General features: G+C 39.9%; 3 protein-coding genes and 4 non-coding genes across 11 annotated transcripts; 5 read left to right on the top strand and 2 right to left on the bottom strand.

The window, feature by feature from the left end:
- Positions 1–22,564: 22,564 nt before the first annotated feature.
- TRNAD-GUC (transfer RNA aspartic acid (anticodon GUC)) lies at positions 22,565–22,636 on the top strand. Its single transcript has one exon. It is a non-coding gene; the product is annotated as a tRNA-Asp (tRNA).
- Positions 22,637–22,745: 109 nt separating this feature from the next.
- Positions 22,746–22,817, bottom strand: TRNAD-GUC (transfer RNA aspartic acid (anticodon GUC)). Its single transcript has one exon. It is a non-coding gene; the product is annotated as a tRNA-Asp (tRNA).
- Positions 22,818–23,258: 441 nt separating this feature from the next.
- Positions 23,259–23,330, top strand: TRNAW-CCA (transfer RNA tryptophan (anticodon CCA)). The gene has a single exon. It is a non-coding gene; the product is annotated as a tRNA-Trp (tRNA).
- A 6,800-nt stretch (positions 23,331–30,130) lies between these two features.
- On the top strand, positions 30,131–52,673 carry LOC131573595 (lamina-associated polypeptide 2, isoforms beta/gamma-like). 4 transcript variants are annotated; one of them, XM_058827692.1, is made up of 9 exons: positions 30,137–30,467; positions 38,090–38,216; positions 40,394–40,549; positions 42,506–42,606; positions 47,136–47,255; positions 47,361–47,456; positions 48,015–48,125; positions 49,329–49,420; positions 50,784–52,673. In XM_058827692.1, the coding sequence occupies exons 1-9, from the start codon at positions 30,225–30,227 to the stop codon at positions 51,073–51,075; spliced, it is 1,338 nt and encodes a 445-aa protein (XP_058683675.1). In that variant the 5' UTR covers positions 30,137–30,224; the 3' UTR covers positions 51,076–52,673. The 4 variants fall into 4 exon arrangements, with proteins under 4 accessions (XP_058683678.1, XP_058683675.1, XP_058683676.1 ...); XM_058827693.1 differs by lacking the exon at positions 47,136–47,255; XM_058827694.1 differs by lacking the exons at positions 47,136–47,255; positions 47,361–47,456.
- Positions 32,354–57,601, bottom strand: LOC131573597 (nematocyst expressed protein 3-like). Its single transcript, XM_058827698.1, has 2 exons — positions 56,889–57,601; positions 32,354–32,393 (listed from the first exon to the last, which is right to left on the bottom strand). The coding sequence occupies exon 1, from the start codon at positions 57,599–57,601 to the stop codon at positions 57,191–57,193; it is 411 nt and encodes a 136-aa protein (XP_058683681.1). The 3' UTR covers positions 32,354–32,393; positions 56,889–57,190.
- Positions 57,468–67,202, top strand: LOC131573596 (solute carrier family 25 member 3). 2 transcript variants are annotated; one of them, XM_058827697.1, is made up of 8 exons: positions 57,468–57,609; positions 57,765–57,921; positions 62,588–62,709; positions 64,859–65,038; positions 65,153–65,334; positions 66,042–66,214; positions 66,648–66,758; positions 66,870–67,202. In XM_058827697.1, exons 2-8 carry the CDS (start codon positions 57,771–57,773, stop codon positions 67,028–67,030), a joined length of 1,080 nt encoding a protein of 359 aa, XP_058683680.1. In that variant the 5' UTR covers positions 57,468–57,609; positions 57,765–57,770; the 3' UTR covers positions 67,031–67,202. The 2 variants fall into 2 exon arrangements, with proteins under 2 accessions (XP_058683680.1, XP_058683679.1); XM_058827696.1 differs by lacking the exon at positions 62,588–62,709 and adding an exon at positions 62,309–62,430 and having other exon boundaries at positions 57,470–57,609.
- On the top strand, positions 65,507–65,746 carry LOC131573934 (small nucleolar RNA SNORA53). Its single transcript, XR_009276310.1, has one exon. It is a non-coding gene; the product is annotated as a small nucleolar RNA SNORA53 (small nucleolar RNA).
- Positions 67,203–70,560: the final 3,358 nt, after the last annotated feature.

Raw genomic sequence — 70,560 nt, 5'->3', positions numbered from 1 at the left:
GTTTGAGTGTAGATTTCCAAGAATGTGCTCTTTTAGAGAAAGAAGTTATTTTTGCTGAGATCAGTGAGTGTCACTGATTTACTGAAGTTGATATTGACTAAGCTGCCTGGTTACAGTCCCAGGCACAGAATTATTTGCCTTCCAGGCTGCCAACATTAAGTCCTTCAACTCATCTCTATTTACTTCAGACACAGTCCAGAAGGCAGGAAAAGATGCAGACTTTCAAAAAGAAGTCAAGATACAAGCAAACTGGGAAAACAATGGATGTGTTCACTAGCAGTTCAAATTTTCACGGTTTGTTCCAGGTGCCATAAGTCCATGTCCAGACCCTATGGAAGAGGATACAGGGGAGTATTACTCTGTCTCAGAGAGAAGTGGGATGTCACACAAGCAGTTCTTTGTAGGTTTTGTTTATCATGGGAACTGACCCAGTAGACTGAAAAACCTGGTAGTTTGATTTTTTTCCTGATACTTAACCAAAGTTTACTGAAACTTCGGCTGCCATTTTCCTTGGTTTGTGGTGATGAGCAGTGAGAACAATTGATCACTCTTCTCTTTCCCTATAGTAATCTTTTAAATTTTACTGAGTTGAAAGGTTATCAGCATTACCTCTCCCCAGTCATCATTATTTCTGTTCCAAAAGTTAATAAATCCTTACCTCTTTCATTTCTCACAAATAACACCTTTAAAATGCCTCTGACTATTCTCATTGCTCTTTTTGGGCATGTCTTCCTTTTAATGTCTGGTGCTTTGACCTCTCCAAATAATGTCACACCGGCACTGCAAAGAGCAAATTCTGCTCAGTTCAGTGACACTCTTCCTAATACATCCCAGAGGGAGATTGATTTTCTATATCACAGTATCTCACTGACTGACTTTTTTTCAGTGTGTGACCCAGACCCTGTTCAGCAGCTCTGCTACCTTGCCACACATTGGATATTTTGTGCTTGATTTCATCTTATTATCATTTTCTACCCTTACTTGTACTAAATTCCACTTTGTTGACTTGAGATCATCAGTTTCTCCATCCAGTCTGGCTCTGCATTTGGTACAAGGCCAACAATTACATTTGCAGGCACTTTTTTTACCTGTAGAGATTCTGCTGCTCAGCAAGTGTCCCAGAAAGCAGAACCAAAGCTAAAGCTGGGCTATCCAGAACTGGGGTCCCTCATTAAGGAAGGCCCCCTCAGGAGCATGTAGAGGAGAAATAGCAGTAATGTTAAAGATGTAACACTCTCTATGTTATATTTGCTTTCTTTCATTATAAATCTAACAGCAAAAAATAAATAGGAGAACCACCCCAAACCCACCTTTGTTCTTCTGCTGGTAAGGTCCCTCAAGTGCTTTGGTCTTTTAGATATTAAATCTGCCTGCAAACAAAGGACTGGGTCCCATGCACAGGGGTCACAGCTGAAATGGCCCCTTTTAACTGGCAGCCTTCTGAAAGCAGTTCACATGCTAATGGAAGAGAATGTCATAGTCCAGGAAAGTCTTTATAGCTCAATGGACCTACCAGCTCTTGACAGTACCAACCAGTACTTTATTGTACTGAGTAGGACAGGTTGCTTTTAAAACATAATTGTTGTTAAGACCTGTGGATACCAAATTAGAACTAATGTACAACTTTTAAAAGTGTTTAAACCAGTAGATGCAAAAATTAAAAATAATGGCAATGCCTGTATTCACCAAATCCTTGGATTCTAGGAGAATGTAATTTCCATCAAGGACCAACAATAGAGAAAAAATATTCTTGAAATTCTTGAAGACGCAGCTGGAATAATGTTACTGTAATTGGCAGGAATCAGGCTAAATTGCTGTCCCAGTGGCCAAGCAGTACTGCTAGTAAAATGCCTGCATAGATACCTTTGTCACATGAATATTTCACAGTGTTGAAAGGAATGTTCTGTTTCTCCACCCCCCAGCAAAAAACAAAGACATTGTTTACTGAAGTACTTCATGCATTTGAAGGACACTCACTCAAGGATAAAGAGGAGCCTTTTCCTCTTCTGACTTATCCTAGCCTCCTTACATTTTCTTTAGTAATAGCTACCTTCATGTATATCCTGTATATAAGAACTTAAGCCAAATGCGTTTGACCAAGTGGGTCTTCATTTTATAAAGAAAATTTATAAATTAAAAGTTACATATATTTTTCTTTTCACTTACAAACTGTGCCACAACTGAGTTTTTTCAAACCATGTTACACTGGCCTAAGATCCTGCAAGTGAAAAACTATCCAGAGCTGCATTTTACTTTATTACAGAGAACACCCCAGGCATAGGCAAGGAATTTCCCACACTGTCTCTGTTTCTCTTGACTTCTTTTCATTCACTGTCAAGATCAGGCAGTACAGAATTCACATATAATACCATTCTACTTTTAATTTCCTATAGCTTGCTTTGGAGTCTGGCTGTTGCTTGGATCATAGACTGAATCCTCTGTAGCTGATAACAACTGAAATTCCAGTCCAGCCAAAAGAGAATACCTACTTTTGCTGCAGCCAGGGCCTTAATTTGCCCCATGAAACAAGGACTCTGACACTTCTTGATATGCCTGCTTTGCACACACACCATCACTGCTTCTAGTTAGAATGTGTATTAAGAATGGTATGAATTCTATTTTATGGATCAATAGTTACTAAAAAAAAATTATGCAGTGTTAGGCAGCAGCCACTTTCAAAAATGTCATTATCACAACTGCTGGATTAATCTAAAAAGGAATACCAAAGTGATTCATTTGTATTAGGGGGAATAGGCTGCAGGCTTTGATTTCAAAAATCAATTTATTCATACACAGAAATAAAACAAATGTATTAACATGCAGCGGCTTCTTACAAAACAGTCTCACACCATTCTGGTGACATGTTGTTAACACCACCAATGGACAAGAAGAGCTTGGTCAGTGGTCCTTTCCAGCCATCAATACCCATTCAGCCAGTACTCTGAGACCAGTAGCCGTGGCAAACATCTCCTGAAAAATTACCCTGCAGGTTCAAATATGCCAAAAGGCATATTTGCATCACATGGGGGGTTTCATTCTCAGAGGTCAGTGTTATAACTTCCTGGGAGATTCTTGCCCACAGGTGAGGCAACAGCAGCAGCTGTGTGGTGGCTCTCAGACCTTGCACTTCAGACTCTGATGCAGCAGCTTAAACTGCTGTCATTGAGCTCAAACTGTGCAAACGAATGCATCAGGCTTTAAACCAGCTGGGAAGCCACAACATACCGAATCCTGAGCTACACTGTGCCCACCAGTGCACTGGCTACAGCAGCTCCTACATCACATGGGCAAGCCAGACAGCCCCAGGCAATGCTCCTGGAACAGCCCAGCTGCTTCCTCTGCTGTGGCACTGATAACACTTCATGCTTTAGACTCCTGTGCTGTTTTGGTGGTAAGAGGCTACAGGGTGGATGGAGTGGAGGTCAGGTTGAAGGTGAGCTAAACCAGTGCAGTTATTTCCCAGTTTTTTATATGTGTGTATATATACACACACACACACACACACACACACACACACACACACACATACATATATATATATATATATATATATATATATATGTACCAGCAGTTCAGTGTGAGACATTGTATTTTCTGTAAAAGCACAGACTGACATTGCATACAACTGTGCCCTGCAGATGTTTGAATTCTGTCTAGCTTTGATTCACAGGTTAAATATATTACATAACACACAGAATCTGTTATACAAAACCTGAGAAAGAACTGTCTAATTTCATGCATTCCTTTCTGTGTAAATGTGCAAGACACAAAGAAAGCCATTCCCAAACTTACTGGGATATGAGATAAACCTAAAGATACAGTTAGGCCATGACTGTGCAAAATAAGTCTATTTTCTGTTGCAAATGTGATTAGACATGCATTAAATATGTGGATATTGTTAGATACGGTCTGTATGTTTATAAATTGAGCAGTAACAGACTAGCAGAGGATCTACTGTTCTCTGCAGCTAGAAGAACTTTTGTTTCATTGCAGTTTGGCCTGATTTCACGTTTGTTTTTCTAGCGCCTACAGTTGCTCTCTTTGCCTTGGCAAAAAAACACCCACTGATTACTTTTATTTTGTCTCATTTTGAAATGTACAGCAACTCTCTCTGAGGAGAGAAATGTACACAACCTGCAGTAGAAGGAAATTGTGCAGATTGAAAGAAAATGGTTTAAACACAGTCACTGGAAGAAGAAAGTAAAAGAAGTCCTGGAATTTAAACTAATCATGGAGAAAAGCATACATGGTTCTGGAAAGCCTACTCAATAATAAATAATAATTATTAATTAATAATAATAATATTGAAGGACAATAAACAAGAACTTGTTAGTATGATAGTCTTTCCACCTGGAAAATAAACTGAAAAATTCTAATTTTAAAAATGCAACTCAAAAAATTAATGTTCAGAGATCAAAGACAAACCAAGAAAATTTTACATTTCAATGTCATATGAAGAGTTCTAACAGTAGCAAAAGGGTGAAAAACATATATATATATATATATATATATATATATAGTCTGTAATAGGAAGTAGAACAAAACGTTCATAAAACATCATAAAACAAAATTGTTCGTGTTCTTGTATCCATACTAGTATCAAAGGCAAATGTTTTTTGTCTTCCTTAAGCTATATAATGAAACTAAATCCTAGATGGAAGTAGACTGAGCAGAATCTTTTTTGTTAGTATCCCTGTATATATTTTTCCAGAGAGATTAATAATAGCTCCTACTTCTTCAGCAGCCTAGGTGAAATCTGTACAGAATCCTGAAGGAAAGTTCAAGTTATTTTAAGTTGCAAGAGTCAAGGTTTCAAGGTGGTCTCTTAGGCAGTAGCAATCTCCATCAGAAAACTGTCTTAAAATTTCTGTCCACAACTCTCAGCTGCACAATGCCGCAGGAGCTGGACATGCTGTTAAGGATACGTCACATCAGCAAAATTCATGGCCACTAATTGCGTTACTGGTGTTCCTGTAATTACTTCTGCCCTACTGTGGTAGTGCCTGTAGCCTCAGCATGTCAGTACATTCAATATTGTATAAGAATATGGAAATTAGATGGTCAGGTGTTTACATCGTGCTAATAGAATCAGTGGCACAGGGTGCAAGAAAAGAGTTAGGTGGTAGTGCTCACTGATATAAAAGGTGTGCACAGAACAGTCAACCCAATCTTGGGATTTGAAGAGCTTAAAACAGGATTATGGTCTAGAAGTTTAAACAAAATACCTTTGGACAGCAAATGAAATAATTCAGCAAAATATTTATTTCTATTACAGTGAGCTATAAAATATATATATATATATAAAATATATATCTAATATCTAATATCTAATATATAATATACAATATATAATATGTAATATGTAGAATATAATATATAATATATAATATATAATATATAATATATAATATATAATATATAATATATAATATATAATATATAATATATAATATTTAATATTTAATATTTAATATTTAATATTTAATATTTAATATTTAATATATATCAAAACAAATGTTTCATTTCAGTGCTTAAAAGAGTAAGATGTAAAGTGATTAAAATATTGTTCTGCTCTAGACACACTCTGGAACTTCAAACTCCTGTCTTGCAGAGAGGGGCCCAAAACCGAACATGGTGTTTGAGGTGCAGCATTCAAATCACTGAATGCTAACAGCATCCAGCTTGAGAGGCTTTGTTGTGCTCCCTGCCTTGGGTTACACTTCCAAGGCAGGTTTTTATCCCTGTGTCCTGATGCAAGTTACACACTGTACACTTCCTTGCTGACACAAAACATCCTTCACATGGAGCAATTTTCATAGAACCACAGAATAAGCTGAATTGCAAGGGACTCATCAGGATCATTGAGTCCAATTCCTGGCCTGCACAGGACACCCCAAGAGTCACACCCCGTGCCTGAGAGTATTGTCCAAATGCTTCTTGAGCTCTGTCAGGTTTGCTGCTGTGACCACTTCCCTGGGTAGCCTGTGCCAGTGCTCAACGCTCTGGGTGAAAAACCTTTTCCTAAAATCCAGCCTAAACGTCCCCTAACTCAGTTTCGTGCCTGAGCTTTGTTGAGGCTGACCTCTGTGGCTCCCGGGCTCAAAGGGAGACTAAGACTCTGTCAATGCACACCCATTGCAGAAATGCGATGTTTTTCATAAGCCCTGGGCTCCGGCAGCTTTCGCAGCTCTCTGCTCTCTGTCCAGCGAGGCCGGGCACGTCCGGGGGTGTCCGGCGGCGGGATGCAGGCGCTGGCTGCCCGCGGCCGGAGCGGGCGAGCTTCCCTCGCTGCCCACGAGGTGTCCCCCCGCACCCGCACATGCCCGCAGCGCCGCCAGACAGCGGCTGCCGCTCCCGCACGGGGCTGCGATGGCTCCTCAGGCTCATGCTGCTGATGATCCCTGCTGGTCCAGCTCGGGTGTCCGTGTGCTGAAACACCGGGAGCGGGGTCTGTGCAGCCCCCGGAGCACCGCACGGGTCGTTTCTCTCTGCAGTGGTACTGCTGGGCTTTGGGCATCCAATGAGAGAAATTAAAGGCTTTGTGCTAGAAACTGTAAAAGGGCAAGAGCAAATAGTGTATTTAGCAAAATATTAATGGTATTATTTATTAATAGACTCTGATTTCCATTCATGGCCAGATTTTGCCAGTGAGGCTGATAGGCACCCTTCCAATTCCTCTATGCTGCCCTCAGCCAGAAAGACAACAATTTCTGTATAAAACCAGAGGCGACGTGTGACAGGCAGAGGGCACAGAACAGAACAAACTAAAGAAATGCAACTGGTCCGTACTGGAGTCGTATCACAGCCAGCACACAAGGGTGACGAGAAAAGCCATGAGAGTGTGCAGAAGGTCAGTGTCAGTGTGTGGCACCATCTGTTTTAAATTCTAGTTTGAAGCTAACACTGCTTGGCCTCTGTACTCAGCAACCAGAGTTTGCTGCCCCCACAGGCAGATACAAGTGGGTAAAGTACATTAGTTGGTTTTGGATATGGTCCAGTGAACCAAAGCCCAAAATGGATGACCTCCACTGACTGTGAACTGACCAATTTTATGTATTCAAACAAAAAAAAGAAGGTAGTCCTGTCTAACCTTTCCAGATTATGCTCCCACAGCTATGGAAATGTCACCACATTCTATTTATCTCCAGTGCAAAGTTCACATGACATTGCATGGTATTCACAGCATTGGCTTTTTTAAAAAAAACTTATTTGCATTCAAGGATAGACAAGAATATATATGTGGCACTAAAATAGTAAAATATGTCCAACTGTTTTATAATTTGGGGGTCAAATATCCTTCACTATTGAGAAAAATGCAGAAATGTGGTTTAATCTTCCCAAATTTAAACTAAAATTTGAATGCAACTCTCATTATTTCAGCCATAAAAAAATAGTAGCAGCACTACACAAATGCAAGAGTATTGTAGGCAATATGAAAATTAACTATTTAAATAGTAGAAAAATAGAAGGGAAAGTTACAAAATTTTGAACATTAAAGGCATTCATTCTAGTTCCTGGTATGCCAGTATTAAATCCCACATTTAATGAACCATTAAAGATCATAAGAAATTTTTTGAATAAGTACTTTCCAAACTTCTGGTTGAGAGAACTTCATGGCCTGGGGCAGACTACGGAAATTTTGCATCCAATGAAAGAAGCAAAATCTAGATCAAAAGTGAGGAACCCCTACATACTCTTCTACTTCTCCAAACAGGCTTTTTTTGTAAAAAGATAAGAATACTTCTCATTTTAAAAACTAATATCACACTAGCTCTGTCTTTAGACACACATAAACTTCAGATTACCAGAAGCCAGGAAGATGTATTAGGAACTGCAATTCTACACCTGCACTTTTCTCACATTCCTTTCCAATTTCCCACTGTACAAACAAGCATATTTTGGCCAACCAAGAATTAAAATTCTTGTGTTATTGCCCAGCATAGTTCAAGGAATGTCTGATAATTACAGCAGGATTTTCAGTGTGATTACTGGGAAAGCAGCACAAGGTTAGTATAAACTGGTGGCCAGCAGCCTCAAGAAAGTAAACAGCTCCCTTTTGATAATTGTTGCTCCTCTCCTGAACTTATTCATTGCACTCTTCCTCCTGGGACTTTATAGGATGTTCTAGATAAGCTGGGGCAGGTTCTGAAGCATCTTGAATATAGACACCAAAACAGTAAACTGCACTGACCATTGTAGAAAGTGCTTATAGGAAGCAGGAGGCCAAGTCTGAAAGGGGGCACTGATCTATCCTGTATTGATCAAATTTTCATTCTTTACTGATCAAAGTATCTAAATACTGAAAGTTTCAAGTCCTTGTAAACACAGTGCTGTAGCCTAGCCAAGAATTACATCATTTTGTCACTTTAAAAGAGAGTTAGAGCTTCAGGAGAGGAAAAAAAAGCTCATCCTGGATAAGTCATACAAATACTACCTTAGCAATGTAATTATAGTAGTATAATTGTGTAGACAATTATTTAAGTTAACTTGTGAGTGTCTCTCTTATTTTATATAACTCTTCAGTATAAAACATTTAAAACAATGCTTTATAGTTTCAAAATACCTTGAATAGTAGGAGGTTGTAGTTCAGCTGCCAAGCAAATTACAGAGATGAGTACTCTCCTTGGGTAAGAACAAAGGAGATAGTTCAATAGCAAGCTTGTTCAGGGAACTGAGAGTAGTTATTTCACAGCTTCTGACCCTAGATCTTTAGAGTCACTGTTGAGAGGAACAGAGAAGATGCTCTGCTTGTGCTTTGTCCAAAGGCAAATACAACAAGGTGAAACTGCAAGTCTTAAATGCAGCAATTCAGAGATGGAGAGAGCAGGATGGGAGTGTGTATGTACCCCAAAACTCCTGTGAATAGCATCTACTAATGACTGCATTCTTAAATTCCTTTCAAAAATGGTATAACTGCAATGTGGGATTTCTATTTAGTTAGTCCATACCATACTGCTTGTCAGCATTTTCCCTTGGTGACTGCTGCTGTGTTTCTCATAACCTCTCTTTTCATGTCTGAAATAGGCAGGGTTTAAGAAGCTCTGTGCAGACAGTTGAGGAAAAGGGAATTTCGTAATAAATGCTGTATACATACATTTGAAGATATTATTGTCTAGTCACAGGGATTTTTCTGCTGAGAGAATGTAAAAAACCTCTTTTCTTTCAGACTAAAAAGTCAAATTGTCACAGCAAAGAAATTTCAAAATCATAGTTTTCAAAAGTACATATCTCTTCATGTTTTTACCTTTCCACAAAGTTCCCTTATGTTCCCCAAGCCTTGCTACACCAATGTTTGGGGTGGCTGGGCAGCTCAGGGCTGACCACTAGGGATTTCCCCAGTGCTGGCTCCTGGCAGTCCTGAGGTGAGGTTTTTAAAAGCTGAGAACAGAAAAGCTGACTTTGCAAATGCCTGGCCCCAGAGCTGTGGGTTCTCAACTTGTCATTGCCCCTTGCTCCATCAAGCTGGCAGATTCTCCTCATGCTTCCTCAGCAGACAGTTCTATTCAATTTTTGCTGAAACATCTTCTCACAAAACACTCCAATTTTGATAAATCAGCACTTTTAGATGAAAAGTAGTTCTACCTAAAAATAAACAACTAGCTTCAGCTTTGAGAGCCGAGATTAGTTAATTGTATCAGCAAATGCTGACTTTGAAGCTTAGATATAAACACCTCTTTAATACCCAACCAAGCTCTGCTAAGAAGAAAGGATGATTTATAGAGCAATGCAGAAGCTGGCAGAGCCTGAGGCTTGAGATTAAACCCTATCTTAATACTGGTTGATAGTACTGCATTCTATGACACCCAGAAGTGATTATATAATGCAGCAGAGAGGAACCAGGGGCTTTTGGTCACGCTGTTTTCTGTTCCTGTTAATTATCTCCTAGGTCAAGGTGTACATACTCTGCATATGCATCTGCTAATGGCAGAATCTGTTACAGTCACACTAAAACATTTTGCAATCTGACCTGAGTAATAAGACTGGGCAATGTCACTTCTTGTTTCACAAAGAAACCCTTCTGTTTGGGTTCACTTCACCAATTACATCCTAAATGTTTTTATCTCACTCCACTGACCCCTAAAAGAAAACTCTAAAATTCAAAGCTATCTTTCTCTCCCATTTCAATTAAACTGTGTGGGGCAGAGCTTATGCCTTTTTATGGGAAGCAGTGATGAGCTATTTTTCTTAGAAACAGTTAAAAGTAACAGCTGGAAGATTTAAAGTTCATGCCACCATGAACACCATCCACCATGTGGATTATATTCTTAACACCCCGAATTTAAAGTAGGGGAAATGCATCAAAAGCAGCTAAATGAACGACCCTGCTTGCCCTCAGTTTTATGCAGCCCTGCACAGAACAGAGAGCACAAAGGTGCTGCAGCCCTTGGTTCCAGCAGACACCAAAGTCTGGAAGTATGCGAAAATGCACTGGCTTCATATTGACTCAGACACAGGTTAGACACAGATGGTACTATGAATGTGAATGTAGAGTTCTATGGTAGTGGTTGGAACACAGATTTAAAAACTCTACAATATTTCTGTGAACTACTCTGATCCCATAACTGTGGTTGTGCAGCTCTCTGGCTCCATGTCTAATTGCTGGATTTTCTGTTTGGATAATAAGCAAAGGTCTACTCTACAAAGTGTATTCTAATCATTTGACACTTTAAATTGATTTTAACTTCAAAATAAATGAAATTAAAATTGAATCTGGCAATATAATATTAATTATATGCAATATCTATTACATATATTAGTCAACGTCCATAATATTTCAGAGTCTTCAAGCAGCATACTAAAATCTCAATATCACAGAAAGCAGCTCCTCTGACATCTGAAGAGAGAGGACATCAGCACTGGCAGGTGGTTACACTAGACCCACAAGGTCCCACTGCCTCTTTCTCCCAGCTGAGGCCAGTTTAGATGGACAGCCAAATCCCTCTGCAGCTCTTCTGTGCCACCACATCGCTGTGGTGGCTGAAGGTGAGACCACTGCACAGACACGGTGCCACTGCTAATCCATAACACTCTGTGTGACACAGGAGCAGCAGAGCAACTTCAATGGCTCATGAATTGGCCAAGGCCGTCAAGTCCCATTTGGACAGAGGATATGAATTATGAGAAGTTTGTGAGCTTAAGTCAGTGTTTGTATGCACTAATGAGCAGTTTCCCATCTGAACACCAGGCAAGGGACAGGAGACATTCACTGTCCCAAAGCGTCCTGCAATTCAGCCCACCCACAGGAGTGGTGCTGGTCTAAAGGCTGGAGTAGTCACTTTGGTGACATTACTTATTTAGAAAAAACTCAAAGGAATTTGGTGAGCCTCTCTGGCCCCTATCATCCCTAAGTTTGTCACAAGACTATTTTCTTCAACTGCTACAAGCTGTGGCAAGGCAGTATGTGCTGTTTAGATGAATGACACTCATATGCCAAGGCACCTCAGGATGGTGCACAGTAGCCAACCTTACCCTAGGTTGTAGCACAGCAAAGCTACATCACCTGCTGCACCTGCTGCAGTCATAAAGAACTGCTTGCCCCAAAGCATACTTTGATCTCTATTATTCTTTTTTCTTTATTCAGAAATTTGGGGGTTTTTCTCCCAGATCTCTCCCGACTTTTATCTGCAAGAGTTAACTACAGAACAATTAAACTATCCCTCTGCAACATTTTTTAAGCTATTAAAGCATGCAGAGGTTCAAAAAAGGGAAGAAAATCTGGTCCAGAGAATGGGAGAACTGTTGAAATTATGTTGATTATGTTTTGAAATTCTCCTTGGAAGAAATACATTGCTGAGAATACCAAAAATATGGGCTGGTTATTTAAGAACTGCCTGCTTACAAATCTTTCCCCCTGCCAGTAATCCAATGCTTAGATTTTTATTAACCATTGCTACTTTCTTGCCCAAATCATGTTAAAACTTAATTGGAAATGATTCTTATTTACATATTTTTATTTACCCTATTTTTCTCTTCCTCCAGGCCAGCTGGGTTTAGCCATAGAGCCCCATTCCACTAACCTCAAAAACAACCCATTCCTTTTTACATCTTCATTTTCTTCCTCTTATTGTGCTGTTTTATCCTGTTGAGTTTTTATTCCTCTCCAGTTACCATATAATTTTTCCTGAGCGCCAGCATTACATAGGCTTGAATCTTGAGGTAAATGTAATAACTCCAAAGGGTTTGTACAGGTATATCTGTGTTCTGAGGCCTTAAACTAGAAATGAGCACCAAATTTAGATCAGATCAGTTACACAAATCAGCTTTTTATTTAATTTTTTTGCTGGCATCCTGAGTATCATAGTATCCTGTGGTGGCATATGCAATCAATAGAAGCCAGTTATGTCTGCAACACTCACTGTAGGTTAATAAAAAATGGAAGGAACACACTGAGATCTCATTGTATCATCATCATCTGCGTCAGTGGTGAAAACCTGGTTGTAATTAGAACCTGTAGATCTTCTGAAGGTAAGTGTTGAAGGGCTCTTTAGAGCTTTGGAAGGACTTGCCTGGAAAAATTTGAGAAAGATCTGGAAAAGAGTCCTTCCTCCCTATAGCTTGTTAACTAGTACCATTATGGAGGGAATGTACTCCATGCTGGTAAAAGTCTGTACCTTCTGTTCTACCCAGACCTTTGGGTGAATATTAAAATCCTGGCTCAGCCACAAAGGGAAATGATGAAATTCTTGAAAACATATTGGAATCTACTGGTACCTGGTGAGCAAAACAAAAAGTAACTACTTTAATAAAATGTTCCATTAAAAATACAATATAGGTAAAATAGTTACATGCAAAACCTTAAGATATATTTATGATAGAAGGCAGGGACCCACACATACAAAAGTGAAATTAGGATGTTTTCTTTTTAAAAAAAAAAAAAAACAGTTTAATTTAGTCCAAGTTATTTGTGTCTTTTGTTTTGCAAATCTTGATTACAAATGGCTTTTCCCTGAAGAATGCTTGACAATGCTTGATCATTTATTTGGCTTCCAATATTCTTCAAGGTGAAATGAATTAATGATCTGTTTCCTGTTTCCCTGAATTAAAAATCAAAATGGTTCTGTCTTGGCTTGAAGTAGCCAAGTTGTAAGAAAGATGCTGCCTGACCTAAATCTCTTCAACTCTTGGATCAGAAGAAAGAATTTTGGATTCTGACCACAGACTCACCAATAAGTATTTGTAGGCTGAACATTTAGTTGGATTTGTAATGGCTGAACATGGATCGGCTTCCTTATGATTTGTCTTTCTATTATTCCCATTAACATTTTCTGTTTGTCAGGTAAAGCATTAGCATATGGTGCCCTATAACACATTTGCCACATAGTGAGGCTAATGAGCACAGAAGTATTTTATCAACTTCATCTATAGTGCTTTTACCAGTTGATAATTGCCATAATGGGGCATTTGCTATTTTGATCTTGTAGAGCATGATTACATTCATACATTAATCTGGGCTGTCTATCATCAATAACCAGGCTGCTCACATCAATAACTGCTTGAAAACTCTGTTCCAAAATACTTTGACCCATGCTCTTTTTTCCTGTGGTTTCTGCTGCTTCCAGTGCACCAGTTGTCTGACTCCCACACTTTTCCTAAACTCCTCCTCCTCTAAGATGTACTCCTGTGAGTCTCTCATACATGGCTGTGTATAGGAGAAAATGATGCTGTTTGCAGAATAAAAAAATCCTCTCACACCACACACTGTAGAAGAGCAAACAGTGGGTATATAAAAGGTCAGCTATTTTAAAGCACTTCAAAAGATGATAAAAAGTGTTTCCCAGAAACAAGAAGAACCCTTCATAATAAAAATATTTCCAAAACATTTTTGAGTCTTTCTTCTCATGCTACCTTCTGCTACAAACTTTTTCTCTATTCCAGTTTCTCTGCATTTGGATTAGAGTCATACAATAAAATTAAGTCATGTGACATCTTTAGCTGTTTGACAGCAGTATCATCTATGAAACTCATCCTCATCTATGAAAAAGTATCTCTGCAATTTGCAAAATTAGTAAGATGCTTACATCTTCTGGAGAAAAATGAAGTTCAGTGACTTCAGCAGCTACTATTAGGCATCTGCTGTACAAATGACACAATCATTGCACAAAGCAATCAGTCCAGCTGGCCAGAGTTCCTATGTCCTTTGGATACGGTCTTTGATGAATAGACCCTCTTATTTTTCATCTCCAATCTATTATTAATAACATTCTCTGTGATCATCCAGACACAAAGAATTAAGACAATAACTCTCTAAGTGAATAACAGAGCCTTAGTTTGCCCAATGGAATAGCAGCCATTAAGCTTCTGCCCAAAGACCATTGCTTCAGACACAAGGATGAGCAATTGCCACACAGGCTTGGAAGGAGTTCATACGTAGTATATCAAGCTAAAACATGCTCTTTTCCTGGGAGTTCCTTGTGGTAGCACCAAATGCATCAATTAAATTGCTTAATGAAAAGCATTTCAGTATAAAACAATCTTCATTCAATGTAACTGTCTCTGTTGTAATAACAAGAATATAAATTAAAGTTTCTTTGTATCTTCCTGCAGACAAGCTTAATGGAAAGAAAAAAAAAAGTCAAGGTAGATAATATTTTTGTGTCACTGAAACAACAAAAAATTCTAGAAACTAACTTTGTGGGACAAGGAGGGAGATACAAAGCAAGAAACCACAATTTCCTTGTCAACAAGCTTTTCTTTATCGCACCTGACTCTGGACACTGCAGACAGCCCAGAATAACACTCTGCTAGTCTCACAGTGAAATGCTGCTTCTGTCTCTCTGCAGTGCTGTGGTTTATCCAGCAACTAAGCACCACACTGCTGTTCACTCAATTCCCTCAGAGTGGCAGCGGGGAGAGAATGGAAAAATGAGAAAACTCATGGGTTGAGATAAAGAGAGACATTTTAACAGGCAGAACAAAAGCCACACAAAGAGGCAAAGCCACACGAGGAATTCATTCACTGCTTCCCATGGGCAGGCAGGTGTTCAGCCATGGCCAGGAGAGCAGGGCTCCATCACATGCAAGGCTTCCTTGAGATGACAACCACCATCACTCCAAACATCCCTCACTTCCTCCTTCCCCCAGCTGTACATGTGAGCATAACGCCATGTGGTCTGGAATAGCCCTTTGGTCAGCGGGGTCAGCTGTCCAGCTGTGTCCCCTCCCAGCTCCTCGTGCACTCCTGGCCCCCTCCCTGGTGGGCTGAGAGTCAGAAAAGGCCTTGGCTCTGTGTAAGCTGTGCTCAGTAATAACAAACACATCCCTGTTTCCAGCACGAATCCAAACCACAGCCCCATAGGAGCTACTATAAAGAAAATTAACTCTACCCCAGGCAAAACCAGTGCAAGTGGCTATATAGAGAGGGAGTGTTCACAGTGTTCTCATTAAGGATTGCAGTTAGAAGCTAGGACAGGAGCAGCCGCAGCGTGGCAATCACGTTGTCATGCAGAGAGGGATGATGAATGCAAGCACAAGCGCCTGCTGAGATCTCTGACTTCCTGACAGTGTGCATGGCACGCCTGCTGCTGTTGGACAGCCCCAATTCTCATACATCCCCATCCTTTTTTTGTACCATACCCATCCATTTAGGACTAGCCATTAAATCGCCATTCTTCATGCATAACTTCATGCTGTTTTCCCTTTCAGAAAGTGACCTGTCAAAAGGAGAGAGCACACTGCACAACAATTTATTTTGTATTATTTGAACACATGAAGGAAATATGGTTTATGGGCTGCTGAAACTGGAGTTTCAGCCCTCCAGATTTCATACCCTCTTCACATGAGTTATGTCTATACTCTTCCTCTTTATAGCTTTCACTACCTTGTCTTTTCAAAACCCGTAAATCCATTTTATTTCACTTACCAAAATCTCAAACTACGTAATTGTTTTACCACAGAGGAAGTTTAAATATGGAACTAGCACAATGCATCCTGAAACACAAAGGTATTAGAATTTGAGATATGCATCTATGCACAACATCCTTCTCCCAAGTATCTCAGCCGAAGTTCTGCATCCGGTCTGCCAAACTGTGATACTGTCCTGACCCTCCCTAAATTGTAAGGAAAAGCAGGTCTAGATTTAAAATTTACACATAACTGTGTCTCTTGTTAAGAGAACAGAAATATTATGGGCTTGGTAGTGCCCATTTTTGAGTCATTCTTTTACTTGCAAATGTAGGGAAAACAGATTGCTACACTGCAGTTAAAGGAGGTGGCATATGTTCATAATTAATTTACCTAAAAAAAAACCCTGAACCTGTACATTTCATATTTAATCTTTCATCCAAAGAAAATACAATGTTATTCAATGAGATAGTCAAGCTTCATGAACTCTCTCCTGTGCATGCAAAGGTTTTTTTCTGAATAAGAGTGATGACCAGAAGATTGCTCAATGAATCCATTGATCTATCTTCTGATGCAACTACCCTGAATATACATCTTTTGGTCATATTCCCAGATTGATCTAAGTAATCTCACAAAGTTACATCCATTACACTTTTTAATATCATATGGGGTTGTACCAGTTGACAGACACTGTAGAAGTGATTTCAGGTTTAGGGATTGACACACCCCTAAGAGATTGATACACACCCTAAAGAGCACCTTTGTGCTTGCCTTCATGTTTGCCACTTATCCTGAAATTATCATTAATATAACCCAGGTCAATGCAGAACAAAAATGAAGAAGCTTGCATTCAGCATTGTGCTGGAATTGAGCCCCTATACAAAGTGTTTGTTTTCCCTCCTTTGTTTGAAAAAATGCCTTCAGGAAAAGATACATTCTGAATATATTAATCCATATTTATTTGACAGGGAGAGAGTTTATTTATTAGTAGTAATAAACTACTAATATAATATAATATAATATAATATAATATAATATAATATAATATAATATAATATAATATAATATAATATAATATAATATAATATAATATAATATAATATAATATAATATAATATAATATAATATAATATAATATAATGTAATGTAATGTAATGTAATGTAATGTAATGTAATGTAATGTAATGTAATGTAATATAAAATAACATAACCTAACGTAACGTAACATAACGTAACGTAACGTAACATAATAAAATATAATATAATACTAATATAATTATTCATTATAAGTAAATTTTAAAGTATTATGAGCTTACATTTTAAAGTCTCTATAGGAGGCAGACTTGTCTTACAAATAGTTACTGACAATTTTACCTATTATAGCTCTTTTTGCCTGCAATTTTACAGTTTTGTTTATCTAAGCAATTTAGACATGCCTTCTGGTTCTAAATATTATTTTCATTCTTCTCTTTTCTTGCACTGTACAGGTCTGTTTGGCATGCACCTAACCTGGGATTGCACTATGTATCAGGTTTTCTGATTCTTACTGCTCTTGACAGTGCCTAGCTGAAAACAGCCAAACTCAGCTTTTAGTCATATGTAATGAATGGTACAAATGACTTTCAATTCTTAATGCACAGTTGAAATAACTTTTGCCTTTTAAACACAGCTGAATTTTTTTATATACTCTCTTGGTGCAGAAACTAGATTTATTTAAAAATTGATAACTTATGACTGATTCAGTTGATTTTAAATATAAAAAGGCATTGTTCAAAACTAGTGAGGTTTGTAGATGTAAAACAAACATTCACTGTGGAAACATCAGGTAAAGAATTTGCTGAACAATATAGGATTTCTGCATAAGAAGAAACAAGACTTAACATTACTAAAGTCCATATCAAATGTTTGAGTAACATGTTAACATGTGCAATATATTACTTATCTGATGTTGTGTGTCTTAGAGGTTAAGGAAATGTTCCAAGAACTTTGAGGTGTGCAGAATTTTGTACAATAGTCACAGCTCTTACAGCTCTTACCATAATACTGTTGGTTGTGGAGTTCTTGTGAAAATCTGAAATAACTTTTCTGAAATAATTCTGAAAAGCTGAAGTTTCAGCGGACCAATAAGTTCATTTAAAAAAAAAAAAAGTTATCTAATAAGTTTGTTTAAATTCTTTTACTTAAACAGAGAAGTATGAAGGGTCAGGATTTTTCCCATGTCAGACTGAGCAAAAATTTGATATCTTTAGCAGAATTTTGTCAAAAGTATAAAATATTATTGGTATTTAGCACTGAAGTCCTTTCAAATAGCTCAGTCTTCATGCCACTTAGAGAACAATGGTTCTAAAGATACCTTTAGTATTTCCCTTTTTACCTTTCTTAAACTATATCAGGAAAGATTGTAGCCCTCTCATCCATGTGAACAGAGGAGCCTACATAGTCAATCTACAGAAAAATTTGACTTTTTCACATCCTCTTTTTTTCAAAGTTCCTAAAGTGCTATAATTACAAGTATATCAGTGTGTCAGCCTGGAAGTGTTTATACAGCAGAGTCAAATTGACTTTCTCTCACCTTTCTCTGGCTCTAGGCAAGAGTTTTTGAGTCCTTGGTAACTATTAAAGAAGAGGCAGGAGCATACATTCATTTGGGAAACCTACCATGTGCAGTAATGAGGACTTACACTGCAGAGATGGGACTGGGATGGAGAGATGATGCAAGTTTAAACATTTTTTTTCCTCTCAGTCAGTCTTGCTACACTGAGAAAGGGCGACCATACAGTTACCTAACTCTAGGTGAATGGCTTAGTTTCAGTTTTCTGCAAAGTCCTCAAAAATCTAAGTCCTTCCCACATGCATAAACAGGGGAAATAGTCTGATAGTTTCCCCATTTCCTGCTGCTCTTTATTCTTCCTTTTCTCTTTTCTATATGCATTATTAATAACAAATGGACGAATGGAGTGCAGTGTCTGGTTCAGCTCTGGTGAGAACTCTCAGGATGCAAGTGGCAACCGCTGCCAAGTGACTCAATTTCAAAACGGAAATTCTCCTATGAAAACTTTCTGTAAGAGATTGCCAAGTTAAACAGGCCATTCCCATATTTATGACGTTTTTGTAACTCCTTTCCTTTCCAAACACATTCTAGCAAAACACTGTCCGTGATTTCAGTTGAGAGAATGTGAGGGAGGGGAAATGAAAAATGTTTTCTCCAGCCATTTTGACCCAGATTGCTAAAATTTCATTCTATGAGCTCATTTTGTGTAAGCTGAATTGGATTTATGAGACATGATTCTTTTTTTTTCTTTATTTTTAGTGTAACAATTATATAAAACAGTAACCTCATGTATCATCTATCAAACGAAGTCTAAGTCAATAATTTTACTAGACTATAAAGTAGAGCACTTCAGAATTCCACCAGAGGGAGCCCGTGCGATTGAAAATGTGAAAGTCTCAGTTTAAAAAAAAAAAAAAACCAAAAAATAAAAAATCGAACCCAAAGGCAATTAGGGTAAGATCATTATCCTGCAAAATAGCAGTCTGGAAATAAAGACTGATCTTCAGAAGCATCGTGTTTGTGCCTTTTGAAGCAAAATTCTTCACATTCAATATAACTCATAATGGAGATCAATAACATAAATTAAAAACAACCATGCTTATATTTTTTCCTTGGGAAGTTCATTATTTTGCATTACACTGCACTTTAATGACTCCTTATTTTAATCATTTATTATCACCTTGACAATGTCTCCCTTCATATTTTTCCCCACGCCAATTCCTCAGCTTTTTTCTCATCTCTTGAAACAGGCATCTCCAAACCACTGGTTGCAGATCACCATCTCCCCCACATCAGCTGTGACAAAGTTGTAAAATGTCCTGTGCATCTACCTAGCAAAGCATCTGATATCTTTTCTTTAAACATTTTTTCTTTAATTTGACTAGAATTAAGAGTATTTTGGTCATTGTCAGGCAATATATTGCAAATACATAGTAAAGATCTGATTTCAAGTAGCTGTGCTCTAAGCACATAATTCTCAACAGTCCCTCATTTTCTGTTTCGGCTATTCAATTTAAATATTCACCACTTGTTTCAAATGTAAAGTGTGCTGTGATCGATTTCTGCACCTTTTTTTAAGTGTCAGGCTTTTCACAATTGAGCAAGATAGTTAACCAACAATCACATCCTGAGCCACCTATGGTTTTCTCTGCCATTAGTAACTTCGGGAATGGCAATTAATTTCTCTAATGGCTTCTTAATATTTTATTTTATATCATCTTCTTTCTTCTATCTGCTAAATCTAAAAGCCTAACCACTTCCCTTCTACTGCTCATTCACCCACCAAAAATTGTGTCAGTAGCCAAAGAAGCCAATTCCAGCACTGACAGGCTGAACAGGACCAGGAGCTTCTTCAAGCCTTCAGGTCACTCTTTTGCACTGCCATGACTTAGATAAATCAGCTTTAAAAAGGTAAACAGGTAAAAATCCTGTTTTTTTCCTGAGGAAATAGAGTCGAACAAAAACAAAGGAAGAGAGGAGAGGAAGACTAGTGAAAAAGTAGACAAAAAAGTTCTGAGTGGAGAAGTCAGAAGTAGGAGTAATAGTACAATACGTGGTAAAGATAAAAATCAACTTCTGAAATTCGAATTATGCCTTAGTGATTTTTATTAATTATGAAGACCACTTGGGATTTCTCAAGGTTTCCCTGTGCATATGGATTACTGCAATCATTGGAGTATACCCCTAAGTAAGGAAAAGCATCCACTGGATGTAAACCATGCTATAGGAATAAAAAAGGCCAGATTCAACTGTTAAAATTTTTAGCTAACCAGAAAATACAATTCAGCAAGGGCATTTCTTGTCTATTTAATTTCAAAATTCTTAGGACATAAATATTCAAGCCCTGAGATTTCTCCAACAAGTTTTTAAAAGGCTCTGTTTATTAGACAGTTCACATGACAACATGGAGGGGAAGCTGCCCAGCTGTGTGGCTGCGTTTAGTACTGAATAACCTGTGCCAGGCTAATAGGGGAAAGCCCCTTAAATCCCTCCTCCCACTAATCCCCCAGGCACTGACCTACAATGTCATGGTCCTCTTTACCCAGAATTTTTTCAGCTCTTCAGCTATTAATTTCACGCTGGATGCCTGATCACTCCTTCCCTTAAGAGATGTAAATTGATTTGTAATTGTAATGGTCACTCTTACAGGTGACTTTCACCGGTCAGCTTTTATCAGCCTCTAGGGACAAGCTAAACACAGAGCTGATGCAATGATGAGGAAATCATGCAAGAAGATTGCAAGAACTGGACACATGAAATAGCTGCATGTAGATCCTGAGGAGAAGATGGAGCCTCCAAGATCTTGGAGCATTGATAGTGGTTCCCAGTACCTGTTCTGCTTTGCATTTGCAAGGCTGTGTGACAAATCAACAAGGAATGCATATGCTCTGTAACTGCAAATCATTGCAGCCTCATAATAGCGTATCCACTTCAAAACAGCCTCTTTGCTGAGCTGACTCACACCTCCATGTCTCTTCTTGCTCCCCTTCTTAGGTATTTTTGGACAAGTCATCTTGTTTGGGGTACATAAAGATGTCTGAAGCTCAGCTCCCTGACCACAAGGGTTAATGAACAGAAAGAACTGAGAAATTGCAGGCAAAAAGATCTAAACTGTGTGTGGCCCCATAAAATGCAAACAAGCAACGTTTGATCCACCAGAAAGTCTCCCAGCTTCAAGCAAACCATTAACATCTTTTGAACAAAATTCGAACATGCACAGCAAGTGTAGACCAGCCTGGCAACACCGGTTTTGATCCTGCTCTGGGAGGTTTAAAGCCTATCACCAGATCACAGCCCTACAATATGTCTCATTATACTACATCTAAAGTCTTGAAATTGTTGTGAGACTGTGGTTGTTATTTTTCGCTTTTCAGGACAAAATTTGAATGTGTTGCATCCACCGAGAGACATATTCAAATGTTTAAATGAGTAGACCGATTCTCAGATATGAATTGTTTACAGGTCACTTATATTTAGAAGTCTACATATAGGATGTTGTTTGCTCTTTAGCTATGATTATCTGAAAAAACTGAGCTGGGGCTCATTTATGCAAACAAATATTAGCAGTAGTGGAGGCCATCAAAAGAGAACACCATTTGCTCCAATTGCTTGTTTATTATATGGTGTTAATTCTTCAGCTCAGAAGTCAGCAAATTAAATATAGTCTCTTGTCTAATGTCACTGTGATACAAACTTACAACCATGTTTCTGCTGACCGGGTCAGCATCAAGCCAGATGGTCAGCCCATGTCCTTCTGCCTTTTACTCTCAAATCCCAAAGTAGCTGGTTTCCATTTCCATGTTTCCTTTTTTAGGTAGGTGAGGAGCAGGTGCTCCGGTTCCTTAACCTCAAGGACTGCTGACTCCAGCACTTCTCAGGTTCCCGTAAAAAGATGCTCTATGTGAACAAGATGCAGAACCACAAACGCAAAGACACCCGAGCTGCCGGTGCAGCTCTGCTCCCCCCGCCTTCAGCCGGGCAGTTCCCTCCCGCGGCAATTTCCAGAGACCCGTGCCCGCAGGTCCGCGGAGCCTGTCTGTGTGTCGGGTGTGCCCGTGTGTCCGGAGCTGTCCCTGCCCGTGTGTCCGGGCCCGTGTGTCCGCTGCGCTCCCGCCTCCAGCTCCGGCCGGGGGGAGCGGGAGCGGCCCCCGCGGGGAGGGCAGCGCTCGCGGCTCCTCGTTAGTATAGTGGTGAGTATCCCCGCCTGTCACGCGGGAGACCGGGGTTCGATTCCCCGACGGGGAGAGCTGCGCTCACGAGCGCTTTTTTTGTTTTATTTGCCGCGCCCCGCGCTAGCCGTTGATGCCGCCGGCAAAAGGCGCCGCCCGCCGGCAGGAAAAGCAACCACGGCGGCCTCCCCGTCGGGGAATCGAACCCCGGTCTCCCGCGTGACAGGCGGGGATACTCACCACTATACTAACGAGGATCTGCCTTGCGAAAGCCTCCGCGGGAGTGCTTTTATGAGCAAATCCGCACAGCCACGTCCGTTCTAGTCTTCTGTAAAAGCTGCGGGTGGAGGGACAGCAGAGGCGGCTTCCGGCAGCGGGAGCACGGACCCACGGGCCTGCTAAGGGCGGCAACGGCGCGGGAGGCGAGCTCAGCACCACCAGGGAGGGGTGGCGGAAGGCCCTTGCTGTCTGCGGCCCACTAGCGGGGGTGTGGGTGGGGAGGGTTAACGTGCTTGCGCGGGAGGGCGGTAACGGAACGGTGCCGGAGCAGAGTGGCCTGAGCAGGGGGGCGGCTGCCGTAGAGGACGGGCAGGGTCCTCGGCCGCGCCGGCCCAGCCCAGCCCCTCCGGGCACAGGGACTGCACTGCCGGCGGCCGCGGCGGCCGAGTTGTAACGCTCTGCGGAGTGACGCTCAGCAAGACCTCGTGGCGCAACGGTAGCGCGTCTGACTCCAGATCAGAAGGCTGCGTGTTCGAATCACGTCGGGGTCATTAGGTTTTTTTCTCCCTTTCTTCCGTCCGCTTATTACTGCCTTACTCGAGCAGGAAACCGAGGAACGTTACTGCTTTAGGTTTTTCTTTTATTTTCCCCTAAAACTTAGGATCTCCTCTTTTGCTTGAGGCTGACAGCGCAGCGCGACACAGAGGGCTCAGCGGGGGTCAAGGCCTAGGACTGCTGCTGCAGCAATGTAACCATAAAGATCCCGTCGGATAAAATTGCCATGTCTTTGTTTATGGTCTTTGTGTGTCTAGGACTGATTACACGCTTCAACACAAAAGGCAAGAATGCGTCAAAGGTTTATTTTATTAAGGCAACCGACTGTGTGGAAATTATGAGAAAACTTCAGAAAGTTGTATAGAAAGAGTAACTGCAAATTTTAAAGGGGACAGAGGCCCTAAAAATGGTAGATACCATGTTCTCAGTACAAAAATTCACATAACAAGGAGTAAAAGTAAAGGCAGAGACAGCAGGTGGTCTGATGGAGCCAAGAGTTCAGAGGAATGCTTGTCTTGAGAACCCTGCAGAAGAATGAAACCCTGAAAGGCAGAGTGAGGGGACCAGGGTGCCTGTGTGGGGAAACCTTCGAGGTGATGGGGTTAGGCCATGGAACAGAAGAGTTTTCTCAGAGCAGCTATTTCCACATGCTGAGATTGACAGGTATCCATGGCAGAAAGGCACAGAGAGGACTTAGCTCTGATTTAGACATGAGATAGCAAGTTTTAGAAATAATAGTTTAATGATTTAGATGGACTGGAAAGTTTGACACTTGATAAAATTTAATTGGGAGGAAAACAATAGTTTGCCAAGGGTCTGAATTGTGAGAGAATGCCAGAGATACAATTCTCACTTTTTAAGAAGTGATTATTAGTATTGTAAACCATAGAAGAAAATTAATACAGAAGTCTTAGAAATCCGATTCAGCAGAGTCAAAAAATTATGTGGGGGTTATTAAGCCAAATACTTTGGCTTTTACAGGCTATTGTTTGTTCTATATACCCTTAAAACCTTTTAAATACAGAAATTCTGCATCTTCCTTAAGTGATCTCTTCCAGTACTTTGCTATTCTTACAATTACAAAATTAGTATATGTAGTTCAACCCTGATGTCCCTTTTGCCTCAAATCCAGCCCTTTCATTGCACTGGAAAACAGTTTATTCCCTTCCTTTTTATAGGTAGTTCTTAAATATTTGAATTTTGTTATGCCTCTCTATAGATGTTCCAGCATAACAGACTATGTTTGCCGGGCCTCTGATTATTTTATCGCTTGCCTCTGGAGCCTTTCCAAACAAGCTGCATTTTTAAGCATTGAGAACTGGTCACAGTATTTCAGCTGACTCAGATTTTACCAGGTCTGAATGGACAAGGATGATTGCCTCACATGCTGCGCTGGTGGGAATTCCATTTAATGTGGTTAGTCCTGTTTTGTTGTTGTTTTGTTTTTTTTAATGCACAATCTGTTAGATGGATGCATTTTGTATGAGATGCATAATCTGCTAGATGTTTCCCTGGTCCCATACAGTATCTTATCTCTCAGCCTCACCACCCACCAGAGTTGGATGTAAGAAGCAGTAGCAATCTGTTTGCATTCCTGTACCTCTGCCAAAGCAAGTGCCCTGCTCTAAACATTCCAGATTGTTGCCAGACAATAGTTCTGGGTCATATCTGCTTATAGGAGTAAAAGTTTTCAGGGTATGGCTCATGCTAGTATACCTGACATGTGCAGATTGTCACAGAACAGTCCATCTCGCTCTGCTCTGTCCATCCCTGCCTGTGCATTTCCCTCCTTCTACTTGGATCACATCTTGCAATGGCACTGCAGCAGCTGCCAGCTCAGCATGCGAATCTGCTGGCACAACTACTACATCCAACGCAGGAAAAGCACCAGGAGCACATGGCCTGGGACAGGATAGACAGCAGGATCATCCCCTTCAGCAACAACCACAAATACTTGTGCTTCAGTTTAAGATTTTGTCAGCTGCTCTTTGGGGGGGAGAGGTCACTGTCCCTAAATCAAAATCATCTAGTGATGTTTCAAAACTAAATGAAAGAATTAAATGTGCATTAGCTATCTACAAACTCTCACACTCAATTTCCTGTTGGTGAAGTGGGGATGATAGTTCTCTTTGACCTTACAGGCATTTTGTCAGGTTTACTCCATTCATTCTGAGGCATCCGAGTATGCTAGTGGGTATTTGTCTCTCACCATCATCTCAACAGCCTATGTGCTTCTGTGTTTTTTGTCTCTTGCTGACTCTTAAACACTGCATTTTGTAACCTGACTGATCTCTTAACACAGATGTTTTTTCATATGAAATTGTTACTAGCTAAATATAGACAAAAACTTAAATCCACTTAAGCGTCAAAAAATAGTGGAGCTGAAGTAATAGCTTATATATGGCAAATATAGTTTCTGTCTGCATTTTACAGAAATAAATATCCAAATAATTCTGGTTTGGAAATGATCCAGTGTAGAAAACTACCCTGAAAACTGTCCATTTAATTTCTGCCCACGTACTTAAGCAGGAGCTGACACTTCTGTTTTTAATCCTTGTTGGTATAGGCCTTCAACTATCACAAGATCGGCAGTAAGATGTTTTAAAGCAGTTGTACAAATTTCTTTCCTTGCCTGGGGACAGCCATACAGTGCTTTATTCACCTGTCTGTTCACTGTGTCAGGTGACACTGCAGAGCAGCGTTCCCAGTGGCTGCCAGCTCTGGAACTGCTCTAGAAGCAATATGCTCCATTATACTAAAGCAAACTTTCTTATCACTTTCCCCTTTGTTCTTCAAAACCAGGCATTTCTAATGAGAAAACTAGAGTTATTAAAGAGACACCTAATTTTTCTAAATTAATCAAGATTGTGGAAAATAAATAATTGATTCTATATAGTTATGCTGTGCTATAATGATTAGGCAACTGCTTATTTTATTTCTAGTAAAGCTTTCCAGTTTCTAGTGAATTTCTCAAAGGGAAATCATCATTTTCATAGTGAAACCTGCCAAGACTGAATTAATACTTCATACAGCTTTTTTACTTTTCTTTATCAGCTCAGTTTAAGACAAGAGCACGTCTGTACTACTTGCTTAAATGCCTTTGCTATGAATTTATAGTCTTCACAATGTTATCTATTGTGAGGGTAATGTTACATATGAATGCAAATTATACATCTATATTTCATTATAGGTTGTTTTCCAGACCCTCCACTTAATGTAGGATACTTTTTTGAATGCACATATATAGAAAAGGGGTTTTTTTTCAGCATACTGCAACATGAACTATTTGTCTGGCATTAGAGGTTAGAAATCACAAACTTAGCAAAACTCTAGCCAGAAATCTGAGACAATTTAAAAGGCATTCAGTGTTTTCATGTCAAAGATGAATGTATGCTTGAAAAATATCTTTCTCACGCTCAGGAAAGCTAAGAAATTCCAGACATTTGGGAGGGTCCTACAAATGAAGGATTTTTGGCTTCTTCTTTCAGCATAGTTCACATTTTTAGGCAAGTTTACAGCAGCTTTTTAACCACCGGAAATGGCTATAGTCTAAAACATTTTCACTTTTTTCCCTAAACTTTGCTTTTGTCAGCATTTATACTGACAAGAGGTAAATTGTAATTACCTGTTTCTCAGGTAGAAGCAGGTATTCTGGTCTTTGAAAACCAGAACTTGCAGTTAGGCATAAACATTCAAGTACTGGAAAGCTTCGCAGAAGGCATGGTAAAACAACAGTTCCATGTTCCAGCCCTTGCAGCAAATTATTGAATAGACATATGGAGCAGGGACCTCATATTTGTACTCATATTGGGTTTTTTCCCCCCCACTGTCACAACAAAAAGATTTTTTTGAGCTCATTCATACTGAACTTGTTCCCTTCATCCCTTTGGCTGCTGCCTCATGCTGCAAAAATTGACCTCCTTTCTTCCAACAGAACAAACAACAAATGTGCAGATCTTCCACTGTACTAAGGTCCAATTGTGGTGACACCTGCAAGTTCCAGTGTCAATCATCATATATGTGCACATTTAGGTGCTTTCTTCTACTACTTTCTCTGTCTTTACCTTGAGTGGAAGATGCCTGTTGATCCCTAAGTGCGACAGTAACAAGTGTGGAACCAATAAAGGACAGTTTAGTGCCAAGGACTGTTTAGGGACTTGGCTTCCCAGAGAAGTCTGCTGCTCTCAAGAAGAGTGACACTGAAGTATTATATACTGCTATACTGCTTCTTTAGGTTTGGCTGCTTCAGAAACAACTGAAAGTAACCAATAAAAGAGTTCAGTGTCAGTGCAAGGCAGTTACTTCAAGGTAACAATGTAACAGAGAAAGTAATTCACAATAAATACAATTTTTTTCTTTATAGTTGGGGAAAACAACTTTCAATATTTAAATACTGTAAATATGAACTTTAAGCAATGTTAATCAGACCCACAACCTCAATGGCTCCACAACAACTCTAGTGGAGCTTGAGCAAATAGCTAAAACATATGATATGTCTCTGCTATCTTTATGCTTCTATGCCAGTTTCATCTGACAGCAAAAGCCGAAAAACACAGAGCCAAGATAAGGCAAGTCAACCCATCCATTTGATATGACCAAAGCTGAACTGTAACTGTAGGGATTTACGACTTCATACCATATTCCTGTAAGGGTTTTTTGCGCTACACTTAATGCATTAAAACCAGCCCTACCATCAATGTACTTAGACTTCAAGCTCAGCAGTTGTACCTCCTTCCACTCCTGAATTGCCACTCACAGGAGGAGCCAGCACCAACTGTATTACAGAAATTGAACAGCGAGTTGCAAATGGTGCCTGCACTCTTCTAAGAAGTACCGTCAATAAACAAATTTCAGGGCTATTGTATCATTATTGTCTGTGGGGATGTAAGATGGTGACTGCACCAACTTTTTAGATTGTATTTTCACTATTAACTTTGGCTAAAATTTTCCAGACACAGTTCCCCCTTATGCTGCTTTGAAATATTTTAGACTTGATATGAGCTGAAGTTATTGCTTTTTACATTAGCATGATAGCTGAAGAATCTCTCTGAAGTATGCTGTGCAACTTGTTCCATATCTGAAAAAGAAGCACATTCAAGTGAAAAATACTATCTATGCTTTAAGTTAGTACTATCAAATTTGAAGAGGAATTAAATTTTCTTTAAGCATTTCCAAAATACCTGTCACATAACATCCATTTACCTAGTAAATTCTGGGGTAAGATATGCTGAAAAATAGAACTATTTAATTTGTTCTATTCAAACTTAAAAGTAAGTGAGAGTAGTCAATCCATGCTGATACATTACTTTTTACTGTGTACGTGTGTGGTATTAACAGAGGAAGATGTTTCTACCCACTGTTCAGCCTCATTGCCAAACAAACTGAACAGGTTAAGTATGTACACCAAGAACCAAGCACTTTCAGCTCTAAATAATAATGAACTTCAGACGACTGCCACCTCACAGAACTGCTGGTGCAGCAAGGTAAATGAAATGCCTCAAGCTAAGCTTCTCCCTAGCCTTAATTACTTTGTTACACCACACCAATTCATCAGTGGGAAGCGTCAGGCTTCCTGTTGGGTGGGTCTTTGATCTGTCCCGAAATTACCTATCGCAAAAAATAACCCTCACTGCCTTCATCTAGCTGACACTAAGGCTATGGCAAGGTAAATAGGAACAGCAGGCACCAGGACCGCTCCATGATGGAGCGCACAACAGTAGTAGAAATCCCTTTCCCCAACAGCAATTTAGAACTTCTGGAACACAAAGGGGAGTAGGTGAAACCAACAATCCTGTTTCAGATCCATGACTGATGGGAAAATTAAAATAGCCGCATTTAAACTCTTTTCTCTAGTACTGCAAGACAGTTCTCAAAAGCCTAGGACATATAGTCAAATCTAAACACTAAACCCTTCCCACCATAAGACAGAAGCAGTGCGCGTTCCCAGCAAGCAGCGTGTAAACACAGAAGGATTTAACCCGCCTGTTTAAAGACTGAAAGACTGCAGTCTTGAACTCAGTCGAACCTCTCCAGCAGGGACACACTTGTGACATTTTGGAAGTCGACTTTACAAATAAATTAATAAAATGACTATGCGCCTTTCAAACTCTACGGTACTATAGATGCAAATTTGGGGTTTTTTTTTGCGCCTAAGTCACAGCAACGGCGGCAGTCACGCAAATAGATTAGCTACCGATTTCGCGGCTGGATTTATTCTAGAGCCCGACAGGCACAGGCTGGGGCGGTTATCCCGGCAGAGAGAATTGCCGTGCCCGCCCGGTGCCGAGCGCGGGAGGGACGGCCGCCCGCGGCGCGCTCCGCCAGGGCCGCAGGTGCCTGCGGGGCAGGGGCGCGGGCAGGTGTCACGGCAGGACACCGGGATCACGGCAGGTAACTGGAATCGCGTTAACAGCCTCCCCCGCTGCTCGCGACAGGGAGGGGCGCTCCCGGCGGCGGGGACACACCTGCCGCCCGAAAGGGGCCCGAAAGGGGCCCGGCAAGGTCCCGGCGTCACCGGGACCCGCGGGGCACGGGCAGCGCCCTCTCCAGCACCCGCGAGCGCCGCCCCGCGCGCCTCTCCCGCCCGAGCCGAATTTAAACTGCGTTACTGTCCCTCGCGCAAAGCACCAACGCCGCTGCTCCCGCGCGCCCCGCCCCTTTTCCGCCCGCCAGCCAATAGCGGAGCCGCTTCGTTGCCCTCCCCGCCAATCAGGGCGCGGTTTATTGCCGGCTGGGAAGAAGCGCTCGGTGCGCGCGGCCGCCCCTGTGGAGCTGGTCCCTGGCGCGGAGCAGGCGAGTCCTCCTCCTTCTCCTCCCGCTCCCCCGCCCCTTCTACCCGCGCTTTGTTGGTGCCTCTCCCGGGAGAGCGGCGGCGGCTGCGGCCGGCGGCGATGCCCGAGTTCCTGGCGGATCCGTCGGTGCTGACCAAGGAGAAGCTGAAGAGCGAGCTGATCGCTAACAATGTGAGCCTCCCGGGCGGCGAGCAGCGCAAGGACGTGTACGTGCAGCTCTACCTGCAGCACCTCACCGCCCGCAACCCGCCCGCCCTCGCGCAGCCCGACTTTTCCAGCGACGAGGAGCGGGAGCCCACACCTCTCGGAGCCCGCAGCCGCGGCGCTGCCGCCGCCGGGCGGGTGAGTACCGCTGCCTCCCGCCCGCGCCGCCTCGGCTTCCCGGCAGCCTCGGGCCCGCTTTCCCGCCCGAACGGGGCCGGCCGCCTCCGCCCGCCGGCCGCGGCTCGGGGAGCGGCACGACGCGCCGGGGTCCCCGCACGGGTCGGGAGTGTCTCCAGCTCGGCTGAGGGTGGGATCGTGCCCGGCCGGGACGGTCCCGCCGCCTGGGCGAGAGGGGCAGCGGCGCTGGCGGGCGGCCGCCCCGCTTCGGGGACGAGCTGGGACGGCGGGTCGGTGCCGGGGGCCGCCGGCCGCTCCTCCGGGATGCGTCCCGCCCTAAGCGCCTTTTGGAGCAGCTGGCTCGGGGGGTAGGGGCAGCGCGACCGCGCGTGGAGTGTGCGACAGCCCCCCCCCACTGTAAATTAGGGAACCTTTACTATAGCTTGGCGAGCGGTCTCCTAAGTATACTATTTCGGTGCTGGAGGAACGAAGGAAGAGAACTCTACGAGGTTGTAACTTGCTCAGGAAAGGACTCCCCTCTCCTGTCTCGGTTGTACGGCTGTGTAAATGCCATACTCGGTGTAAATGCCTCTAAATGAAAGGATGAAGCTGTGAGGGAACAGCTGGTTTGTTTCACTTAATGAAGTGGACTGTTTAGTGTAAAGAGGGTCTGCATAATGTAGATGTCTTGCTCGTACCTCTAAGATGTGTTTTACAGCAAAGCGCCTCTGGTGCCAGTTCAATTCGTCCACTGCACTTGTTTTCTTAGACTTTACACATGTAAGGAAAGAGGGGCAACTGGTGCCATTTGGAATTTTTCTCTTTGGGAAAAATGTGATTTCCGTCTTAATTTTTCATAAGTGGACTATAAATTTACATATATTGAGGAAACAGTCTTGTAATCGATAATTGTAATTTTGTAATTAAAATTGTAATTCTGGTCTCAAGAAAAGACTTGGATAATGATTATCAGCTTCTGGAGTCCTAATGTGTGTGATAGTATAACTATTTAATTGTATCTTAGATACTATGTTTCAAAGGTCATTAGTTAAGAGAGTGCCGATAAACTGAGTCCTTTGAAGGTCTTTCACTCTTTAACCATCAAAAGCCCAAGAGAGAAGTTCTTGAATTAAAAAATTGAAAACTGCAACTTCAAGAGGAAAGGATCTCTAAAACCAAGTTATTTACCTTAACATCTGTCCATTTCAGACACTTAACTGGCATTTACTAAATGCAGTTAAAATGAAACAGACGTTTCTCTTAGAGTGGTCTGCATTTATAAGGTGCTTTTGAGTAAAACAGGATGTGCTTGAATCTGACTTGTTTCATGCTTGTCAGAGAAGGAACATCTCAGAACTGTAGTTCCTATCCTAGATCTGAGTTTTCCTTTCCACAAAGTTTAAACAATTACGGGTGACTTTTTTGATGTTTACAGAATGGGTGGTACTCCTACACTTTTGTTAACAATATCTGGAAGGCTCTGTGCTATTTGTGCTTATCTTGTGTGTTAGTATCAGAACACTGTATCATCAGAAGTTCCGGAACTTCAGCGAATACTCCAGTGAGTGTTGCTCAGATTTGGGTCAGTTGTGCCCTGTGTTATGTCACTTTACCCTCGTTCCTCTCTCCGCCTCCCCACCCCGCCCCGCGCCACAAACAACCAACATTAAGCTAAAACACTCAGAAGAATCCCAAACAATACCTGCTAAGCAAAACAAACTTGGATGATGTGTGCTTGTTGCTTCCTTTGAGCCACTTGAGTAGTTCTGAAACTGCTTGTATCCTGAGTAGCTTGTCCCTGTCAGTGTCTCTTGGCACAATGGTGCTTCTTCTAATCAGTTCTCCTTCAAAAAGATTAGCACGTGTGTCTCCAGAGCGATTTGCCCCCAGAGCAGTTGGAAAGTGGAGGAAGAGTGAGGGAAGTCTGACATCCCAGGGACTGGGATTCTGGTGAAAAAACAAAGCAAAATATCTTGATAAGATTAAGAGGGGACGGGAGGAAAAGCACTCGGACGTCTGAAAGAAGATAGAAATAAGGGGCAAGGGGGGAAGCTCTAACTGCAAGGATTTATGGATAGGAGGAATGAAATAAAGGAACGGGCTTTCCCTCGCTCCTCTCTGTGCCCGCTCGCCCTTCCCTTTCTTACGAGCGGATAGTTAGAGGCGTCTGGCTGAGCTGCCGTCCTCGCGTGTGCGGAGGAGCCGGAGGGCGGGGCGGCGCGGGCGGGGTCGCGGCGGTGCGGGCGGGGCCGGGCGCCAGGGGGCGCGCCGGGGCCGGGCCTCGCTGCGAGCGGCTCCTCCTGCGGCAGCCGCGGGGTCCTGAACGGGACAGGCAGCGCTTTCCTTAAAATGGGCGTGAGTAACAAGGGCACAGGAATAATTTGAACATGCGTGCTGCAGTCACTGAAAGCTACGCCGGGTCTCTTCGTACTGGCATCAGAGTTTTGACATGGCTGTAGTCATTAGTGATTTTGAACTGTTTACATTGTCATTTTAGCGTGTTTTTTTCTAAGTTCGGAGCATTTGATAATGCATTTTGATGTTTATTTTCTATTGATAAATGCTGTGCACAGACAAAACCCCATAGTTTGAATTCTGTTGTAAATTATGTGCTTTGAATTCATCACTTTTCTGGCTTAGATCTATCCAGCCCAAGAATAAATAGCTCACTTTGGCTATATATTCCTACCAGAAGAAGAAAAGCTTTTAAAATCATGCCTGTTTGTGCCTCAGTCTGATAGTACTGTCTAGTGGAGGAGCCAGCTTCTCCAGATCGACTAAGGTTTTTGAGCAGCTTTTTTTCTTTTTTCCTCTAAGCTTGTTTAGCATAATAGTCTGTGAGGACTGTGACTAGGTATGCAAGACACTGTTTTGCTGCAGGGTGAACCGTCTGCATCTGAATGCCCCTTGTCCTGGTTAGTTATGGGCTGGATATCAGCACAAATAGCTCACAGGAAAAGTAACTATAAAATTAGATTTTTGCCTCCCTAGGACTATTACTTTAAAACATGTACCAAAAATATTGTCTCGACGCTGTTAAACAAGAACTGTTCAGAGCTTAGCATGTGTAGATTATTATGATTGAGCTTATTGTGTATTTCATGTCCTGGAAGAATCATTTCTAAAACCTATTGAGTGATATTTTTGACCTTTAAAGTGATGATATGAAAAAGATCAGTCAACTGTTTCCTGTTAATGAAGGTATGATGAGACCATCTGGACCTGAAGGGCCTGTTTGAAAGGTCATACAAGAGACCTATCAGGTAAAGATGCATGGTTTGATGGGGGGTGGAGGAAGAGTTTAGTTTGGGTTGTTGGAGCTTTTTGTTATAATCAAGTAGCCAAGTAAATAAAGAGCCAGCTTCAGCTCTTCATAGTCAGAATGCTGTGGTTGTGGTGTCTGTAGCTGAGGTAACAACAACAGCTTCAATCCCTTCCTTATTGGGAAAGAGAAGGTAATAGTAAAACTGGTAGTTTTAGAAGATTAGGTGTGTGGAAAGTGTACTGGATAGGTGAGACAGCAGCTGTGCATGCCCTGTGAAGGCAGAGAATCTATTCCATGTTTCCTGTGTGGCTGTACCTGACGTGCTGCATGGATGTCACCCAGAATACAGTTTCAATCCTTTGTGGACTTCTAAAAGGCGCTCATCTGCTGGCTGAGAGAAAGCTGTGGGCAGGGATGAGATGACCAAAGTAAGTCCCACCTACAGTGAGAAGTCCTGCTATACTGCTCTGCAGCTTCAGACTTTGAATGGGTGCATTTCCTTCACCAAGTAACATGGAAATTAGGGTCTGGGAGGAGAAGGGGGTGGAAGGGTTGAATAGTCCATAATCTTATAATTTATGACTGTTACTGTACATAGACTTGGAAATTCTAAGTCTGGCACTTACTAATTATGGCTAGAAGGTAGTGAATACTTTAAGTTGTGTGTATCAGTATCTTTGAATTGCTGCTGCATAATTTCCATTGTTTATTTTGTCTGTCCTGTAGCTTTTGGTAAATATTGTCTCCAGGCCTTTAAGGTTAAAAAGTTCAGTAGGACTTGAGTTTTCAAAAAGGAAATTCTACTGCAGGAAATGATTGTCTATGGTACAATAAAAAGTACAAGGGGAATAAAGACCTATCTATTTCACAGTATAAATCTGTTATTCTATTGGCGTGATTTGGGCTTTCTTTACCCTATTTTAACCTTGTTCAGAGAAATTGTAAACAAACCCTGACTCTTTTTGCATCTAGTGATGAAGCTGTACCTGCTTGGGATTAAAATCATTGTGTATCCTGATGTAGATGCCATTTAACTTGGGATTTGAAAATAGTTTTCTGGTGATGTCCCATAGTTGTCAAAGAAGCTGTTGAATAATAAAACCAACATGTTTCTTAGGCGTGTCTCTGGGACAGTGCTAGGACTACCACATGTGCTTATGAAGGTTGCTTGATTAAGCTGGTCTCTGGCTGTTTCATTTCTGTTCAGCAGAAATGCCAGAGGTAAGGGGTAGGTAGCTTTTTAAGTCTGAATTCCTGTTGCTTGCATATTCTGCTCTTCTTGCCAGCAAAAGAACGTGAAAGCTTTGTGCTGTCAAGAGATGATACTTGGAGAAGATGAACTTCTCCTAGGATGTTTTTCTGTGGCCCTAGTACTGACAGTGCTGTGTGGCAGCCCCATGCTTATAATTCACTACAATACTTGTTTGAAGAGTTAGTTCCTAGGCAGTTGCAAACTGAGCCTGACAGATACCACTACCAAATTGCTATCTCTGATGTGAACAAATCTCTCAAGTGAAGTATGCAGATAGTCTTCCATCTTCTGTTTTCTAGAAAATAGCAATGACTAGAAATATTTCTTTAATGCTGTGAGCTCTGGATGGGATTAGAAGATCTTCAGATAAGGATTTATTGATTTGGGTATATTGTTGCAAAAATATTTACATAGATTTGGGTGTATTATTGAAAAAATATTTACATTGTGGGCAAAGTGGTCAGCTGCACCACCTTACTTTGGCAAATCCTGGATATTGCCACAATTTCATTTTAAGTACTTTATCTCTGCACCACAGTAAGACAGATTTTACTAGTGATCATAGAACAGGTAAATGCAGGCATCGGTTTTTGTTTTTAATTTACAGTGTTAAGCTTCTAAGCTAGCTCTTTTGGTCAGTCTTGTGATGTAGTGCAGTGGATAAGTAGTTGTGATGCACAGGAGGTGTAGCGGTGCATTATACTGTAATAGTAGTGGTAATTAAAGCAAGTGTTGTTGCTGAAGTTAATGCTGTCATACCACAGCTGAGGTATGAGAAATTCTTCAGTCCTGCCTCATGCTTCTAAGGATCATCTGGTGGTCCACTGAATGGTTAAATGGCAGCTTTCTACTTGTACAAGGGAAGTCATTTGCTCCTGCTCTAAGGAGAATAGGTGTTCAAAAGTAAAAGCTGTGACCTTACAGAACACAAAATGAACACATCTGGCCCAATTATTGAAGAGCACACATTACTTTCAACTTTCTTCGTCCCCTCCCTACTCTTTTTCTTTGCTGAAACTCGCTATTTTGATAATCTGTTTGTGACAGTAGTGCAGGAAAAAGTAAAGTGGTATTTTGAAGGAAAAAAAGCCACAAAGAAACCATGAGATATGTGAATTTTCTTCTGTTAGAGTACCCTGGTACTTATTAGTTGCAGTTAGATTTCTGATGGCTAAGATTTCTGTAAAGCATCCAGAATGCTGAGTAGTTTTTCTGGTGTATATTGTTATAGTATCTTCTGTGGTTTCTAAGTGAACAAGGTAGGGATACATTACAACAGGTTGCCAGCTTCTCTAAAGTGTCTTTGAATATCAATTTCCTATACCATGGTAGTTTTCTTCTGAAATATTGACTAGCATCTTGATTAATCTGCTTGGTGATGTGGGAAAACACCAGAGCTGTCATTAGTCTAAACAGATCTTAACAAGAAAACCCAGCATTTTTTTTCAGGACTTTTTTCTGTTTGGACAGTTCCGTAGTGTAGAAAAAGTGCATTGAATATGCAATTTAAGTTAATGTGATATTTAAGTTGGCATAATGTTATGACCAACATGTTCAAGAGTGAACGAAAGTCTTGTGCAGCTGCAGGTTGATTGTTTCTTGTGTGCTTTGTAAGGAGGCTCAATTGCTTCAAAAACTAATTAGGAGTGGAATGACTGATAAAGTGAGTTGTAAATCTGTCTTTAGTCAAATCCGCCACTTTAATGACCCTATACTTTCTTCAGACTGTTTGGAGTCTGTCTTAGAGTAAAGAAATGCCATGATCTCTTGGAGATTCTGTTGCTTTCCAGCAGCTGATTTTACGTTCATTGTGCTGCAGTATCCAGGAGTCAGAGGAAAATTTGGGAGTCAGATATATTTGGGAAACCCTCATACAGTCCCTGCTTAGCTTTAAAATACCAAGATACTTGAGGCAAGACCAAGCTTGTATGCAAAGAAATATTGAACTGGCATCAATAGATAGATACTCTTGGCTCATATAAATCGTCTTAAAGTGTTTTGTTGCTATCTTATAAAATGCAACAAGAAAAAGACCTGTTAATTGTTTCTGAGTGTTTATAGCATATTTGTATTGGGAATTTTAGTCTTTTATTAGTACTAAAAAAAACCACATTGGGCCTCTGGACAACTGAGTTGAGAAAAATGCTAAATGCAGAAATCATTTCTGTTTATATAATACAACTTTGAGATAGAAATATGATTTACTTCAAAGCAGTATCAACGTCTTTCTTAGTAAAGAACTTGCAAATCCTCTGCTTTTTCTGTCTTACCTCTTCACTTTCACAATGCCTATTGTAGTAATTAAATATTATGATCAAATATTTATTAAATATTATGATCACTCTGTTTGGATCGAGCAGAGACTGCTAGTTTAGGAGTAGCATCTCAGCAGATTATTTTGATAGCCATCTGTATGTAGTGATGATGCGTTGCCAAGTGTTCACATAGTGTTGCCAGAGCTGGGTTTAGAATTTGTTAGAGCTACAAGTAGCAGAGATGTAAGCAGAAAAGCAGGATTTTGAAAATTTGCGTCTGTTTCTGATTTTTGCCTTTCCTGCACTCTACCTTGTAACATCAAGTAATCTCACAGAGAGTGACAGGACAAGTTGGAACAGGGGTTTTGGAAACTTGGTTGAAAGTATGTAGATACTAAAGAACTTCCTCCATTTCATTAGAGGAAGAAATGTTGACCTACCAGGTAGAAAAATAGTGCAGAAACATGCCAATGTAACATAATTATTTGTAGTTTTCTGTAGTGATGGTGAAACAGGTGGAAGCTTACTTCTCCAATCACAGGAAAGCAATCCCCTCCCACTGTATACTTGAACTTCAAATTGAAACACCAGACCAGAATAATGAGTGATTTTTTTTATTTTTAACTGTAGAGGAGACTTGTAATGGGTATTTCCTTCCTAAGTAGAAAATTTGTGCATGTTTTCTTAGTAGGTGTAAATGTTTGTACTGTTTCACATAAGCTTTAGTACTAATCATTGGGGAGAATAGGATGAATTTCTTCTGGGTTTATATGTTTATTACTCATATGTCTTCCTGTTCCTTTAAAAGAAAAAGATGTGCTCAGGATCCACTGTAAACACCCTGTCTGTCATTTCTCCCTCCTGCTCTCAGAAAGCTACAAAGAAAACTGACAAACCCAGACCAGAGGAGAAGGATGACCTAGATGTAACAGAGATGAGTAATGAAGACCTCCAAGAACAGCTTATGAAGTATGGAGTAAATCCTGGCCCGATTGTAGGTAGGTCAATTGAACTAGTAGATTCTAATCTTTTAACTCAGTAAAACTGAGCTTTATTTCTCACTAAACCTCACTTGTGAAGTTTCCCTGATATAGTTACTTTTTAGTACCAGTACTGTTGCAATCCTACTTTTCACCTAGGATATTTTCATTGAACTGTTTACATTAAGAAGTCTAGAAGCATTGTAGGTGGGCAAGTCTGCAGTTTGTTTCTTGTGTTCTAGGCCAGCTGGAGATATTGCAACTTGTGTTCTGAAGCTGTGTTAGTTAAAGTTCAGTACTGCTAGGTCTTCAGATACAGAGGTTTAAATCTGGGCTCACTTAAATAGGAAAGACATCTTACATAATAACCTAATAGTATTGAGAGCAGAATGAGAACAGGGAACTTCCCTTTCCCTAGAGCATTTCCTAATCACTGCATTGTGCAGTAATGTTTTCCTTTGCTGATGTTTTTTTCTTGCCTAGCATTCTGTCCTGTGTGCTGGCCTGTGGAGTAGTCCTGACCCCAGCCTAATCTCCTGCCTTGGGCACTCATTTGTGATGTGGGATCAAAGCACCTTGCCTTTCAGATTGTGCAGTAGCCTAATGGCAAGGGAATTTGATTTCACAACTCTTCAAAAACGATTGTTGTCTGTAGAGTGCAGAGCCTTCTGTGGAATGTTCTTGAAATCCTAGGTGGATGGAAGTGTCTGTGACTAAGCCTGCAGTCCTGTGTATATTCAAAGCCTTATCTGTAATATTTTCAGTTAGCTGATTCTGCATGCCTTGCCATTCATTCTGTACCTCTTGGATAGTACTCACGTATGAAAAACTCAAGAACCTATGTAGTCCACTGGAAAGGCATTTGCATTTGGTCCAATTTATTTCCTTTAATTCTTACAGGGTATGGACTCTCTTTAGAGGCTGCCATTTCTTTTAAGTGGTGGTTTCCTCTTATCAGAAAACTTCAAAAGCTAGGATCTTTTATTTTCTGCTGCTAACAGCTCAAGCAGCAGTCACCTCTACAGATTTTTGCCAACAAAGTCCAGATGTGGAAGTATGTGCTAGATTTAAAATGTTTTAAACAGCTGTCCTCTTAGATCAAGCAAGCCAACCTGATGGCTACGTGGTATCAAGCAGAAAGTTCCGTTGCTGCTGCTTGTTTGCACCACCTCTGATGCTTAATGGGCTGAATTTGCCAACAAGACAAAGGCAGGGGCAGTAATTCCAGGGTAAGGGAGCTAGGAGAATAATAGTGCAGTCTGCATGGAAATTGTTACCCTTGTGTTGCCTTTTTTCCAACCTGGAAATGAAACTAGAGGTAATTTTAGTACGGAGGTAGTATAAAAGGGGATCTTTATTTGAAGGCCTCCAGGAGCAGTTATGAAAAGGTGTCCACAAAAGCTCACCCCTACCCGCAGGGATGAGTACAATAGGTTTTAGGAAATTAGCATCATTCATTAAAAAGTCCTGATTAGGGGAGGACAAGTGGTGATGCAATTCTCCCTGCCAGGTCAAGTCCCTGCTCTGGAGACCCCACTTCAGCACTAGTTGTAATTCTGCCAGGAGAATGCATCTTGATGAGTTGTTCTCAGCCTTGGTTCCCAGGAAGAACCAGGATAGTACAGATTGTACCTCCTGTGGCTTGGAGCTCTGGGATTTGTTTTGTCTTTCTGCTTAAGGATAGGCCATGGAAAAGTACTGGGAAAGCAAATCACTAATACAGTAGACTACAGAGCTGCACATATATGTGTGAAGAATAGAGAGAACATATAAAAGAAAAAAAAAAAGGTAAAACATAAAATGGCATCACTTGTAATATCAAACTCATTGAATTTTTTTGGTGAGGGAATAGCAACTTCTATATTGCAGCATATGAAGCAAAAGGTCTAAGAAGCTGGTAAATTCCCTTTCCATAGATTTCCTTTCTGTAAACTTTCAGTGTATGAAGAAGTCTAAGTTTATCTAAGAATTCTCTTAAACTGACAAGTTAAAGCCTTAGAGCTAGAGTTGTGTGTCTTGGGGGGTGTGTGTGTATATATGGAGAGAGAGAGAGACTCTGGGTCATACAAACTGATTAAAAATAAACAACACATTATGTTCAAAAATTCCCAAAGAATATGTAACAGCTAAATTCTATCAGTCAAGTCAGGAAAGATTAAAACTGTTTCTTTAGCATGTATCCTTCATTGTTGTAGCTACTACTAGGAAACTTTATGAGAAAAAGCTTTTGAAACTGATGGAACAAGGTCCTGACCTGAAGGGACCCGTGCCTCTCCCAGCGATTTCAACTACTGAGAACACCAAACAGAATGGAAACAATGATTCTGACCAGTACAGCGACAATGAAGAAGGTAAGACTTGAGTGGAACTTGCATGGGAATGATTCAAATGATACATGAATGATACTTGCAGTAGAAATAACCTAAAGAGCGTATGATCTTGTGTTGGCATTGGTGCTTGGCACCACTGGACGGTGGTCTCAAACTGACTGATGCCATTAGTTTATTATCCTGTAGTAAAAACTCTCTACCTTTTCTGTGTGCACCCTCACAGGCAGCTTCACACAGCACTGACTCCTTCTTTCCTTCCCTCTTCCAGACCAGCTAACTCCTTCCTGTCCCTTACTTGGCTGCCTGACCCTTCCTTCTCCTCACAGCAATGCCAGTAAAAGTCTCTCTTCTCCCTCCCTGTTCTCCTAACTCTTTATATCTTCCTTTTTCTCATGCATAATACCTACATTCCCTTTTACTCCTTTGTGATTGGTCACATCAGCATTCCACACTTCTTCTCCTTCAGTTCTATTCACCTGTCTTATACAGCTGCACCCCATTAGGGATGAGGCTCTGCTGCAGCGCCATTCCTAATCTTCCACAATCTATTCTCCTACAGTCTTGCTGTTGGGTGAGGCTGTAAGATACTGCTGCAGGCCATGTCAGTCATGTGCTTGATCATGCAGTACCAGCACAGTGATCCAGGTGCCTGTTCTGGGAAAGGAAACCTTTTGCTACTGAGCTGTCTTTAATCCATTTTCCCCAGACTGGAGCCTTTAAATCCAGTAGACAGAATTGCATATTGGGTATTTCAATGTTCTTTGCATGTCGTACTTAAGTATCAGTCCAATTTTGTCTTATGGTGCTCACAGTAGTTATTTACTATGGGATAGTGAATAAATGTTTGTTTATTAAACTTTTCTTCTTTTCTGTTCACTATCTAACACTTATGATTCAACCCCTTTTATGTGCTGTTCCTTATTGATGTAGTTTGGGGTAGGTTGATTGGTTGTGTGTGTGTTTTTTGTGGTTTTAACATCAAGTTTGTATCAAGAAAGTGTAGTGGTTGGGGAAGTGGAACTGAAAACACACCATTGTGCAATTTACAAAAAAACAAAAACAGCACAGGTTTTAAAGAATTACTTGAATGGATTGTTAGAAGATGATTATTTAGTGTGGCTTGGTTTTGGGAGTGGGTTTTCTTATTGCTTTTGCAGGAATTTTCATGAACATGAGACAGAAAGGGTTGAAATGCACCTAGTAATTGCGTATTTGGGCTTGTTTTTCAACTTTTATCTCTTGCATTTTTCAGGGGCAAAGGGATGTTAGAAATTGATTTATTAATGTTTGTGACAGCCAAGAGCCGAGTCACAACTGACAGCTAACTTCTTATAATTTCATATGCTTCATATAATTACTGAACTGTTCACACCCTGGGGAAAAATCTCAAACCCAAATATTCTCCTTTTCCCCTACCAAAACCAAGTTTCTTTTTATAAGTAGGTCTTAAATATGTCGGTGTAATGCTATTAGAATTTTAGAAAAGCAGTGGAAATAATGCGTCCTCTTATTGGTGAGATGACTGCTAACCGTTCTCTGTGTCAAAAGTGGGGCTTTATATAAAAGGACACAAATTAGAAGAAACTAAGCAACAACTTCAAACAACATTGACAAGCTTCAATACCTTTATTGCAATCAATAGCAGAATGGTACTTCAGTTAAAAGAATTGCAATTTGATACCAATTTCTAAATGGAACTGTTGGATTGGTCAAGGCTTATCTGAAATGTAGGAGTTTTAGCACAAAATGTAAATATGTGGGTCAGTGCTTCAAAATAATTTTAAGTTTGTTCTTCAAAAACCTTTGCTCTTATACATTAATAGAGAAATATACCTGTTTCACAGCTTTTTATGGAAATGGCATCTCATAAGAGTTATGTTGCCTCTTGAAATGAATTTTTATTAAAATACATTTGATTTCAACTAATACAACAGCGAGTAGTGTTATAGAAACTAGTTTTATTAAAACTGTTCGCAGATCCGAAGACTGAGCTGAGGCTTGAGAAGAGAGAACCTCTGAAAGCCAGGACGAAGGCAGCAGTAGCACTCAAACAAAAAAGAGTTGTTGAACACAACCAGGTATGTTTATCATAGTGGCACGTGGAACAACTACTAACTGCAGGTGATGTGCTCACTAAACACCTTGCTACTTTTAACATCACATTTGACTAAGTGCGCTATGCTGTTTTTTAAAGTTCTTTTAGAAAGCCTGTTCTAATATAGCATGAAAAATCTTGTGGATTAACTATAGTGGCTGTTTTTAGCATGTCTGATAATGTTCAAAGTTACAGTCTGCTGTTTGTCTGACTTGCCAGCTGCTGTAGCACCTCCTAGAGAAGAGCAGGCAACCTTAACATGTTTAGTTTTAGAAATCTGACAGATTTTTAATTCATATGGGCTGATGGCTTTCTGTTGGATGCTTGTAGTCAACTTGATTCTATAAAAGTAGTGGTTTCTCAAAAAAAAGTTTGGAAAAAGGGATGTGTGGGATTTTTTTGGTTTTTTTAAGAAGTGTTTTTAAATACATATATATATGGTTAGCTATCAATAGACATAGGTATGCATTTTAAATGGATCTGTTTAATGACTTATTTAAATATAATATGTATTTGGGGATGTGCCTATATGTATAGTTGTGTGTATATGTTTACATGCATACACTAGCTCTCTATGTAATATTTTTTCTTCAACTATGTAGCAGCAGTATTAGAGTAGACATAAATTTGTTGAAAAACTTCTCCTTATGAAGAAAAAGGATAAATAACAAGTGTAGATCTCCCTGCGTGTACCACCTGTCCTTTACTTATAAATATTAGTTCTGCTGCCTTAATGCAAGAGGGATTTTACAGAAGCACCTCTGATTTTCAAGCTGCTGAATACAGGGCTCGGTAGTTGATGGCTGATCTGTCATTCTGATGTGAAAGCATCATTAAATACCCTGTTCCTCAGCTTAGGATATTTAGAGTCTTTACAGTGCTCATCTGACTAGTAAGTAGTGGAGTTATGCTACAGTAAAGGACTTGTAATGAAACATTCAGTGACTCAGGATCTAACTTGTTAATTGTTTGGTGTATTTTTGCAGATCACAGTGACTTTTCTCAGTACTTTGTTAAATGCCAGATGCTTGCTACTTAGTGTGTGTATGTATATGTATAAACATGCTTGAGCTACAGACAGCTCTTAAAGCAGGTTAAATGGTGCTTTATGACTTTGAGTAATACAACACAATTACGGAGATCTATAACTACTTTGGTTATTTTAAGTTGGACTTTTAGGGTACAAGCTGAACAGATTTTACTTCAAAAAATGAAATGCACACATAGCCCAATGCACCAAGTGTTCTTTAATTTGTTTGGGGAACTTCTGCTTGTAATGGTCTTTATAATGAGCATCTTAATCTTTAGATTCTTGTATTTTAATAATTACTTTTTTTGAAATAGTTATTCTGCCAGAAATCCCTGCCAGCTTCAGTGTAATAAAGATATTTAATTCTTCTGTCAACAAACAAAACTTATAGTCTTCAGGAACTCACAGAATAATAGATTTAGTGAGGTATTTTTGTGACATTTTAGGTGATGATTTGTTTAGTCAATTTTTTGTCATCCAGTTTCACTATATTAGTATCAGGTCATTATTGTTTTGCCTTGCAGTCTTACATGTGCAGTACAGATGCAATATTTTGCAACTTGAATATTTTAACTATCAGGAGTTAATCAAAGGAATAATCAAAAAAATTACCTAATTTCAAATTCACCAAATTCTTCAGAAGCTCTCTTCAGTTTGTTAAACCTTTCACCTTTGAACATCTGATTGTTTCTTGGGTTTTTTTGGGTTTTTTTTAAATATGGCAAACAGACAAAACCATATAAAAAACCCAAAACAAACAGCCCCACCCACCCCCCAGGAAAATTTTGCAGCTGCTTGAAGCCAAGAACAGCTTAATGCTTTTGGCTAGCAAATGTGTGTAGTCATATCTTTTTACTGAGAACAAAACCAGAACATGGAGAAGATTTTTTTCTTCCCTCCCCTTCTTCCTGTGGAATTGCATTGTAGTTTTCAGCTAATGTGTCAAGGGACTATGCTCATTTTGCAGAACTATTTCAGCTGTTGAGGAATGTGTGGCATTGACTCGGAGTGTGTGGCTGAAGCATGGTAAGGCTGAGCTGATGGGCAGTGCGGTGTGAGCAGACTTGCTAGTTACTTCTGGGTCCTGTGTAGCGCTGGTTTTAGACCAGATGGACATAGCGGACAAGACTGTCATTTGGCGTGGCTGGATGTAGCTGCTCTCTTAAGAAGAGTGCAAATAGATAGACAGTTATTAGGCAGACTGCTGCAAAAGAAATTGGGTGGGGAAGTTGAGCAGGCCTATGGGTCTTATCAGTCAGTTAGTAGTGGAGTGCTGGATGAATTTGAGCTCAGCTACTTGTGTTTAATTACCTCCTCATAGTGAAAAATTGGCAGAAAACCCTAATTTAAATACCCTCTTCAAATCCAGTAGGTGAATCTAGAGCAGGAGTTCAAAACTCAGCCTGACAGTAAATGGCATTGGACAGAAGGAGGCAGGCTAAACTATGTAAATGTTAAGGAGCAGTGTAGAACTAGTCTCTCTCCTGAAACTTTGTACAGTGACATTCTGCATGTGCTGTGTTCCCCTACTCATCCCTGTATTTTTTTGGCTACCTGTATAGTAACTTGGTAAGTGGTAGCTGAGGTAGTCATAATCTATAGCTCCACTGCTTGAGTTATTTGGCAGTTTAGAAGCACATGCTGAACACTGCTTGTGTACCACACTCTTGTGGTTTCTCTGGTTACCTACAGGTGTTGGTGTACCTAACATGGGTGTTACATTTTGATATTGTTAGAGGCCTGCTCCATTGACAGTGAGGGTAATTATAACTGTAGACAATAATTTTTATTCTTTTCTGTCTGTTGAATGTGTTCTACTGAAGTCTGGATGGGTTTTATGCAGTAGATTCTGGTTTTTCCTTGACTTTTCATGCAAGAAAAGAATTGAAACTTGGCGCTTAAAACATATAATTGGAGCATCCGAAGAAGAGAGGCAGTAATCAGTGAAGTGCTTCTAACTTTTCATTAGAAGAAATTTGTAGTCAAATAGTCTGGGATGGGGAGCTCTTCGTTACTAGTATGAGTGAATTTGCCTTCCTGCTTTCCTGAGTGGATTATACTGGAGTAAAAACACTCGGAAATTAGTATTTTTTCTCTAAGCTTCTAAAGAACACCTCTTAAATAGAAAGTGTATGGGGTTGAGGTGGGGAACTGTGGTTGTAGGTTGCCCGAAGGAAGAGAATGCAGTGTCTGGTAAATATTTGAGAAGGGGTTAGAAGATGTTTCCTCAAATGTCTGTTAAATTTGTTAAATTTGCAAAGAACTTTGGAGAATTAGGCTGAAATGTACAATTCTAAAAAAACCACAAACTTGAATCTGTTCGGACCTGAGGTCTGTGCATTTGTTTTATAAAATACTTCAGTGACTTCGGAATGAAGTGAGGCACTTGTGCTCCCTCTGCTGGGCATTTAGTAGCTGTTATACAGAATTTATCATGGAACCATAAAGCTGATCATCTAGTTTCACTGTCCCCTCTCAAGTAATAAGTACTTTTCAGCCTCTTCTCTTAAGACATTGTTTTGTGGCTAATACTGTTCTAGTGAAGTCATTTCACTATTGAACCTGTAATTGGCAGTTGCAGTGTGTAACTTTATTTAGCAATGAGTGTAACTTCCAAAAACTTGATAATACATCACTGTATGAGGTGTTAATGTGCAAAGATAGAAGTATTTAAAAAGTAATAATTTTTATTTTTAAACTTAACCAAATATAAAAGAAAATCTTGTATGTAATCTAGAATAAGCAGCTTCACATCTCCCTTTCCATCTTGGAATCAGTTTTGAGGGGGATATTTGCTTTGAACATGAAACTTGCAGTAAAGTGTAGGGAATGATCTGCATTTGTTAATGGCTATAAAAGTTGGGTGCTTCATGCTGTTACTTTGATTTGTGAGAGATCTGTATCAGGCTTGATTGTTTAAACCTGTTATGTGATAATTGTTAGTTTCATCCCTGTACGTGGAAATTTTTAAGATCATTTAGTGTCTCTCCCCGACCCCTGTGGCTGAAGATTAGTTCCTGTTGAAACTTAGGTGTCTGTCCATAAACTGTGCCCAACTCTGCTTGGGAGAATCTATCAGTGTAGAGAACAAGGTGATGCTTTCTTGTTATGTTCATAGATTTGTGTGTGTGTAGGCAGGAAATGTAATGGGCCTGAAAGCTTCATGTCTGCTGTCCATGACTTGATGTAACTCCTTGTAGTGTTAGCTCATTCCAGGGCAGTGAGCAAATTAGCAGTTTTTACTATTGGGCATTATCTATTCAGTTCTGTATTTGAACAACAATGTGCTGAAATGTAAATATTATGGTCAATGCTACTAATCTAGCTAGCTATTCATTATTGAATGTATTAGGATCCACCGTTCTTTGATTGTAGAACATGTTGCTTTTGGAGTGTGCATGCTATTTTGGCTTTTGGTTGCGAGTATCCAATGTTTGGAGCTGGTTTTCACGTATATGATCATGTGTTTGATGCTTGAATAGACCTATTCTCAAGATGAAGTTACTGAGACTGTCTGGACAAGTGGATCTTCAAAAAGTGGACCTCTGCAGGCATTTTCTAGGGAGTCTACAAGAGTGTCAAGAAGAACACCAAGAAAAAGGGTGATGAGAGGCTTTTATAATAGACAAGTTTTTTTTTCTCTCACTCTTAGGGTCCCAGTGGCTCTTTTATTCAATTGTTGTCTTTTGTTTGTTTTAAACAAACAGGTGGAAGCTACAGCACAGTTGCCTATAGATGATGCTGTAATATCAGAGAGTACTCCCATAAATGAAACTATATTGGCTGCAAGCAACGAGACCCTAGTAAATATGCTTAGTAAATATGTTTAATCAATTGTGGTATTCTTCTGTAACATATCTTCACTGACAGAGTCATTCTGTTTTGGACAAATAGAAGACTGTTTTAAGGAAAGTAAGACTATTCAGTAGTCTCTGAAAACACATACTCAGTATCTGTTTTAGTATACCTAATACTGTTCACTTTGAGATGGGACTAGGTCAACACCTAGGTCGCATCTGATGTCTTTTGTGGGGGGAGGGCTGTAAAAAAAACACTTTAAAAGCTTAGATACTTTCTTAATTTATTTAAGTACATGCAGAATATTTGCTTTTAAGTTTGGCTTTTCTTGTGAACTAAATAGCTTTTATGTTTCTAAATGGCTTAAAAGAAACCAGTTGGAATGATAAGCAGTGTGTTTCCTTTGCTGATCTTGGAGTATCTGTTACATAACCTTCTTGAGTTAACTTCTAACATGCATATATTCAATGCACATAAAGGTTTTGTTGTTTGGTTCTGCCACCTTGCCCCTTTTCATTTTGTATTTTGGCTGTTTCTGAGTGAACAATTTTGAATCTCGGCAGGTTGGCAATAGGGTGCCTGGAAATTTCAAGCATGCAGCTCCTACACTGTCAGTCAGTGAACTCTCAGACATGCCCAGAAGAACACCAAAGAAACCACTGATGACAGCTGAAGTAAATAAATTAAAACTTAGATTGCTCTTGCTTACTCTCTGTGAACAAAATTCCTGTGTGTGTGCTTACTTCTTAGTACAGAGGGGGTGGAGGATGTCATTGCCCAGGTGACACCAGTCAAAAGAAACTAGTGTTGTCACATGACATAAAAGAGAATATAAACTTACTTTTATCTTCCCCTTTCAGATTTGTGTGTGTGTGTGAAAATCTGATTTTTTTCTTTTTCCTAAGATAAATATGTTGATATGTTATTTCTCCTTGGGCTGCTATTTTTCTGAATAAAATGTAGATTTTTTTTTTTTCTTTTAAATTCTTTGAATAGCTCAAAGTAGAGTAGACTTGGGTTATCTCCATTTGAGCTTGTAAATCAACCTATCATGAAAAAACACAATGTGCTTTAATTTAGGGAATCAAGTAGTAGAATGACTTTACACCAAATTACTGAATTAAAAAAGCATCTGTAGATTTCTTTCAGTTATCAAGAAAGAAAATAATTCTTTAACTGTTAACCTATTCAAGCTGCCAAAAATTATATCTCTTGGAGAACTGTCTAAAGCACCTGCAAGTATATGTAATTGTATTAATATAATACTGTAATGTTGTGGAATTTTACATTGCAAGATGCTGTTTGTCTGTTCATGTAGCTGTAGATAAAGCTGCTATTAACATTTCATTTACAATGTGACTGCCATGTAGACTTAGTTGTCAAATAGAAGGTTGTGGGTAAACGTGATGTTCTATTCCAAGCTTCTGATGGGGGTTTTTCAGTCAGTATTTTAATGTAATGTGGCATGGTTTTTTACAGCAAGAAGAGACAGATTGCCCACATCAGTGCTTTTTAAATCATGTTGGTCACAACCAGTCCTGTGATATGTTCAACACAGCCATGATAGAGGTGATGGTTAAGTTTTTTTGATCATCTACATCATTGGCTGGCAGGTGTATAGGATTTATGCAACTTATTGTTTATCCTAAAGGAAACTGAGGAGATGACTGAATGCTTTAAGACACCAAAAGTGACCGGATGGCTGCCAATAATTAAGGTTAAACAAACTTCTAAAACCCAAGAAGTAAACTTCTTGAATGTCACTGGGTGACTCACTCATTCTTACAAATTGCACATGGTTGTGGTCACTGAGATAGCTATACAGAAGCTTTTAGTTTTGCTGTCTGTTCGGCCTCTAACTGTTTTTGGTTTCCTAGGTGCTGGAGAGAACTACAGAAGAAAGAAGAATAGAAAGGGATATTCTTAAAGAACTGTTCCCTTATGAAGTATCAACACCTACAGGAATTAGGTATTTCTAAAGTTTATGGGGCTTCTTTTGTCAGTTCTTGTAAACCTATTTAAGCTGAGAAATATCTTTTGATTATATTGATAGAGTTCTGAGAGAGTTTTTGCACTCCGGATCAATGACATTTGTGACAGTCACCTATTCTTCCGTTCTATATACATAAATTTGTTACCAAAACAGCCCCATCTTTATTTAAATTGGAGAAGGGAGAACAGGGTGGTACTATAGTAGGAATTATTACCAGAATTTCTGGATGGTGAAAGTTAAATGAAAAGAGCTTTTATGTGGTAATGACTTGCAATATTTAAGTTTTTGGCTAGATGCAACCGCTTAGGCCTGCATTTAAATTAAGGAAAGATCTTGTGCCATATATTTGAGTTGTCTTTTACAAAGCCAGAAAGAACTTTCAGATACTTTATTTTTTCCTTTAAATGGCAATCATGTTGATTAATCTTATCATGAATGAGGATGGCATCTAGGAAAGGCTATTACTTGTGGGTTTTGGGTTTGTTTTTTGTCATTTTGGGGTTTTTTGTTTGGTTTTTGTTTGTGGTTGTTTTTTGGTTTTTTGGGTTTTTTTGTGTCTTTATATTTAAACAAAAATTGAAGCAACCCTCTGGTTAATTGGCCAATTAAAAAAAACCACTCTGCTTAGAGCATATGAGAAAAAGTTTCCCCACGTTAAGATGTGAAATCATCTCCTGTGTTTCCAACATGTTAATTATAGCTTCAATTTAAAATGCAATTGCATAAAGTCTTAACCATAAGGAGAATATATAGTACTAGTTACTACTGCTGTGGGGCATCTGCTGACCACTCAAATTTGCTCTCCTGTTTTGAGGTCCAGTTAAATCCATACCACTTTTTTTTTTTTAAAAAAAAAAAAAAAAAAGTAAAACTCATTCATGTATACTTCTTGTATGTTAGAATTTGGCAGTGTACATGGTTTTTTTTAATCCTTACTGCTCTGTCTTCTGGCTCTGTTTTGGCTTAGCCATCAGTAGATATTTTATTGGCCGGAAAGAATCTTTTGTTTAGGAATCCTAGTGGGGCTGCAAAAATAATCATTAAGAAAGCAAATAGAAGGAGACACTTTCTACAGTTTGATTGCAAGTTATGATCCTTTTTATGTGGATAGAATGAAGTGGCATTTGAGATTTTTTTTTAAAGACTGTTTGATTGAACACTGAATTACTAACTTTATTGTGTCTATCATTATTGGTCAAGCTTCAAAAATCGTATTACAGGTACTATATTCACCAGAAATAATTCTTAGTTCTTTAATTATACTAAAATTTCCCTATGTACTTTAGATTGCTCTTTTAAATATGCAATATTTCAGGTTCTTTTCCTTTTTAATTCACAGTGCTAGCTGCCGTAGACCAATCAAAGGAGCTGCAAGCCGGCCTCTGGAGCACAGTGACTTCATACTGGAGGAAAGTTACTCTAAGTATGCACAAAAATATGGTACCTCGACTGACACCAAGTCGGAGAAACCAGCAGTAAAAAAACAGCGCCCCGTCCCCTTGTGGATAAAAGTTTTTCTCTTTGTTGTTGTTTCAGTCTTCATGTTTTTGGTTTATCAGTCAATGGAAACTAATCAAGGAAATCCTTTTTCTAAATACATGAATATTGTCACTCAGGGCAGTGCCAAATGAATATCTTTCTGAAAGGCACACCCAATTTGGTCTCCTGTTTTTTAATTGTAGAGAACTCTTCTGCCCTCTCATCGGCTCAAGGACTTCTTATAAATAATGTGATTGGAACCTGATAAATTGGATAAAGGAAGAAAGATAATATTAAACGGACATCGGTAACTTTCTGGACTTTGGACAAGTAGGAGATCACTGCCATAGGAGTAACATTTTTTTAAATCTTTGAACTTTTTTAGGCTTTATTTTTTTAATGTGGACATCCTTTAAATTCACTTTTGAGAAAATGTATATTTGTTTTTGCAAGAACTTGGAAGCTGAGAAGGGCAAAAATGTAGTAAAATGTGAAGCTGTGTCTTTAAAGCTTTTCATTTGTACAGAAAAGAAGTTGTACTTCTGCCTCTAGATTATAGTGGAGAAGGATTTTAATATGGGATAAAGGGAAATGCATTTCATTATGCATTTTTGCAGTAACAACATAACTGAATTTGATCTCTTAGGCTGTAGAGAGAGTACAACAGCAACCTTTTCTGTAGATTACTGTAACTTTTTAGTAAATGTAACTGTAAACCTGTTTGCATTTCTGTAAAAGTCTTAGTATCATATTAGTAACTGTTTAAGTGTAACTTCATTTAAATGTATCCCTTCATTTTAGTGCTTACAGTGTTGTAGGAGTTGAATACAAATCTAATTGGCAAGAGATGTATTAGAGGAACTTATTTATTAGTAATATGTGTGGGAAATAAAAACTACATCATAACAATTTGTTACTAAAATACTTTTTTGGGTCAAGATTGTTATCTGAAGCAGTCTAAATTCCAACCTTAGCAGTGGTCTTTTTTCTTTCTTAAAAAAGCGAGGTCTTTCCAACACAGCTTTATGTGATTATCTTTAAATATTTGTGTAGAGAAGTATTCTCAAAGTATGAAAATTCCATATGAAGTTTTATTCTTGTATGAAGAGGGCATTGCTGCATTTTCCGCTACAGTTTCATCTTTTAAGGTGAGATTTACTACTTTCATGCCATTGACTATTTTTCTCAGTGGAAGCATGCTGAAACACTCTCTATTGTGTAACTTGGTTGAGCAGGCAGCTGATTTCACTACTACCAATGAAGAGTGATAAGCAAAAATTTTTTTAAAGTGAATGTATACTTTTTTGGTGTGCTTAAATCTGCAGCATACAGATGTTCAGTCTTATTGCTTGGTACAAAATTGCAATAAATCATACTACTTATTCTTAAAGTGCTACTTATAAAAAGCTGAGAACATTAGTTAATAGTCAATATCTTTTTACTCTAGGTACAATTATTGTGTAGACTATAGCTATGGGGAAGCTTTACTTTGTGAACTTTGGAACAAACATGGTAATTTGTAGCAAAGCAATAGTTTTGGGGTTTTTTTCCTGTTTAATGTTTTTTTTCCTTCTAAACTGCTTTTTTGAGTAATCCAAATAGCTAAACCTGTGTCCATCCTATAGAGAATTGTAACATAAGACATTCACTTTTGGTGTCAAAAATGGAGAAAAATAAAAATGATTTTAATGTGTGTGGATTTTCCTTATCAAAATAAATGCATTGCTGAAAGGCAGCAAAAGCAAGACAAGTGATGTATCAGTGGTGTCATTTTGTGCTGCAATGGTCTTCCATATTGAAAAAATAATTTGAAATCTGATAATAAACTCAGGTCAGTTCATGTCACTTGGTGGGAGGAATATTCATAATATTTGCAGTATCAGAGTTTTGTGCCATAATCCTTTAGCCTATGTCAGGCCTTTAGTTTGGATGAGGGGGAGAAAGTAGCTTTCATTTGTTTTTCAATGCTAAAGGAACTTCCTTTTCACTTTAAATTATTTCTCACACCACGTTTCTGCATGTTTGCATGTAAAATATATCTTTCTTTCCTAGTTACAAGAAATAATTTCAGTTTGCCTCTGCTAGGGGTACTATTAATATCATCAAAGAAAAAAAAACCCACTACAATCAAAACAAACTACAGACTGAATTTTGTTGCAATTAACTGTCATCATTCTTTCATTTTTTCACTGTTTTGGAGAATGCTTTCAATTTCAGTGTTGCCTCACAGATGGTAAAGAGTTTTCTAGAAAAGTCCTCAAAGTAACCCACCTCTAGTTCAGTTGTAGTTAGAAGGCAGTGCATCTTCAATAAAGGAATGGGCTTTTTTATATTTCAGACACTTAATGGTGTGTGGTAGCCCCAAGACTAGGATCTTTCTCCTGGTCCCAAAGTTGAATTTTTCATGGTATTCTAAGGGTAACACATATAATAATGCTATGAGCTGTATGTGCTTAAAGCCTTCTAACTAACTGCTGTATAAATTAAGCTGAAGTATATAATTCTACTGTAGTCTTTGTATCAAAGCTGAAGCAATACACACTGATGTTCCTTTTTTTCTTCCTTTTACACATTCTCACTTTTGTTCCATTAGTTCATTTTGGGTTTTTTTTAGACAGAGCCAGCTTAAACTTTCAGAACCAATGAAAAAAGAGTAATTTTAGGGACTAGTATCCAAAATCTAGTTGCAAAATTGAGTAGAGTTCTGATGTAGAAAGTATTGTTTAAGAAGTCCCCTTCAGGGCAGGGGCTACAACAAGCCTGGAAAAGGCCTGTGGGAGTTAATGGGCGTGGCAATGTTATTTTGGGTTTGGTGGCTTTTGTTCTCATGATTGGTCATACTGCTCAGAATGTTGTGCTGAAAACCTGGCAGGTCTTGATTTCCTGTCTGAATTGGAGCTAACACATAGCTTGTATTTTTCCCTTTAAATTCTGTGCTAATCTTTCAACATATATCCAGTCTCAGGAGCCCTGGTATCAGGTTGTGGATCACTAGATTATTCCACTTGAGATTTATTTTACAGCATCTGATCCATGGTGAGAGCATCAGAGCTTCAGTATAAGACAATAAATTTTCAAGAAGGATCTTAAATTTAAATTCACTGTGTTTTAAGACCTTGATTTGTATTTCCATAAGAAACAGCATGAAAGAACTTCAAGTTTACTTGCTAAGAGCATGCTCAGCACTGCCCTACAGAATGATTTTGGATCCCTCCTAGACTTGGTCTATGTGCGGTGTTTTTTTTTGTTTCTGGTGGCATAACTTACAAAACTCTTTATGGTACTAAAATTCCTGCTAATTACCTCCGTTACTAGTTTTGTGGACAAGATGTCTTTAAAAAATATGTTAACTAGTTTATGCAGAGTCAAAGCAGAAAAGCTGAGTACAAAAGGAATGCCTTTAAATAATACAGGTCCAAAAGAAAACTCAGCAGTAAAGTTTATGTAATTGCAAATGAAGCTGGTAAAATTGTGTGACATATCTTGTGCATGGTACATTGGGCTTACTTTGATATGGCTTAAGTAACATATTGGGTCAAATAGATACAGGGGTGTGTTGTGATCTATAATTTTAATTTTTTTGTGTGCAAAGGTAGCTGTTTCAGCATATCTTTGTTGTCTGTTAATATGGCTTTTATTGTGTGTTTGGTAAGTCCACCTCTCTGTCTGAAGCTTTTCCTTTTCCTGAGGGAATTTACCAGTCTGCTTTGCACCAGTGCAACAGCAATGGATATATACATGCATATTTCAGACAGCACAGGGTCTCCAAGTTAATTGAACTTGTAAAGCAGTCCTAAGGTGGCATAAACACCTGTAAGTACTGTGTATATGCTGATATAAAAAGAAATCTCATGAGTTTTGTTACACCTCACTTTTCTGTTAGCATTCTGAAGTTTTCTGTTAGCATTTGTAGTCTGTGGTTAAAGCATAGTAACTGCACTGTCTTATTTGTTCTTTAGAAAAAAAAAATTGTGATGTTTAATAGATATAAACCATGTACGGTGTGAGGAGAATTAAAAAAAAAAAATATTAGACAAGTATATACATGGCAGCAATTAATAAGAATAATAAGGTTTCACTACTTCCTTCCTGTGTTGAGAATATGTGACTGCAGTTGTCCAACCTTGGAAGCCTGGGTCCTGGTGAAGGAAATGCTGCAACTTAAGGTTTCCCTTGGGCTGTAAAACCTGATCCATTACTGACTTTAGAACCATGGTCTAGTAGTTCTGGTGTTGAAATAAGGGAAGTGTATATAAAATAAAAGTTTACAACCCAAGCACATGCTGCTCTGCTAACCTGATTATCAAAGGTGTGGATGGTTGTTTCAGTATCTCATATATTTTTGGAAACAAGGTCACCTGGGAAACAAGCTCATAAGAGTTTTGATTTTGCTTGCAGGCTTCACCAAAATGTTAGAATTGTGAAAAGTTACTGTAAGTCAGGAACTAGCCTGCATTTCCTTGATTGTATGCAGTTTGAGGTGAAATTAGAGTGGGAAATGGAGAGGATATGTGGTGGGTGTTACAACAGAAGGATAGATGAAATTAAGAACACTCCAGAGCTGCAAACTGAAATTTTCCTAACCTCATAAAACTTAAAGAGCTACTGATTAAAAAAGATGGATTTAATTTACTGTGAATTGGACAGAAGGTGACACTAGAATGTAGCATCTTTCAAGTCTTTACCTATTGCTCCCTTCAATGTCTCTCAGAAATTTATTAAATTAATCTAGATGGTTTGAATTACAGGCTATTGCTGTTTCATTCCTTCACATCTGGGAAAAGTTGTAGGTATTTTCTTTGTAAAATTATATGTATTCAGTAAGAACATATATTATCCCTGTATTTTCATGGGGCTATGTTAGACTGCTGTTTAGTAAGTCTTGTTTATAGTACAGCTGTTAGAAGTTAATTGTCACTTAAAAACCAAACTCACAGTTTGTTCTAGAAAAGTTCTACAGACTAATTCATAAGCATCTGTATAGTTGTGCACATAAATCGCCATTAGATGTTGTCTATAAGTGGTCATCTGCTGATGCTTTATAATTGGAAGGAACAGAGGTTTTCTATATGTTAAAAATCGGAAAAGTCTGCAAGAATTGTAATCATTTATCTGCAGTTTGAAGAGCCCAAATCTCAATTGCCTAGAGGTTACCTATTGAAATTGAAAATAGGTGTCAGTGTTTGACTTTAAAATAAAACATTGTTAAAAATAATTGTTTAGAGGTGAGTAGAGCAGAGCAAGTAATAGTAAAATGAACTATTATGGCTTGTTTTCACTGCTGCCACTGGCAATGAATTCAACAGCTCTTTGGGCTCTCAGCTGGTTACTAAACAAAAGTATTTGTAGAGTGCAAGTTTCATTTGACCTTTTCCTGCTTGAGCAGCTGGAGTGTAGTTTATTCAAGAGGCACTTAACCAGCCTTGGTATCTGTGATAGTGCTATTGGGCACTTTTGTCCGTGTAGACAGTCCCCCTGGATTCACAACTTTGTTGTGAAATAGAGAGAGTAGAGCCAGCGCCTAAGGGCTTTCCTTGGAAGTTTCATAGGAGCCCCTGAGCTGAGCAGCGTTGGGCTGTTTCTTCAGTGTGGTATGCTGTCATTTGCCCAGAAGGGCTGGGATGTTCAGCACATGTCTCTTGCTTTCCTGGCTTCTGTGTGTATGCTGTTGCAGAGAACTATAATTGAAAGAATATGATCAAAACAATGAAAAAGTGGAGTTATTGCCTCTTCAGTAACTGGACAGCTGGACTTGTCTGTGCTAGTCTTGTACTACATAAGTCATTAAAATGAGAGAAATCACCCTGTGTTGGAAAAGGCATAGTTAAAGGCAGCTAAGGCCAAACATGGGTCCCATGTTACATAACATTCTGCTTTTAACAAACCAGTAAGAAGCAATTCTGTGAGCAGCTGCAGGCATTGTAGCATGTAGTACAGGCTATGTCATGATGCCCTGCAAGCTTACCCTCCAAAGGTGGAACTCGGCCAGGGAGTCTGCAGACAGCGCTTGGTGCTAGGGCTGACCCTGCTTGGGTTGACAGAACTCCGGAGTCTGGTGAGAGGGTGAGACACAATTCTCTCAGCTTTCTGCTGAGGGACTTGCATCCCGTGTGTTTAGCAGACAGTCATTAGAAAGCATTACTAGATGTGATTACTAGACGTGTAACCTGGGGTTATACGGAGGACTTCTTTCAGCTAATCTCAAAAAATGGGTGCGTTGCTAGGGGGTGGACTTGATCTTCAACATCTCTTCCAACCCTGATGCTTTCATGATTCGGTGTGAGCGCTGCAGAGCACGGGTCCAGGGCAGCACAGGGAACTCGCGTTCGGGCCTGTCTCAGGTTTGACATTGCCCGGGGCAAGGCGGCGGGAGGCACGTGGCTCAGCTGGCAAGCTCCCCGAGCCGGGCAGCGATAAGGAAGGAACGGGAGCTGCGGCGCGGGGTTTATCGCTGCCGGCTGCGCTCACGCAGCCCCTGCCGGCGCTCTGAGGGGCGGGCTCGGCCCCCCGAGGCGCAGGCGCGGGCCGGGCGGGCGGTGGCCGCGCGTGCGCAGCGGTCGGCGTGGCGCCTCCGCCAATCGCGGCGCGAGTCGTTGCGCGGCGGCCCCGCCCCCGGCGCGGCGAAGGACAAGGTGACGGCGCGGGGCCCGCGTTCAGCCTCTGCCGCAGCGGCTCCATCTTGTGAGGTGAGTCGGGGCGGCGCGGGCCGCCCGCCCGCCGGGGACCTGGCTCAGCCTCGGGGCGGCCGGGCCGGCTCGCGGGTGCGGGGCTGGGGCTCGGCGGACGCGCCGTAGCGGAGTTTCCCGGTCCCACGTCCGTCTGCTCTTCTCGCCCGCTTTAGGTCGCCATGTTCTCGTCCATCGCGCCGCTCGCGCGGCACAACCTGTTCTGCGCGCCGCACTTCCAGCTGGTGCAGGACGGCGTCAGAAAGCGCCCGGCGGAGCCCGCGGAGGCCCCCGCCACGCGGCGGGGCCTGGCGGCCGCGTCCGCCGACGAAGGTGAGCGGGACGGAGGGGCCGCGGCGGAGGCGAGGCCCGCGGGCGTGCGGGGCTGGGGGTGCCTGCGCTGGCCCCGCCAACCGGGCCTGTGCCCGCCAGGGCGGCGCAGGAATGTCAGCGCTCAGCGGGGCTCGGCCGAGCCGGGAGGGGCCGGCGCTGGGCCTACGCGCCCGCTTGGAGGACGAGGAAGGGCACGGGTGGGGGAGGCGCTGGCAGTGCTTCCGCTCTGCCGGCGATGTGTGCCGAGGAGCAGGAGGGATCCGGGCTTGCCGGATAAGGACACGGGAAGGTTCTAGCGCGGAGTAATCGCAGAGATCCCTGTAGATTCTGTCCAGGGGAGCACAGAGTGCATTTTCTGGCTCTGCATGGCCTGCAGCGTCGGACACTGAGGTTGCAGGCCCCTACTTCTTTCATCGGTGGAGAAGAGCAGTGAGTGAATCTGTGGATTCGAAAGACCATCTCTCCCATCCTTTTTCCCTTTTTCTCTTACTTTTTTCACCAGTTTGTTTATAGCTGGGTAACTGAACATCTAGATACATTCAGGTGCTTGCTGCTGTTCTTTTTTTAGTTCTTTCTTTCTTTTTAGTAGCTGTTGTGCATACACCATGTAACCTGCTATTTAAGATACAGGGATGCACTTAAGAGTTAAGTACAAATGCTTCCTGTATGTTTCCCAGTCAGTTTGTTGGCTTCTGAAGGTCAGACCTTGATGATACTTGCAGTACTATAGAATGGGTAAGGGTGGAAAGGACATCAGTGAGTCATTGTCATCATCCTTACAGGTCTAACTTTCCTGCTGAAGCAGCGTCATCTTAGAGCAGATTGTACAGAATTGTGTCCAGATTCTTGAATATCTCCGGGGGGGAGACTCCACAGAGTCTTTGGGTAGCCTGTTCCAGTGTGTGGTCACCACAGTAGAGGACTTTATATTCAGATAGAACTTCCTGTGCATCAGTTTTTGCCCATTGTCTCTTGTCCTGTTGCTTGGCATCTCTGAGAAGAGTCTGGATCCATCCTCTTGACACCCTCCAATCAATACTTACAGACAATGATGAGGTCTTCTTTCAGTCTTGTTTTCTTGAGACTGAACAGACCCGGCTCCTTCAGCCTTTATTCATAAATGAGGTGTTCAAGTCTCATCATCTTCGTGGCCCTCCCCTGGGTCTGCTCCAGGAGCTGCATGTCTGTCTTGTACTAAGGGGACCAGAACTGGGCACAGCACTCCAAATGTATCCTCACTAGGGCTGAGTAAAGGGACAGGATCACCTTTGAGCTGCTGGCAGTGCTCTTCCTAACGCATTACAGGATACCATTGGAGTGGCCTTGGCCACACACACACACTGCTGGCTCATGGACAGCTTGGCTGTCCAGCAGGACCCCCAGCTCCTTCTCTGCAGAGCTGCTTTCCAGCAGGTTAGCCCCCTAGCTACTGATGGTCCATGGGGCTATTTGTCCCCAGGTACAGAGCCCTGCATTTGCCTTTGTTGGCCTTAATTCACTTCCTCTCTGCATGCCTCCAACATGTTGAGGTCTATCTGAAGGAATGCACAATAGTAGAGGTGGATATTAAAATTCTAATTCTCTTAAGCTGTCAATAACTTAAAAGTGTCTCTTTGGTTTTAGTTAAAAAAAAAAGTAAGAATTACTTTCAATGAGCTACCTTTTCTGAAATACCATGATAATTGAAGTATTTTAGGGGACTTGCATGAATATTCATAGAATATGTGAAAGAGAGACAGGTTAGGTTTTATGAAGTTTTCAAGAAATTATTTGTGGCTTTCAGTGGAGTAATCCTGCCAGCTAACTAAAGCCCTAAATCGCTCTTTGGTATGCTAAATATATTCAGTAGGTGCACTTATTTCTTTAAAGCATTATGCTTAATCTTCATCCTGTTTGTTGGCAGTTGTGGTCAAAGGTGGCCAAAGTTTCTCAGTCTTTATAACCTTTTCTGCTGAGTTCACTATTTCATGTACCATTTAGTTCTCTGGCTTTTGTGCTGAGAACGTAACGCGTTGCAGAAGATATCTGGACTTGCACAAGGTCACACAAAGTCAGTACAAACCACACGACCTTCTGAGATCAGCTCAGGGCATCAACCACAATGGAGCTCAGAGACCGAGTATTTTATGACTGGCTCATGGAATTTGTCCTTGTGAACATGTCAGATTGGAAGCAGAGATATTAAATAGTTCCAACATAGCTGTCTCAACAGAGTAGCTATATTTTTATGCCACGTGTTTATATTTGTGTACCTTAAGAGTTTTTGTCTGAATTAGAATGACTTTCTTGTCCTCTGTGCTGCATGTTCAGCTGGTTCTCTTCTCAAGTTAATAGTTTTCAGAAAATTTGACTCTGCTTCTGAAATAGGAAGTCCAAGATCATCTGTAGATTTATTTTCCTAATACTGCTGTACCACTACAAACCTAGGCACCTCTAAAGAGCTCAAGCCTAATTGATACTGGCTTTCTTAATTACTGTACTTGAACACCAGGCTGATAGGTCAGTCTGAATAGCACTGTAATACAGCCCATACATAAAACACTACTTTCCTGTGGCTACTATAAAGGTCTGTCCCTGTCATTTGAGGAGTATGACTTCTGAATTACTGTGAAAAAGGCAGTGAGAACAAACAGTTCTGAGATCTGGGCAGCATGGTAGCTGTTGGCCAAAGACACAGCTAGACAGAGCCGCCCCAAACAGACCTAGAGTCTGTTCTCTGATTACACCTGCCTGATCTTTGTGTGTTTAACCAGCCATTCTGGAAAGTTGTAAACAGACTTATTTCTGTCTGCAAATCTGCTAGCATAGCCAAGCCATTTTGGAGCTATGTGTAAGTCCCAGACCAGCATATTTACAGTCTTTAGCAGTGTGTCAATTAAAAATAAGTTATTCTGATGACTGATTTCTGGCTTTTAACTTAGGCTCTCTCTCTATGGCATCTGTGATTTGATATTTATCATTTTAAATATAGAAAAGCTTATTTTTTATTGTTTGGGCAATTTTTAAGAGTAAGGTGAAAAATGTAAATATAAAATCTAATGTAAAATCTGGAATATTTGTGGGAGGTAGTTCCTTTAAAAGTTACGTTAACAAAGTTATGAGCTGGATAAGCCTGCTAGTGTTATCTGCTGCTCAGTTGGTGCTCTTGAACATCATCGTCAGTTTCAGTTACTGTTCATAAAGGAATTCAGAATCAGAAAGATGGCAAAGAAGCTCTGCGTAAGATAGGCTTTTGCTGTCTTTTAGTTTTCATTAGTGTTTCTTGGAGATAGTTCTTAGTAAGTTGTAACACTTTAATGCCATTATGTTGAAGTGACACCAGTAGATTTAGTAGCATAAAATTATCTTTCTACTTTGGAGAATATTTTTTTCATAGTTATGATTTTCTGTGTGCTTATTCAGTATATCAGTTTTGCTTCTACTTATATTTTCAAAACATTGAGCATAGTAGTAGAACTGTGGTGCTACTTTATGCTTATTTTGTACTGTTCATTGTAAATTTGAGTGTTTTTTGTTTGCACTCACACATAGCTTCTGTAGTGTCTTCAAAAATGAAAGAAGAAAACATTCTTTTTTTATAGCTCCAGTGACTTTGCTGTATAGAAATATTAAATAATATTAATAGTAATAATAAATATGAAAATTAATAGCTTGTTTTAAGATTGGATAGTTTTATACACAGTATATACAATGTATAGAACAGTGCATATGAAGTATCTCTTGATTAAATGTGACCACAGATATTCTTTAATGAACCTTGTGTACGAGCATTCAGTGGAACAATAAATAGCAAGCTGTATACATTTGAGATTCTGTATTTGAAACACAATTTAAAAAAACTTGTAAATTAAAAAAAATCTGTAAATAATCTGAGAAATACCTGAAAATAAATCTGCATATCTCCAACACCAGTATTGTAGATTTTTATAGTATCTACTTAAATACAGGAGTTAAACTGTTATAGAATATTTAACAAAAGAAGCTTTGTCTTTTGAGTACTAGAGAAATACTGTTCTTCCTTAATTTGTGGCTATAAGAAATTGTTGGACATTGCAACTTAAGAGTCATAGTTTCTGTTAGTAACATCTGGGATTAATTTCTATGGTTTTAGTGTGCTGCAAGCTAAAACTTCACAGTTTCTTCCTTTGTTTATTTAAAGGAATACATTAAATTTGGAAGCCTTAGAATCAAATCTTGTCCGTCCAAAATGTTTTAATTTAAAGCAAAATAATTATTTTTCATTATAACACTATATTCAAGTAATACAGCATGGGAGGTTATTTCAGTTTAATACTTTGGAGAAAGTAGCACTTAGTTTTGCTTGTTTTTTGATCATTGTTACCATTTATGATTGATCACATATATGTAATTTTTTCCAATTAACTAGAATACAGCTGTGCCTATGGCTCAAACAGATTCTTTGTGCTTTGTGGCCTTGGTGGGATTATTAGCTGTGGAACAACACATACGGCACTGGTTCCTCTAGACCTGGTTAAATGCAGAATGCAGGTTTGTTCTGCATGTTGGTATGTGACGACAGAGCATGTTTAGTGTGGTATATTTAATTACTAATGAACTGGAGGCATAAACTATACTGTGGACATCGCTGTCCAACCGTGCATGGAGTTAATATAAAAGCATGGTGTGTCTTTATTTTTTGCTGCAGAGTACAGTTGTGAATATGGCTCGCTCAAGTTTTATGCTCTCTGTGGCGTTGGTGGGGTCCTAAGTTGTGGCCTGACACACACTGGTGTCGTACCTCTGGATTTAGTGAAATGTCGTATGCAGGTTTGTATAAACTTAAACATTTCTTGAACTTTGGTTTTCTATCTAGCCAGCATATTAAGAGTTGTCAGTAGGGATGCAATCTCTTGTGGATGACCAGAAGCAAGTAAACTTGAATGCTGCTTTATCAAATCTACTGCTGTAAGACTAGCAAAATACCACTTTAAAGAGAAGTAAAGGTATTACAGATAATCTGGACGCATTATTTTTGACAGCATTTAAGGCATGTTTAACTGACTGTATTTGCTAAAAGGCACTCACCACAATGTTACTCTGCTGGCTGGTTTGCTGTCCAGCACTATTCCAGTGCTTTTGGAGTAAGGAAATAGTACCTTTAAGATCTGTGGTTTTAAGCCTGGAGTGGCATGCGTGTGTAATTTGATCCATTAACACTGGATATCAATGCATGGCTTATGGATTGGATATTTTCTAAGGATGCCACTTTGAGCAGAGTGGCTAAAACTTGGTTTCAGGAAGGCCATCAATGCTTGCAACTGCTTTCCTTGAGGTGGTTTTTGATTGAACTGAAAGGGGCATCGTTGCATTGGGCTTATGACACATGAAAATAATTTTGTGAACAGCCATGGATGAAAACATACTAATGGATTTATTCAGGCAAATCTGCAGGAATGAAGCAAATTAAAGCACACTTGTAAATATAGTAGTTAATGATTTCTGTGTTGCACAGGCTGATACTGATTATAAAAATGGCCATTTTGTAATTATAGTGCTGTGCATATTCAAAAACTTCAAAACTGTGTTCTTCTGAATGGCCATTATTTAACAATGTTTACCAGAGAGACCTTTTCACATTCTTGAGAGCACCTGAAGGTCTGTTCTCAAACTAGGAAATCTGTAACACTTCAGACATGTTCAGTGTGGGCTACCAGTTCCTATTTATTACATGATAAGGGTGGTGATACTTCTCCTTCCCTCTCCAGTACTTAGAGGGAGGTTCAGGAGGGGGGTTCCATGTGGATTTCAGGTGTGATCTTGTAAAACCTGTCAGCATTTATCTCTTTACAGATCCAGTACAGCATGTTTCTAATCCTTCCTAAGTTCTCCAGGAAGAAACCTGTTGCCTGCCCTCTCATGTCTTTTTAAGAAGAGGTCACCTTTGCCTTTTCAGGTTTAGCTGAAACCAGGACATCTGTTACACACCTAATAACTAAGCATGGTTCTGACTTGAGCATAGTCTCATTTTACAGTGCCTGATTAAATACCCACTTTTCTAAAATTACATCTGTTCAAAAGTGACATATTTAGGTGAACTAGATCCCACGTATGTTGTTCCTAGCTGCAAGAGAAAACACCAGTCTATGCATGTTCATGCATGTCCTATAGCTCTTTCTGAAAGTCTGATGGGCATCCAGCTTGATATCTTCCTTCTTATCCTCTGAGGAACTGTTGGATGATGTGAAGTATGAAAAGTAACAGTGGGATGTGACTTAATTACCTGTTGAAAAGTTTCTGCTAAATCACTTCCTTTCACCTGAAACAAAATTATTCAAGTCAGTCTGTGTTAAATTCTGATGAGTTAATAAAATCTCACTCAAAATTTTATAGGCAGAAAACAATTTGTGTAGCCTTTATTGCCAAGTGAAAGTACAAGTGTAGAAGTTTTTGAGTACTCTTTGGTCTGCTTTGCTCCATTTGTCTTAGCCTGACTATGTGGAGAGACGACACAGGAAAAACAACCTTCTCTGATCAGTAATTAAGTAAATCATTAGGTTTCTGGCAACGTTCCTGTACATACCCATAGTAGTGAGTAAAGTAAATGAGATTGCTGACAGGACCCATTATATTTTTTAAAAATCTGATCCAGTACACCTGACAGTGTTAGAACAGTGATTTCAGTAAATCTTTTCATTACAGTTGCACTGTTAATTTGGACAATTAAAGCGAAACAAAATTGAATTTGGTGGTTTCTGGGTATTGAGGAACATACTGGCTGTTAAAACAATTCTGGGTTTGAGACTAGCAAGTAACCATTATGGTTACATTAGTGTAACTTTGTGGTGAGTACATCATCTGTCCAGGGAATTATAGGAAGCTGGCTGTTTGAGGAATAGGAAAATTAAAACTTTTGGATGGGGTTGTGAGGAGGAAAATAGTAAGCTATATCAAATATTTACCTGTCTATTCCATTTAGGTCGATCCACAAAAATACAAGAGCATCTTCAATGGATTTTCAGTGACAATCAATGAGGATGGTGTTCGTGGCTTGGCTAAGGGATGGGCTCCAACCTTTATTGGCTATTCCATGCAAGGGCTTTGTAAATTTGGTTTTTATGAAGTTTTCAAAATTCTGTATGGCAACATGCTGGGAGAGGTAAGCCTTAAATTTATGTAAAGCTATATGTCTGCAGCGTAATATTATTAGTGATAAGGCATAATCAGAAAAGCATGATTCATTAATAAAAATGTGTGTTTAAATTCCTTTCAGGAAAACGCCTATTTGTGGCGTACTTCGCTATATTTAGCTGCATCTGCCAGTGCAGAGTTTTTTGCTGACATTGCTCTGGCTCCAATGGAAGCTGCTAAAGTTCGTATTCAGACACAGCCTGGATATGCGAACACTCTACGGCAGGCTTTACCCAAAATGTTTGCAGAAGAAGGCATCTGGGCGTAAGCATCCCTTCATCTTAATTGAAGCTCTTGATTTTCAGTACATTTTCTTAATGAAGAACTGGTGCTATAACTAATTCTAGCCTTAGCTTGTAATGCTTTTTGGTCTTTATTTTTCAAGATAAGAACTTAACATACTTCAGGCAATCTGTGCTGAACTGGCTGTTGATTTCACATGCTCCTTAGATCCATCTTTGTGAGTATCTTTGTGCTGAGTTCTGCTGGATAACTTCAGTTTCTAGCAGTTCCAGTCAGAGATATTCAGCAACTTTCTGGTTGTACAGTCAAAGATGCTTGAGTCATTGGCATGTAAGAGTAATATAACTGCATGTTAGCTTTCTGTTCTGATAGAAGTGGCTGTTGATGTACAGGTCATGTCTCACTATCAGGACTTGGCTGGTATGCAGACATTAGCCTTTCTGCACTGGTAGTATCAGTACTACATTGCTGCAGTGCATTGTAATCTGAAAAGTGACTAAAGAAATTGCTCTGCAGCCTGGGGATCAGGAAAATTTCCATTTGTGTTGCTGTTTGAAGGTAGTACTCAGAAATGAATGCAACTCAGATTTCTGTAGGTATTGACAGCATTACAAGGTGAATATATAGAAGTTGTGTAACAGCAATAAATAAGCTAATTTATTTGAGGTTAGAAATATACTTTAAATACTGAAGAAAATGAAACTTAGATTGTCTCTTCTCTGATTAAGTTTCTATAAAGGTGTTGCTCCACTATGGATGAGACAGATTCCATACACAATGATGAAATTTGCCTGCTTTGAACGTACTGTTGAAGCTCTCTACAAGTACGTTGTTCCCAAGCCACGAAGTGAATGTACAAAAGGAGAACAGCTGGTAGTCACATTTGTTGCAGGCTATATTGGTAAGGAATCTTTAAGTCCTACACTTCATTAATGGATTACTGCAAATCTAGAGATCTGTTGCTTTTCAGAGTTTTGAGCACATGTCACTGACATGGGAGAACTTATTTGCAGCTTTAAAATACGCAGGTGAAATAGCTATAATCAGTCTGTTAGAGGAAAATGGGTCTGTAATAGGACACTGTTCTTAACTGCTCCTATATGTTACCAATATTGATGGCCAGATTTAAAAACTGCAGCTGATTTAAGCAAAAACTTGCATCTTCTTCAGTCTTTGGAATCTTTGGATGGAAGGGGGATTTCCAATATCCAAAGATTCAGAAGTTTTTTTTCTGGTTGTTTTCTTCTGTTCAGAAGTTTCAGCTGGTTGTTCTTAGTGTACACAGTAGTGTACAGCTAAAATACGGCAGAACTAATGTCAAATTTTTCTTTCAGCTGGTGTATTCTGTGCAATTGTTTCCCATCCTGCTGACTCTGTGGTATCTGTGTTGAACAAAGAAAAGGGCAGCTCAGCTTCGCAGGTTCTTATGAGGCTTGGATTCAAAGGTACGTTCTTACTTTCATGTATTTTGGATCAAGTGTTTCTGGTGTTTTGGGGAGGATTTCTGGTTTTTCATGCCATTTTATGCTGCTCATGCTTTATGGTTTGCTCTCCAGGTGTATGGAAAGGTCTATTTGCTCGTATCATTATGATTGGTACCCTGACTGCACTACAGTGGTTCATCTACGATTCTGTCAAGGTTTATTTCAGACTTCCTCGCCCACCTCCACCTGAAATGCCAGAATCTCTGAAGAAGAAGCTTGGTCTAACTGAATAGACAACTCATGGACTGACTGCTGACTGTCCCAGTGATGAGTTTCATGAAAATTTTATACATTTGACTATGTAGAAAACAAACTCTATACAATGTCATTATTGGTTGTGCCCTCATCTCACAAGAGGGTTTAAATTCTACCACTGTCATTGCCTGAAATAAATGAGAAACAGAGTGCTTAGTGTCTGTTTACTACTGCATATGTAAGCTTCATTTCATAGTAGCAAATACCTCAAATACTCTCCTGGCTTCCCCCTCTCCACCCAATTTTTTTTTTTTTTTAAATAACCCCATTCCACATTTTAGAGAAATGTTACTCTTCCACTTAAAAAATAAAATTAGGCTTTCATTGTTTCCAGAGAAGTGCCAAGAACCTGTCCTTGCACTTTGATCCCACTGGTCATTTGCCTGTAATAAGCTGTTACTGTGGAACAGCTGAACTCCTGAATGGCTGAGATGAGACTGGAGTCTGATGGGTATCCTAGTCATGATTATCAGTGTTCCCCACAGAGATAAAAGGAACCTTATGCATACTAGAGCTGTTTCTGCCTTGGGATGGTCATCCCAACTTAACTTATGCTTACTTGACTTAATTTCTCTTCTGTTGGCTTTGAACCACACCAAAGAACTTGGCCCTTATTGTCCTGTGGAATTAAACAGTAGCTGCTACCTCTTAACTAGAGAAAAGCTGATAATATTTTCAAATATATCTGACTATTAATGGTGTACTTCAGCTTCACAATAAAATAAAAATAGCTTGTCTTTTATTCTAAAGTTTGAAAAACTTGGCAGCTTTTCCCTACATTTGCTACAGCTGTAGTTTTTTATTTCAGTTATTTTTTTTCCTGAATTAGTTTAATGCTGAATGATGGTTGAACCATGTATTTCTGCAGCACAAGGAGCCATACCAGGTTTTTCAGACCTTGATGTGAAGAAATACATGCTCCTCAGCACACAAGAGGACACAATTAAGGCAATGTTAAGGTATTTGTTTTTGAATTTTTTTCTCAAGTCTTTTAGTGAAGGATGATTGTGCTGCCTTCTGCATTTCACCTGTTCAGTAACCCACAGCTGGTGGTCACTACACCCTATACTTTGCTCACAAAGTAGCGCTGGAGCTGATGTCGTTTTTATGCAGTACTGTGGATAGGCTGCCTTACAGCATGTGAGCTGTTGATACTGAACTTAGCTTGGCACTTACTTACGTTACACTGCTTCTTCCTCTTTACTCGGCTCCTTCAGAGCCAAAGGGACAAATCAGGCAGGTGCCACTGGAATATCATGTACTGACTGCAGCATCTTGCTGCTGGAGTTGGATGTGCCTGCTATTGTAGCATTGAGCTTTTCACCCCCTGGGAAAATCCTCCAACTTCCAAGATTTTGAATGATTATGCTAAACAAGAAAGCTGGGCCTTATTTTGAGTTGTTGCCTTTCAGAATGGGGAGTAAAAGCTGAAACCACAATTTCCCTGTCACCATGACAGTAATAAAGGCACTCTGTAAAGTGGCTCCTGCATTACGCAGCAAAGACAAATATCCCAAGTCTAAATAAAATACTTGTACAAATACTTTGTTGAATTAAAATTATTTAATGCTAAAAGTATGTAAATCTTGTTTTCCCATCATGAATGGGAAGCTCTGAAATTATTTAATGAGTCATTCAATGCCTGTAAGAGCTTCCTTGGAGAAGAGCCTTTATTATGACTTGATCTTGTATCAAGAATTGATGTTAAATCACCTTTTGACATTGTGTGTATGGTGCAGCTTGCTAGGCAAAACTGTCACTTGTGTACTGGTTTCTTTAGAGGCATGTTGTAACTCAGTAGATTTTTATTTGCTGAAAGTTCCTTCTAATCCTGGGGAAAGTGAAGCACTGCTGTCAAATTTTAAGGCTGGCAGAAGAGTGAGACATGCTTGGCTTATGCAGTGAGGTAGTCTGTCAAGCAATCTAGTGCTGAGCTAAATTGCCCAAGAATTCTGTATGTGGAGCAAAATCGCACAATTTTTCTCTAGGATTGAGTCAATGTTGCACAGTTCTTATGTACAATAATAAGAGGATCTTAAATCTGTTTTCTCATTGCTCACTGGCAGATCTGAAACTCTCTTTTAAAGATGCCAGATAATTTTATCATGGTAGATCTGAGATGAGACTATAAGGAGCCGCCAGCAGTTCCCCTTCTGTAACTGAGAAAGGGAAGATACACTTAGTGCTCCTTGCAGTGTTGTGTTTCAGTGGAAAACCCAAGAGGGGGAGAGAATTGCCTTGCACCTGCCAGCTTCATTAACATTCAGCCACAGCATTGTTCAGATGCTTGTTAGGAAAGGGTATTGCTTAAGGGGTCACCTGCTAGTATTTTAAGTAAGCTTCAGTGGGAAAAAATTAGTATTAAAATGCATTTAAAAGGTCAACTTTGTCATTCAGAACTGCTTTGTGCATAATGCATGGTACATTTTTGAAAGGTTGAGATGGAGCAGTGGTGCTTTTGACAGATTTGCACTTCCATTGCAAGGAAAGTTCTGTATCAAAAAGGAGTACCCCATTTTGATTTTGGGTAACTCAAGACCCATCACTAAACCCCAAAGTGCTCTGTAAAACATGGATTATGTATATGCTGCTTGTGTATATTTTATGATGGAGAAAACATACTTTCTTGCTGGTTTTGGAGCTGAGCTTTCTGGTTTAAAGCATACCATATATAAAAATTTGGAGTAACAACTGCATTTGCACACGGTGTTTGTATCAGGTTGTACTACAGATGAAATGTGCTGACACTTACTGATACTCGCGGAAATGTCTGTTGCATATCATTTTAAAATGGGCTGTAATAATACAAATAGTTGTAACTCATTTACATTTCTACATAGAAATTATGTAGTTCACAGTGAAAACAATAAACATTCTGCTTTTTTATAGCAAATATGAGTACCTTGGGTAGATGAGCTTCATAGCTGCATGGCCTTGTTACAGAATACAATTTTGTAACTCAGTTCTGGGGAGAAAGATACTGCTAGTAGGAAATTCTTGGCTGAGCAGACTTCTGATGTCTAAAAGTGAATTTTATTGTTTTGGGATTACTTTGCTCATGTGATTTTCCATCATTGATCACTTAATGCCATTTCTGGCTTTTGGATTGTTTTTTTCAAGTTGCTGAGAAGTATATTAATTGGCCAGTTTTGTACCTGAAAGCTAAATTGAAAGCAAAGATTGCCTGAATGTCACTACAGGTTGGGCTCAATGGGATGATCTAAGTAGCATAGCTGTAACTTTCATTACCTGAATCTCTCAATCATTTGATAATATTGCAGAGTATCACTGCATGGCCCTAGAAATGAACTAAGGGCTTGTAGTTTCACTGAGCCAATACTCTCCTCACCACTGACAAGTACTAAAACAAGGAGGCGAGGTTATCTGTCTGCTTTAAACTTTTGAAAAATACCTCTCTCTCTGCTCACCTTTTCCACTGCAGAAAGAGCTGTCTCTCTGCCTAGAGCAGTCTAACTATAAAGCTACTCTAAAACTTCAATTTTTTTAG

Source organism: Poecile atricapillus, chromosome Z, assembly GCF_030490865.1.
Source record: "Poecile atricapillus isolate bPoeAtr1 chromosome Z, bPoeAtr1.hap1, whole genome shotgun sequence".
Taxonomy (NCBI): Eukaryota; Metazoa; Chordata; class Aves; order Passeriformes; family Paridae; genus Poecile; species Poecile atricapillus.
The sequence above is the reverse complement of the archived record's forward strand: the minus strand, read 5'-3'. Positions and strand labels throughout refer to the sequence as shown.

What these genes read in the sequence shown, in the direction of transcription:
- LOC131573595 (XM_058827692.1), top strand. Translation starts at nt 30,225, where the DNA reads ATGCCCGAGTTCCTGGCGGATCCGTCGGTGCTGACCAAGGAGAAGCTG. An exon ending in AAATCCTGGCCCGATTGTAG is followed by an intron (nt 38,217 to 40,393) that starts GTAGGTCAATTG and finishes TCATTGTTGTAG; the next exon opens with CTACTACTAGGAAACTTTAT. An exon ending in CTGCAAGCAACGAGACCCTA is followed by an intron (nt 47,457 to 48,014) that starts GTAAATATGCTT and finishes GAATCTCGGCAG; the next exon opens with GTTGGCAATAGGGTGCCTGG.
- LOC131573597 (XM_058827698.1), bottom strand. Translation starts at nt 57,601, where the DNA reads ATGGAGCCGCTGCGGCAGAGGCTGAACGCGGGCCCCGCGCCGTCACCT.
- LOC131573596 (XM_058827697.1), top strand. Translation starts at nt 57,771, where the DNA reads ATGTTCTCGTCCATCGCGCCGCTCGCGCGGCACAACCTGTTCTGCGCG. An exon ending in ATTTGTTGCAGGCTATATTG is followed by an intron (nt 66,215 to 66,647) that starts GTAAGGAATCTT and finishes TTTTTCTTTCAG; the next exon opens with CTGGTGTATTCTGTGCAATT. An exon ending in TATGAGGCTTGGATTCAAAG is followed by an intron (nt 66,759 to 66,869) that starts GTACGTTCTTAC and finishes TTTGCTCTCCAG; the next exon opens with GTGTATGGAAAGGTCTATTT.